The sequence below is a fragment of the Artemia sp. Qi Xiang Cuo genome, chromosome 5 (genome assembly GCF_049724085.1).
Source record: "Artemia sp. Qi Xiang Cuo chromosome 5, ASM4972408v1, whole genome shotgun sequence".
Lineage (NCBI taxonomy): Eukaryota > Metazoa > Arthropoda > Branchiopoda > Anostraca > Artemiidae > Artemia > Artemia sp. Qi Xiang Cuo.
Genome location: NC_142798.1, coordinates 34,778,420 through 34,834,798, shown reverse-complemented (window position 1 = coordinate 34,834,798; position 56,379 = coordinate 34,778,420). Strand labels below are relative to the sequence as shown.

The 56,379-nt window shown below is 36.6% G+C and overlaps 2 protein-coding genes across 2 annotated transcripts; both read right to left on the bottom strand.

The window, feature by feature from the left end:
• Positions 1-31,472: 31,472 nt before the first annotated feature.
• Positions 31,473-33,012, bottom strand: LOC148952073 (uncharacterized). Its single transcript, XM_089088825.1, has 2 exons — positions 32,931-33,012; positions 31,473-31,871 (listed from the first exon to the last, which is right to left on the bottom strand). Exons 1-2 carry the CDS (start codon positions 32,937-32,939, stop codon positions 31,548-31,550), a joined length of 333 nt encoding a protein of 110 aa, XP_088944951.1. The 5' UTR covers positions 32,940-33,012; the 3' UTR covers positions 31,473-31,547.
• Positions 33,013-35,347: 2,335 nt separating this feature from the next.
• LOC148952072 (protein ZBED8-like) lies at positions 35,348-35,806 on the bottom strand. The gene has a single exon (XM_089089128.1). It carries the CDS (start codon positions 35,804-35,806, stop codon positions 35,348-35,350), a length of 459 nt encoding a protein of 152 aa, XP_088945254.1.
• Between the last annotated feature and the right edge of the window lie 20,573 nt (positions 35,807-56,379).

Here is a 56,379-nt window from a genome sequence, read left to right as displayed (position 1 = left end):
AAAGAATAAATAAAGCCCAAAGCAAACAGAAATTAAATAGATTAAAGTTATAAAGGTTTTAAGGAAAAAATATCAGCATATGTATATTAAATTGTCAATCTACATTTATTTGTTTTATTTCAGTAAAGTGAAACATATGTTCTTATTTTTCAGAAGAAGAAGGGGGGTGTCAGACCTTTTCAGGCTAATTTCAGTTCGTTTTGATTTTGACTCGGTTATTTATTAAGATTTCTGTTCGTTTTAGGTTTAATTTATTTATTAATGGTGATTTGCGGTAGTGTTATGCTTGGAACATTAATAGATTTTATTTTTGCTCGGTTTTTAATAGAGCTCTTTACTTTATTTGAAACACTAATTTTGTGTAGTTTTTTAAATTAATTTCTGTTCGTTTTTTGTTAATTTGCTCTTTATCATGGAAACAGAAAAACAACACTTTAAATCTGTTCTGTTTATTTTCTATTAGAATTCATAGCAGGGCTTGTTATTTGTATGCTGGTGAAAATTGTTCGACAATTTTTAACAACGCACACCGATTTGAAAATACTGACAACAAATAGTATTGTTTAATTTAGTTTTACACCTTCTCAAGTTGACCTGAAAAATAAAACCTAATACCATTCCCAAAGTTTTTTTTTTTTATCTATATCCTTTGACATCCTGGATACGCTTACACTCTATTGATTTAATTAATTTGTAAGAACAGATGTAGTAATAGTAGTAGCTTAGCCCTGAAAGTTTCAACTTAATACCTATGGTCGTTCTTGGAATATTGTAGAGATGTATTATTAGCAACCAGCGTACACACAGTTTTTTTTTAATTTTAAAGCATAATGGAACAGTTACTGGACTGTTCAACCATGCTGAACAAAATGACTATCAAAAATTTTTAGTTAGATGGGTTTGGAAAATTAATGGGTTTGGGAAGAGTATTTATTGCTCTCAAATCAGTTTTGACTCTTAAAAAACGCACTAGAGCTTTTAATTTCTAATCGGATAAGCTCCTTTAAAAGTTTATGTGGTTTTGCTATCTATGAAAGCGCTGCGCTACCTATGATATTGCTTATATATTCTTTTGAAAACCTTCATGCATATAGTTTTTAGTTTAATTGAAAGTTTGCCTAAGAGTGTCACCTTCATACCTTTACCGTCATTAGTTACAGCGGTCGTAGTGTACATATAATACCATCTGGCTACTTTACAATCCGCCACAACTTACCCTGAAAGGTCCAACTTCAGAATCTATTTAAAGAACTAAGTCGTTCTTGAGATATTGTTGTGTCACCCTTTTGACAAGCTATATGCTCATTGTTCGTTTGATTTAGTCCAATACCCCCCAAATATTCCTAGAAAACTTCACCTTAGTACCCCTAGCTTGCTTAGTAGTAATAGTTGTAGTAGCAGTAGTAGCATTAGCAGCCGCATGCACATAACACCTTTGGTTTCCTTCAACACCCCCTTCAACACACGAGTAAAATTTCAACTTCATAGCTTAAACCGTTCCTGAAGCATTGCTGATACGTCCTCTTGATAACCTGTATGCACATAGTGTGTTTTGACTTAGTTCGATACTGTTTCAATACTTGTTTCAAAGTATTTCCCTTAGGCCTATTGCCCTTAGTTTTAGCAGTAGTAGTACCAGTAGTAACAGTAGTAGTAGTTGCAGTATTAGTAGTAGTACAATTAATAATACTAGCCTTAGCTTTAGTAGCAGTAATAACAGCAGTAGCAGTAGCATAAACAAAAAACCGCGAAGAAAGGAAAAAAACGAGGACAATTAACAGCCAGTGAAAAAATTGAAAAATTATGCAAATATTTCGGTCAAGGACGGTCAATCCGCTTGACCGTCCTCAGTGCAGAATAAAACTGATAAAAATATAAAAACCAAACCTTAAAATAAAAACACCAAACTAAAATTGGACGACCCTTTCCTAGTAACGGTGAAAGGGGAGTTACCCTTTCACCGTTACTAGGAGAGGGTCGTCCAATTTTAGTTTGGTGTTTTTATTTTAAGGTTTGGTTTTTATATTTTTATCAGTTTTATTCTGCACTGAGGACGGTCAAGCGGAGGTCTTGACCGAAATATTTGCATAATTTTTCAATTTTTTCACTGGCTGTTAATTGTCCTCGTTTTTTTCCTTTCTTCGCGGTTTTTTGTTTATTATGATTAGCCAATGTGGTCTCAGAAATTATTTAGTAGCAGTAGTAGTAGTAAAAGTTTGAGTAAAAGTAGTAGTATTTTCATGCAAATACTGTCTTTTGGTTAGTTCAACATCCTCTACAACAAGCCCTGTGAGTTTCAACTCACACCCCAAACCGTTCCTAAGATATTGTCAATACGCTCTTTTGGTAACCTTGATATAGACTGCGTATTATGATTCAATTCACCTTTCCTCTTGGTATCACCTGAAAATTTTACCTTCGTATCCTTAGGCATAGTTGTGATAGTAGTCACATCAGTAGTAATAGTAGTACTATTAGTGATATTAACAGTAATAGTACTAGCAGTAGTAGTAGCAGTAGTATTAACTTATTGCCTATTGGTCAGTTTAATATCCATCCCCCTCATCAAGACCTGGAAGTTTTTACTTAATACAATCAGCCGTTGCTATAACATTACCGATTGGCCCTTTTGGTAGCCTGGATATTCAAATACTTTCTGAAATTTTCTTCTTAATACTCTTAAACTTACAAGTAGTTACGATGGAAGCACTAGTTGTAGTGATAGTAGTAGCAAAGGTAGTAGCAGAAGTATTAAGAGCAATTATAGCATGCATATGTTGCCTTTTGGTCATTTGAACTTAATACCCAAATCCATTCTTGAGATCCGCCCTTTTAGTATAGGCAAACTAGCCAAAAATATGGGTCGACCCCAAACAAATTGCAGCAGAAATGATTTTTATGCCATGTTGTAGAGAAAAAAAGCTCAAGAACATATCCAAAGTTGCTTATTCTAGGTCAACACAAAACTAGTATTTTTTTTTCTTTTCGTGTCAATTTTTCAGTTTTTTTCTAACAACATGAACTCTAGGTAAATGTTCGTTTGTCTGTATTAATTAAAAAAAAGTTTCCGAAAAATAAGTTTTTCAAAGAAAAGTAAAGGCCATTTTAAACTTAAGCTCCGGAGATACAAATACCTGTTAACAGGGCCGTATCAAAGATTTTTGTTCGGCGGGGGGGGGGGGTTAACCCGGTTTATTCCCGAGGACTTTGTCTAACATCCTCGAAAAACATTACGTTAGCTCGAGATCGTTAGTCCATCTCTTGTGAACGAGGACGTGTCCAATAGGCTTACTTTCGTATCTTTAAGGGTCATTTTTTTTTTTTTTTTTTTTATTAACGCAAAAACAAGACAAGTATTTACATAAAATTAAATACTACAAGCTATTTTTTTTTTTTTTTTGAGAAGGTTCTGGATCCGAGACCGAAATGGGGCCGGAATCGTTGGTACCACGAAGGGCAAGTTGTTGCCGCCCACAAAATATCACCGTCTCAACAATTGGTCGCAACTTCTGGCGATTTTCTTGAACCTGCGCTTTCCTTGCCGCGTCAAATTGGTGCACGATTTTGTCCTGCCTTTTCTACGAGACATAAATGAAGTTTTCAGCCGATATGATTCAGTTTCTATGAAACTCTGCTTGTTGGTGAGCTATGAAGCACTCTACCACATCCTTCAAGTTCCTGAATGGTTTGGTGACTAGATTCCCCAAGCACTGGTGGCAGCCTTTGCCAGCTGTCTCTGATGAGAGCAGAACCCAAAAACCTGCAAAAAGCAGCGTCCTCAGACGGAGAGTAGGACAACCCACTGAAAAGAGCGAGCCAAGTTAACTGAAACTTCAGCTTCCGTTTTTCGGATACTGGAAAAATGTAGGAGACATCTGGAGTCCAAGGGCTCTTCAGCAAACGAAGTTTAGAATTTGAATCGAGACTGAATGATTTGTTGACAAAACGACCGATGTCATTTGCAAACAACGACAAAAACTGGGTTGGTGCAAGTGCGTGTTGCGTCGTGGTTGGTTCCAGTGTGCGTGATTCAGAAGCTTCAACGATGGCTCCAGTGCCCTCCAGATCCACAGGTGTAGATGAATGCTCCGCAGGCGTCCCACTAATGCCACTGTCAGAAACATCCCTGGTCCGCTTGGGCGCGAAAAACGACGTAATGTCACACTTCCTCTTCATGTTGAAAATCGCTCTTCTCTTAGCCAAGTCTGAAATTGAACTGAACTGAACTGACAATCTTGCACTCTCTTATACCATACCTCGAGAGCCCATTAATCCTAATTTACTATGCAAAGTCAGGTGAACATGGGGTTACCTAATTGCGTAAGCTGATCTGAGCGTATATTATTAACCCTAATTTACTATGCAAGGTCAGGTGAACATGGGGTTACCTACTTGTGTAAGTTTATCAGAGCGCATATTATTAACCCTAATTTACCATGCAAGGTCAGTTGAACATGGGGTTACCTACGGTTACCTAATTGCGTAAGCTGATCACAACCATTAACCCACAAAATGCAATAGGATTTAGTGTTGGAGCATATTTTTTTTTCTGGTAAGGTTTTGTCTTTACAGGTATTTTTTAGACTAATTTTCGACTCGGTCAAAAATTTCGGGGGGGGGGGTTACCCGGTTTGAACCCCCCCCCCTGGATACGGCCTTGCCTGTTAAAATTCAAACTCAAAACGACCAGAAATTACTATTAAAGAATAAATGAAACCCTAAACGAATAAAAATTAAATAAACAATCATAGTGAAAAACATACAACAAGTAATAATATAAATGAAAAAATAGATCTTAAAGTGAGTAATGCTTAGATTGAATATGAAAATCAAGCTTAAAACGAAAACGAATATTTTACTATTAAAGTATAAATGAAACTTAAAACGAACAGAAATTAAATAACAATCAATGCGAACAAACATACGATATATATTAATGTAAATGAATAAATAAATCTTAAAACGAGTGAAACTTAAATTGAATATGCAAATCCAAACCCCTTCCCATAAGTTATAAAGCCCCCTTAATAAGTTATGCCCCAGGGCATTACTTACAACGTCTACCTCTGGGCCCTGGTGGGCTGTGTCGAAACCGGAGTTTTTTTTTTATCAGAACTTTGAACTATTTTAACAAAATGTCTATCTCAAAATTTTTATCTGATTAATTTAGGGCGTGGAGGAGGGAGAGGGGCTAGTTGCACTTCAATCTCTTTTGACTCTTAAAAAGTGAACAAGAACTTTCAATTTTCAATCAAATGAGCCCTCTCTAAAGTTTATACGAGCATCCCTTCCATAAGAAATAATATGAAGGATTCGGAGAATCCTTAAATTACAACCCTTGACCTGAGAGCTTTGGGGGATTTGTAATCCTCAAAGACCTAATTTCCAGAATTTAAAACTACGTTTAATAGAATGGCTGTCTCAAAATTTTGATTGGATGTGTTTGGGGAAAAGGTGGGCGTGAGAGGGGGGTTAGTTGCCCTCAAATCACTTTCGACTATTAAAAAGGGCACTAGCCCTCGGAATTTTCAATCGAATGAGCCTTTTTTGAAGTTTCTACGACACCGTCTTCTATAAAAACCTTATATGCCCCCAGGGCATAACTTAAAACCCATGCCCTGAGGGTTGTGGCGGATTGTCCTCCTCAAAAACTACACTGAATAAAATGGCTATCTCAAATTTATCCAATCACTTTTGACTATTAAAAAGGGCACTATCCCTTTGAATTTCCAATCGAAGGACCCTTTTTTGAAGTTTCTATGACAACGCCTTCAATAAAACCCTTATATGCCCCCCAGGCATAACTTAAAACCCTTGCCCTGAGGGTTGTGGGGGAGAGTCCTCCTCAAAAATATATTTTCTATCTGGAAATCAACTACGCTGAACAAAATGCCTATCTCAAAATTTTGATTGGATGTGTTTGGGGGAATGATGGGCGTGGGGGGGGCTAGTTGCCCTCCAATCACTTTCGACTAATGAAAAGGGCACTATCCCTTTGAATTTCCAATTGAATGAACCTTTTTTGAAGTTTCTAAGACAACGCCTTCTATAATAACCTTATATGCCCCCAGGGCATAACCTTAAACCCTTACCCTGGCGTGGGGGGGGGGGCTAGTTACAATCCAATCACTTTCGACTATTAAAAAGGGCACTAGCACTTTTAATTTCCAATCGAATGAGCCTTTTTTGAAGTTTCTAAGACAACACCTTCTATAAAAACCTTATATGCCCCCAGGGCATAACCTAAAACCCTTGCCCTGTGGGTTGTGGGGGAGCTCCTCAAAAATACATTTTCTATCTGGAAATCAACTATGCTGAACAAAATGGCTATCTCAAAATTTTGATTGGATGTGTTTGGGGAAATGATGGGCTGGGGGGGGGGGGGTAGTTGCACTCCAATCACTTTTGATTATTAAAAAGGCCACTAGCCCTTTAATTTCCAATCGAATGAGCCTGTTTTGAAGTTTCTACGGCAACGACTTCTATAAAAACCTTATATGCCCCCAGGGGATAACTTAAAACCCTTACCCTGAGGGTTGTTGGGAGGTTTCCTTCTCAAAAATATACTTTCTATCAGGAAATCAACTACGCTGAACAAAATGACTATCTCAAAATTTTGATTGGATGTGTTTGGGGGAATAATATGTGTGTGGGGGGGGGGGGGCTAGTTGCCCTCCAATCACTTTCAAATATTAAAAATTGCACTAGCTTTTTGAATTTCCAATCGAATGAGCCTTTTTTGAAGTTTCTACGACAACGCCTTCTATAAAAACCTTATAAGCCCCAGGGTATATAACATAAAACTCTTGCCCTGAGGGTTGTGGGGGAGTGTCCTCCTCAAAAATATATTTTCTATCTGGAAATTAACTACGCTGAACAAAATGGCTATCTCAAAAGTTTGATTCGATGTGTTAGGGGAAATGATGGGCGTGGGGGGCTAGTTTCCCTCCAATCACTTTTGACTATTAAAAAGGGCACTAGCCCTTTAATTTCCAATCGATTGAGTCTGTTTTGAAGTTTCTACGACAACGCATTCTTTAAAAATATCACATGCCCCCAGGGCATACCTTAAAACCCTTGCCCTGAGGGTTGTGGGGGAGTGTCCTCTTCAAAAATATATTTTCTATCTGGAAATCAACTACGCTGAACAAAATGGCTCTCTCAAAACTTTGATTAGACATGTTTGGGGGAATGATGGGTGGGGGGGGCTAGTTGCCCTCCAATCATTTTTTACTATTAAAAAGGGCACTAGCCCTTTAATTTCCAATCGAATGAGCCTGTTTTGAAGTTTCCACGACAACGCCTTCTATAATAACCTTATATGCTCCCAGGGCATAACTTAAAACCCTTGCCCTGAGGATTGTGGGGGAGTGTCCTCATCAAAAAAATATTTTCTGTCTGGAAATCAACTACGCTGAACAAAATGGCTATTTCAAAATTCCGATTGGATGTGTTTGGGGGAATGATTGGCGTGGGGGGGGGCTAGTTGCCCTCCAATTGCCTGAAAATTTTGCGTGGATGTGGTTGGCGAAAGGAGGGGCGGGGGGGGACGGGGGTTAGTTACACTCCAATCACTTTGGACTATTAAAAAGGGCACTAGCATTTTAATTTCCAATCGAATGAGCATGTTTTGAAGTTTCTACGACAACACCTTCTATAAAAACCTTATATGCCCCCAGGGCATAACTTAAAACCCTTGCCCTGAGGGTAGTGGGGGAATATCCTCCTCAAAAATATATTTTCTATCTGGAAATCAACAACACTGAACAAAATGGCTATCTGAAAATTTTGATTGGATGTGTTTGGAGAAATGAGGGGCGGGGGGGGGGGCGGCTAGTTGCCCTCCAATCATTTTCTACTATTAAAAAGGGCACTAGCCTTTTAATATCGAATTGAATGAGAATGTTTTGAAGTTTTTAACAGAACACATTCGACAAAAATCTTATATGCCCCCAGGGTAAAACTTAAACCCTAGCCCTGAGGGTTGTGGGGGAGTGTCCTCCTCAAAAATATATTTTCTATCTGGAAATCAACTACACTGAACAAAATGGCTATTTCAAAATTCCGATTGGATGTGTTTGGGGGAATGATTGGCGTGGGGGGGGGGCGAGGTGCCCTCCAATTGCCTGAAAATTTTGCTTGGATGTGGTTGGCGAAAGGAGGGGCGTGGGGGGAAGGGGGTTAGTTACACTCCAATCACTTTGGACTATTAAAAAGGGCACTAGCATTTTAATTTCCAATCGAATGAGTATGTTTTAAAGTCTTTACGACAACACCTTCTACAATAACCTTATATGTCTCCAGTGCATAACTTAAAAGCCTTGCCCTGAGGGTTGTGGGGAAGTGTCCTCCTCAAAAATATACATTCTATCTGGAAATAAACTACGCTGAACAAAATGGCTATCTCAAAATTTTGATTGGATGTGTTTGGAGAAATGATGGGCGTGGGGGGGGGGGGGGGCTAGTTGCACTCCAATCACTTTCGACTATTAAAAAGGGCACTAGCCCTTTAATTTCCAATCGAATGAGCCTGTTTTGAAGTTTTTACGACAACGCCTTCTATGAAAACCTTATATGCCCCCAGGGCATAGCTTAAAACCCTTATCCTGAGGGTTGTGGGGAAGTTTCCTCCTCAAAAATATATTTTCTATCCGGAAATCAACTACGCTGAACAAAATGGTTATCTAAAAATTTTGATTGGATGTGTTTGGGGGAATAATGTGCGTGGGGGGGCCAGTTGCCCTCCAATCACTTTCAACTATTAAAAAGGGCACTAGCCCTTTAATTTCCAATCGAATGAGCCTTTTTTGAAGTTTCTACGACAATGCCTTCTGTAAAAACCTTATATGCCCTCAGGGCTTAAGTTAAAACCCTTGCCCTGAGGGTTGTGGGGGAGTGTTCTCCTCAAAAATATATTTTCTATCTGGAAATCAACTACGCTGGACAGAATGGCTATCTCAAAATTTTGATTGGATATGTTTTTGGGAATGATGGGCCGGGGGGGAGGGGCTAGTTGCCCTCTAATCATTTTCGACTATTAAAAAGGGCACTAGAACTCTCGATTTCCAATCGAATCAGCCCCCTTTAAAGTTTCTACGACGACCCCTTCCATATGAAGTGCCTCTGGGAAAAAAAAAAATAATCAGAGGCAACGCTGTAGCGTTGCCTATAGTATTAAATAAAAAAAACAAGTTTTTTTAACTGAAAGTAAGGAACGACGTTAAAACTTAAAACGAACAGAAATTATTCCGTATATGAAGGGGCTGTCCCCTCCTCAACACCTCGCTCTTTACGCTAAAGTTTTTTTATTGTTTAAAAAAATAGAGTTGTGAGAAATTAAAACTTTAGCGTAAAGAGTGAGGCGTTGAGGAGGGGACAGCCTCTTTCATATTCAGAATAGTTTCGTTTTAAGTTTTAACGTCGCTCTGTACTTTCAGTTGAAAAAAAACTTGTTTTTTTATTTAATTTTTGAACGTTTTTGAATTAATACAGGTTTTGGTATTGGCTCACCGTAAATGAATAATTACAACAAAACTTGCAAATTATATTTGGTTAAATGGCTTTCTCGAAACTTGTTTAATTTTATTTACGAACGTTTTTATTAGTAATAAATATACGTAACTTAGAATTAACTTACGTAACGAACTTCTATATTCATAAATTTTTAACACGTATATTAGGGGGTTCGCCCCCTAGTCAATACCCTGCTCTTTAAACTATAGTTCGAATTTTTTTTCCAGTTCTTTAAAAATGACCTCTTAATCACAATCAGTTGATCAGTTGAAAAACTTGTTTTTTTTTATTTAATTCCTGATCTTTTTCTTTAATAATGCTGGGAAATCCGGCGCCCCCTTCATAGCAATGTCCCTTCCCCCATGAAAACTTCCTTCATGGAAAGATCCTTCCATATAGCCCCCGACCCTCTCCTTCCCCCACCTACCAGAAAAAATCTCCTCTGAAAAAGTCTGTATACTTCCCAATAACCAATACTATATGTTAACATTGAGTAAAGTTCATAACTTTCAGCCCTCCCCCTGGGGACTTTGGGGGATCAAGTCATCCTAAAAGACATATTTATCTTATTTTCAACCAAGCTGAACTAAATGGCTATCTCAAAATTTTGATCAGGTGACTTTGGGAAAAAAATGAGCGTGGGAGGGGGCCTAGTTGCCCTTCATTTTTTGTGTCACTTAATAAGGGCACTAGAACTTTTAATTTTCGTTCCAATGAGTCCTCCCACGATATTCTAAGACCACTGGGTCGATACGATCACCCCTGGAAAAAAAAAACAAAAAACAAACAAACAAACAAACAAACAAACAAACAAATAAACACGCATCCGTGATCTTTCTTCTGGCAAAAAATACAAAAATTCACATTTTTGCAGATAGGAGCTTGAAACCTCTACAGTAGGGTTCTCTGATACGTTGAATCTGAAGGAGTGATTTTCATTAAGGTTCTATAACTTTTAGGGGGTGTTTCCCCCTTCTTTTGAAAACCAGCCAAATATTCTCAGGCGCGTAACTTTTGATGGGTAGCTCTTAACTTGATGAAACTTATATATTTGAAATCAGCATTGAAATCTGATTCTTTTGATATATCTATTGGTATCAAAAACCCGTTTTCTAGAGTTTCGGTTACCATTGAGCCGGGTCGCTCCTTACTTACAGTTCGTTACCACGAACTGTTTGAAAGACCATACGGCTCCAATGTTTTATTATTTATTATTTTTTTTCCCGAGGCACTTCATATGGAAGAGGTTGTCGTAGACACTTCAGAGGGTGCTCATTCGATTTGAAATTGAGAGTTCTAGTGCCCTTTTAACTAGTCAGAAGTTATTGGAGGACAACTAGCCCCCCCCCCCACGCCCCTCAATTCCCAAAACCCATCCAATCAAAATTTTGAGATAGTCATTTTGTTCAGCGTAGTTGATTTACAGATAGAAAATATATTTTTGAGGAGGATACCCCCCCACAACCCTCAGGGCAAGGGTTTTAAGTTATGCCTTGGGGGAATATAAGGTTTTTATAGAAGGCGTTGTCGTAGAAACTTCAAAACAGGCTCATTCAATTGAAAATTGAAGAGCTAGTGCCCTTTTTAATAGTCGGAAGTGATAGGAGTGTAACTAGCCCCCCTCCCCCCCCCCCACTTCCATCATTTCCCCAAATACATACAATCAAAATTTTCAGAAAGCCATTTTGTTCAGCGTAGTTGATTTCCAGATTTAAAATATATTTTTGAGGTGGACACTCCCCCACAACCCTCAGGGCAAGGGTTTTAAGTTATGCCCTGGGGGCATATAAGGTTTTTATAGAAGGCGTTGTCGTAGAAACTTCAAAACAGGCTAATTCGATTGGAAATTAAAGGGCTATTGCCCTTTTTATTAGTCCAAAATGATTGGTGGGCAACTAGCCCCCCCCCCCCCTACGCCTATCATTCCCCCAAACACATCCAATCAAAATTTTGAGATAACCATTTTATTCAGCGTAGTTGATTTCCAGATAGAAAATATATTTTTGAGGAGGACAATCCCCCACAACCCTCAGGGCAAGGGTTTTAAGTTATGCCCTGGGGCATAAAAGGTTTTTATAGAAGGAGTTGTCGTAGAAACATCACAAATGGCTAATTCGATTGGAAATTAAAGGGCTAGTGCCCTTTTTAATAGTCGAAAGTGATTGGAGCGCAACTAGCCCCCCCCCCCCAAACATGCCCATCATTTCCCCAAACACATCCAATCAAAATTCTATTTTGATTGGATGTGTAGTTGAGATAGCCAGTTGAGATAGCCATTTTGTTCAGTGTAGTTGATTTCCCGATGGGAAATATGTTTTTGAGGAGGACACTCCCCCAGAACCTTCAGGGCAAGGGTTTTAAGATATGCCCTGGGGGCATATAAGGTTTTATAGAAGGCGTTGTCGTAGAAACTTCAAAAAAGGTTCATTCGATTGGAAATTCAAAGGGATAGTGCCCTTTTTAATAGTCAAAAGTAATTGGAGGGCAACTAGCCCCCCCCCCCGCGCCCTACGCCCATCATTCCCCTAAACACATCCAATCAAAATTTTGAGATAGCCATTTTTGTTCAGCGTAGTTGATTTCCGGATTGAAAATATATTTTTGAGGAGGACACTCCCCCACAACCCTCAGGGCAAAGGTTTTAGGTTAAGCCCTGGGGGCACTTAGGGTTTTTATAAAAGGCGTTGTCGGAGAAACTTCAAAACAGGCTCATTCGATTGGAAATTAAAGGGCTAGTGCCATTTTTAATAGTCCAATTAAAAACTTTTAATTTATGCCCTGGGGGCATATAAGGTTTGTATAGAAGGCGGTGTCGTAGAAACTTCAAAAAAGGCTCATTCGATTGGAAATTCCGAGGGCTAGTGCCCTTTTTAATAGTCGAAAGTGATTTGAGGGCAACTAGCCCCCCCCCCCTCTCACACCCACCTTTCCCCCAAACACATCCAATCAAAATTTTAAGACAGCCATTTTATTAAACGTAGTTTTAAGTTCTGGAAATTAGGTCTTTGAGGATTACAACTCCCCCAAAGCCCTCAGGGCAAGTTTGTAATTTAAGGATTCTCCGAAGCCTTCATATTATTTCTTATGGAAGGATGCTCGTATAAACTTTAGAGAGGGCTCGTTTGATTGGAAATTGAAAGTTCTTGTTCACTTTTTAAGATTCAAAAGAGATTGCAGGGCAACTAGCCCCTCTCCCTCCTACACACCCTCAATGCATCAGATAAAAATTTTGAGATTGACATTTTGTTAAAATAGTTCAAAGTTCTGATAACAAAAACTCCAGTGTCGACACAGCCCACCAGGGCCCAGGGGTAGGCGTTGTAAGTTATGCCCTGGGGCATAACTTATTAAGGGGGGTTAGGAAATCTATTATAATTATTCAATTATAAGGTTTAAATACATACTCTGTGATAGATGCAAAATTGCTTTGGCACACAAATTCCTATTAAGGTCAATTCCAAACAGCCGTGATCCCTTTGTGTCAGCAAGTGAAATGGTCTAAACTCCCTTATTGGAGCTATTTTTTCAATACATTCATTGTTGTCAATCGCTGTCCACAAGGTATGCAAGCTGTCTATTGTTCATTTAAGGTTTTTATCAAAGAGGTAATCGTATAGACTTTGATAAAAGCCTCATTCGATTTAAATTGAAAGTTCTAGATCCATTTATTAAAGTCAAGAATAATCGGACAGTAAGCACCCCCCCCCAATGCCAAAAAAACTTGAAACTTTTTGAAATAAAAAACTAAAAAAAATTAATAAAAAAAAAAATTACTAAAAATATTTTTTTCAAAGAAAAGTAAATGCCAATTTAAAATTAACCCCTGCAGATACAAATGCCTTTTAAATTAAAAAATAAACACCACCAAAAATTACTATTAAAGAAAAAATAAAACCCTAAACGAACAGAAATTGAATAGACAATCATAGGAAAAAATATACAACAAGTAATAATATAGATGAATAAATAGATCCTGAAGCGAGTAATACTTAGATTGAATATGAAAATCTAGCTTAAAACGAAAACAAATATTTTGCTATTAAAGTATAAATGAAATTTAAAACGAACAGAAATTAAATAAACAATCAATGCGAACAAAACATACAATATATATTAATGTAAATAAATAAATAAATCTTAAAACGAGTGAAACTTAATTTGAATATGCAAATTAAGTTTGAATCGAATAAAAATATCTACAAACAAGAGTTTTGGTATCGCCTCACTGCAGAAGCCTAAAACCTACTGCGTCATTGGCGCTTTACTGAAAACGAACTATATTACAAATGTTTTCTTTTGTACTTAATATTTAAAACAAATATTAAAATTATAGTAAAATTTCTAACTGATGAGCTTTTAGCAATTAATATCATTATGCATCAAATATTCAGTTTAATTTATTATTTCTTTTCAAGTTTGGTCAAGACAAATATAGTTTCACTACAAGCAATATACTGCCTCCTTCTTTGACTGTAAGAACCTAAAGCCTTCTGCGTCATTGGGGCTTCACTGAAAACGAATTACTCGTATATTACAAATTTATTCTTTTCCGGTTCTTTCAGCATTGAAAATGAAAATAAAAATTACAGTGAAAAAAAAACTTGAACTGATTGATCTTTCAACAATTAATATCATTATATACCTAATATTCAGTTTGATTTTGTTTATTCTTTCCAAGACTGTTCAAGATTCATAAGGTTTTGCCATTTTTTTTAACCGTGCAATTTTTTTAACTAATAGTGTTAGTTTGTTATGAAAACATTTTATAGCTTCTAAGCATTTCTATTTGAGTGGAAAACTGCACCTCAAACTTTGTGGATCATGTATTTTCTTGCATGAAACACCAAAATACAATAAAATGTCAAGTTTCGGAGTGTTCCACCAATCGCAAACAAGTGCCGTTGGTATTTTTCAATCTGCATGGTCAATTTAGGGGGTGGAGGGTAGGCTAATTCTCGTAGCAGCCCCATTCCGTCGTGGTATGGTTCGCATTTTCAACACCTGGCGTTCGGACTATCATATAATCTACCAAGCAAACAACTACCCCAAATCAGTATCAATAAATTAATTAAACCCAAAACGAACAAAAATTATAATGAATATTAGAGTCAAACTCAAAACGAGCATAAATTAATGTGAGTAGGCTTCAAAACCCCTATGCTTTCTAAAATCCAGAATATAATTTGTAGGCCTACTTTACTGGAAAAAAATTCAAATGAGTTTACTGAAAAAAAATGTGCATTGCCAATTTAATATACATATTCTGATATTTATTCCCTAAAATCTTAATTATTTTTTGATTTCTTAAAGTTACAAAATTGAAAATATTTCATAGAAAGTAGGCAACTTTCTTATATATATGTTATATGTTATATATGTTAAATATTTCATAGTATGTTTTAATAGAAAGCGTTGTTGTAGAAGCTTCAAAAAGGGCTCATTTGATTGGAAATTAGAACGGCTTGTGCCCTTTTTAATAAGCAGAAGTGATTGGAAGGCAACTAACACCCCTTCCACGCCCACCATTCCCCAAACACATCCAATCAAAAATTTTTCTCATTCAATATTTAACATATTGAAATATAAAACATACTATCAGAAGGCAACTATGTCTGTATTAATTAACTATGTCTGCAACTATGTCAACTATGTCTAGTAAATGTTCGTTTGTCTGTATTAATTAAAAAAAACTATCCGAAAAATAAATTTTTAAAAGAAAAGTAAAGGCCATTTTAAACTTAAGCTCAGGAGATACAAATACCTGTTAACAGGGCCGTATCCAGGATTTTTGTTCGGCGGGGGGGGGGGGTTACCCGATTTTTTCCCGTGGACTTTGTCTAACATCCTCGAGCAAAATTACGTTAGCTCGTTAGTCCGCCCCTTGCGAACGAGGACGCGTCCACTAGGCATACTTTCGTATCTATAAGGGGCAGTTTTTTTTGTTTTTTTTTTTAGTATCGCAAAAACAAGACAAGTATTTACATACAGTTAAATACTACAAGCTATTTTTTTGAGAAGGTTCTGGATCCGAGACCGAAATGGGGCCAGAATCGTTGGTACCACGAAAGGCAAGTTGTTGCCGCCCACAAAATATCACCGTCTCAACAATTGGTCGCAACTTCTGGCGATTTTCTTGAACCTGCGCTTTCCTTGCCGCGTCAAATTGGTGCACGATATTGTCCTGCCTTTTCTCCGAGACAGAAATGAAGTTTTCAGCCGATACGATGCAGTTTCTGTGAAACTGTGCTTATTGGTGAGCTGTGAAGCACTCTATCGCATCCTTCCAATTCCCAAATGGTTTGGTGGCTAGAGTCTCCGAGTACTGTTGGCAGCCTTTGCCAGCTGTCCCTGACGAGAATAGAACGCAAAATCTGCATAAATTAGCGTCCTCAGATGGAGAGTAGGGCAGCCAACCGAAAAGAGTGATCCAAGTTAAGTGGAACTTCAGTTTCTGTTTTTCAGATACTAGAAAAATGTAGGAAATATCTGGAGTCCAAGGGCTCTTCAGCAAATGAAGTTTAGAATTTGAATCGAGACTGGATGATTTGTTGACAAAACGACTGATGTTATTTGCAAACAACAAAAATGACTGGGTTGATGCAGGCGTGTATTTCATCGTGGTTGGTTCAAGTGTGAGTGATTCAGAAGCTTCAACGATGGCTCCAGTGCCCTTCAGATCCGCCAGTGTAGCTGAATGCTTTTAAGACATCCCACTAACGCCACTGTCAGAAACATACCTGGTCCACTTGGACGCGAAAAACGACGTAATGTCACACTTCCTCTTCATGTTGAAAATCGCTCTTCTCTTAGCCAAGTCCGAAATTGAACTGAACTGACAATCTTGCACTCTCTTATACCATACCTCGAGCGCCCATTAATCCTAATTTACTATGCAAGGTCAGGTGAACATGGGGTTACCTAATTGCGTAAGCTGATCAGAGCGCATATTATTAACCCTAATTTACTATGCAAGGTCAGGTGAACATGGGGTTACCTAATTGCGTAAGCTGATCAGAGCACATATTATTAACCCTAATTTACTATGCAAGGTCAGGTGAACATGGGTTACCTACGGTTACCTAATTGCGTAAGCTGATCAGAACCGTTAACCCACAAAATGCAATAGGATTTAGTGTGGTAGCATATTTTATTTTTCTGGTAAGGTTTTGTCTTTACAGGCATTTTTTAGACCAATTTTTGACTCGGTCAAAAATTTCGGGGGGGGGGGGCCAACCGGGTCCCCCCCCCCCCCCCTTGATACGGCCTTGCCTGTTAAAATTCAAACTCAAAACGACCAGAAATTACTATTAAAGAATAAATGAAACCCAAAACGAACAGAAATTAAATAAACAATCATAGTGAAAAACATACAACAAGTAATAATATAAATGAATAAATAGATCTTAAAGTGAGTAATGCTTAAATTGAATATGAAAATCAAGCTTAAAACGAAAGCAGATATTTTGCTATTAAAGTATAAATGAAACTTAAAACGAACAGAAATTAAATAACAATCAATGCGAACAAACATACAATATATATTAATGTAAATGAATAAATAAATCTTAAAACGAGTAAGACTTAAATTGAATATGCAAATCCAAACCCCTTCCCATAAGTTATAAAGCCCCCTTAATAATTTATGCCCCAGGGCGTTACTTACAACGCCTACCTCTGGGCCCTGGTGGGCTGTGTCAACACCGGAGTTTTTTTGTTATCAGAACTTTGAACTATTTTAACAAAATGTCTATCTCAAAAATTTTATCTGATTCATTTAGGGCGTGGAGGAGGGAGAGGGGCTAGTTGCACTTAAATCTCTTTTGACTCTTAAAAAGTGAACAAGAACTTTCAATTTTCAATCAAATGAGCCCTCTCTAAAGTTTATACGAGCATCCCTTCCATAAGAAATAATATGAAGGATTCGGAAAATCCTTAAATTACAACCCTTGACCTGAGAGCTTTGGGGGATTTGTAATCCTCAAAGACCTAATTTCCAGAACTTAAAACTACGTTTAATAAAATGGCTGTCTTAAAATTTTGATTGGATGTGATGGGGAAAAAGTGGGCGTGAGGGGGGGGGAGGTTAGTTACCCTCAAATCACTTTCGACTATTACAAAGGGGACTAGCCCTCGGAATGTACAATCGAATAAGCCTTTTTCGAAGTTTCTACGACACCGCCTTCTATAAAAACCTTATATGTCCCCAGGGCATAACTTAAAACCGATGCCCTGAGGGTTGTGGCGGATTGTCCTCCTCAAAAACTACGCTGAACAAAATGGCTATCTCAAAATTATCCAATCACTTTTGACTATTAAAAAGGGCACTATCCCTTTGAATTTCCAATCGAAGGACCCTTTTTTGAAGTTTCTATGACAACGCCTTCAGTAAAACCCTTATATGCCCCCAGGGCATAAATTAAAACCCTTGCCCTGAGGGTTGTGGGGGATAGTCCTCCTCAAAAACATTTTTTCTATCTGAAAATCAACTACGCTGAACAAAATGGCTATCTCAAAATTTTGATTGGATGTGTTTGGGGAAATGATGGGCATGGGGAGGGGGGCTAGTTGCCCTCCAATCACTTTCGACTATTAAAAAGGGCACTATCCCTTTGAATTTCCAATCGAATGAGCCTTTTTTGAAGTTTCTAAGACAACGCCTTCTATAATAACCTTATATGCCCCCAGGGCATAACCTAAAACCCTTACCCTGGCGTGGGGGGAGGGGGGCTAGTTACACTCCAATCACTTTCGACTATTAAAAAGGGCACTAGCACTTTAATTTCCAATCGAATGAGCCTGTTTTGAAGTTTCTACGACGACACCTTCTATAAAAACCTTATATGCCCCCAGGGCATAACCTAAAACCCTTGCCCTGAGGGTTGTGGGGGAGCTCCTCAAAAATACATTTTCCATCTGGAAATCAACTACGCTGAGCAAAATGGCTATCTCAAAATTTTGATTGGATGTGTTTGGGAAAATAATGAGCGTGGGGTGGGGGCTAGTTGCACTCCAATCACTTTCGATTATTAAAAAGGCCACTAGCCCTTTAATTTCCAATCGAATGAGCCTGTTTTGAAGTTTCTGCGGCAACGACTTCTATAAAAACCTTATATGCCCCAAGGGGATAACTTAAAACCCTTGCCCTGAGGGTTGTGGGGAAGTTTCCTCCTCAAAAATATATTTTCTATCTGGAAATCAACTACGCTGAACAAAATGGATATCTCAAAATTTTGATTGGATGTGTTTGGGTGAATAATAGGTGTGGAGGAGGGGGGCTAGTTGCCCTCCAATTACTTTCAAATATTAAAAAGGGCACTAGCTCTATCAATTTTCAATTGAATGAGCCCTTTTTGAAGTTTTACCCCAACGCTTTCTATAAAAACCTTATATGCCCCCAGGGTATATAACTTAAAACCCTTGCCCTGAGGGTTGTGGGGGAGTGTCCTCCTCAAAAAAATATTTTCTATCTGGAAATCAACTACGCTGAAAAAAATGGCTTTCTCAAAAGTTTGATTAGATGTGTTTGGGGAAATGATGGGCGTGGGGGGGGCTAGTTTCCCTCCAATCACTTTCGACTATTAAAAAGGGCACTAGCCCTTTAATTTCCAATCGATTGAGCCTGTTTTGAAGTTTCTGCGACAACGCCTTCTTTAAAAACCTCACATGCCCCCAGGGCATAACTTAAAACCCTTGCCCTGAGGGTTGTGGGGGAGTTTCCTCCTCAAAAATATATTTTCTATCTGGAAATCAACTACGCTGAACAAAATGGATATCTCAAAACTTTGATTCGATATGTTTGGGGGAATGGTGGGCGTGGGGGGGGCTAGTTGCCCTCCAATCATTTTTGACTATTAAAAAGGGCATTAGTCCTTTGAAATTCCAAGCGAATGATCCTTTTTTGGAGTTTCTACGACAACGCGTTATATAAAATCATCATATTCCCCCATGGCTTATCTTATAACACTGTCCCCGTGAATGGGGGGGAAGTGTTCTCCTCAAAAATATATTTTTTATCTGAAAATCAACTTCGCTAAACAAAATGGCTATCTCAAAATTACGATTGGATATGTTTGGGGGAATGAAGGGCGTGGGGGGGGGGGCTAGTTGCCCACCAATTGCCTGAAAATTTTTATTGGATGTGTTTGGGAAAATAATGGGCGTGGGGGACGGAGGTTAGTTACACTCCAATCACTTTCAACAATTAAAAAGGGCACTAGCCCTTTAATTTCCAATCGAATGAGCATGTTTTGAAGTTTCTACGACAACACCTTCTATAAAAACCATATATGCCCCCAGGGCATAACTTAAAAGCCTTGCCCTGAGGGTTGTGGGGAAGTTTCCTCCTCAACTAACTAAAAATAACTTAAAACCCTTGCCCTGAGGGTTGTGGGGGAGTGTCCTCCTCAAATATATTTCTATCAGGAAATCAACTACGCTGAACAAAATGGCTATCTCAAAATTTAGATTGGATGTGTTTGGGGAAATGAGGGGCGTGGGGGGGGGTTAGTTGCACTCCAATCATTTTCGACTATTAAAAAGGGCACTAGCCCTTTAATTTCCAATTGAATGAGCCTGTTTTGAAGTTTTTACGACAACGCCTTCTATGAAAACCCTATATGCCCCCAGGGCATAGCTTAAAACCCTTATCCTGAGGGTTGTGGGGAAGTTTCCTCCTCAAAAATATATTTTCTATCTGTAAATCAACTACGCTGAACAAAATGGCTATCTAAAATTTTGATTGTTTGTGTTTGGGGGAATAATGTGCGTGGGGGGGGCTAGTTGCCCTCCAATCACTTTCAACTAATAAAAAGGGCACTAGCCCTTTAATTTCCAATCGATTGAGTCTGTTTTGAAGTTTCTACGACAACGCCTTCTTTAAAAACCTTATATGCCCCCAGGGCATAACTTAAAACTCTTGCCCTGAGGGTTGTGGGGGATTGTCCTCCTCAAAAACATATTTTTAATCTAGAAATAAAGTACGCTGAACGAAATAGCTATCTCAAAAGTTTGATTGGATGTGTATGGAGGAATGATGGGCGTGGGGGGGGGGGCGAGTTGCCCTCCAATAAAATTTGAATATTAAGAATAGGACCAGCTCTTTGAATTTCCAACTGAATGTGTCTTTTTTGAAGTTTCTAAGATAACGTCATCTATAAAAACCTTGTATGCCCCCAGGGCATAACTTAAAACCCTTGCCCTGAGGGTTGTGAGGGAGTTGTCATCCTCCAAGACCTAAGTTCCAGAACTTAAAACTACGTTTAATTAAATGGCTGTCTCAAAATTTTTATTGGATAAGTTTGGGGAGAATGTGGGCGTGAGAGGGGGTTAGTCGCCCTCAAATCACTTTCGACTATTAAAAGGGGCCCTAGCCCTCAGAATTTCCAATCGAATGAGCCTTTTTTGAAGTTTCTACGACACCGCCTTCTATAAAAACCTTATATTCCCCCAGGGCATAAATTAAAACCCTTGCCCTGAGGATTGTGGGGGATAGTCCTCCTCAAAAACATATTTTCTATCTGGAAATCAACTACGCTGAACAAAATGGCTATCTCAAAATTTTGATTCGATGTGTTTGGGGGAATGATGGGCGGGGGGGGGGGAGCTAGTTGCCCTCAAATCACTTTCGACTATTAAAAAGGTCACTAGCCCTTTGAATTTTCAATTGAATGTGCCTGTTTTGAAGTTTCTACGACAACGCCTTCTATAAAAACCTTATATGCCCCTATGGCATAATTTAAAACTCTTGCCGAGGGTTGTAGGGGAGTGTCTTCCTCAAAAACATATTTTCTATCTGGAAATCAGCTACACTGAACAAAATGGCTATCTCAAAAGTTTGATTGGATGTGTTTGGGGAAATGATGTGCGTGGGGGGGGAGTCTAGTTTCCCTCCAATCACTTTTGACTATTAAAAAGGGCACCGTCCCTTTGAATTTCCAATCGAATGAACCTTTTTTGAAGGTTCTACGACAACGCCTTCTATAAAAACCTTATATGCCCCCAAGGCATAACTTAAAACCCTTGCCCTGAAGGTTCTGGGGGAGTGTCCTCCTCAAAAACATATTTTCTATCTGCAAATCAGGTACAATGAGCAAAATGGCTATCTCAAAAGTTTGAGTGGATGTGCTTGGGGAAATGATGGGCGTAAGGCGAGGGGGGCTAGCTGCCCTCCAATCACTTTCGACTATTAAAAATGGCACTAGCCCTTTAATTTCCAATTGAATGGGCCTGTTTTGAAGTTTCTACGACAGCACCTTTTATAAAAACCCTAAATGCCCCCAGGGCTTAACCTAAAACCTTTGCCCTGAAGGATATGGGGGAGTATCCTCCTCAAAAATATATTTTCAATCCGGAAATCAACTACGCTGAATAAAAATGGCGATCTCAAAATTTTGATTGGATGTGTTTAGGGGAATGATGGGTGTAGGGAGAGGGGGGGGGGCTAGTTGCCCTCCAATCACTTTTGACTATTAAAAAGAGGCACTATCCCTTTGAATTTCCAATCGAATGAACCTTTTTTGAAGTTTCTACGACAACGCCTTCTATAAAACCTTATATGCCCCCAGGGCATATCTTAAAACCCTTGCCCTGAAGGTTCTGGGGGAGTGTCCTCCTCAAAAACATATTTTCTATCGGGAAATCAACTACACTGAACAAAATGGCTATCTCAGAATTTTGATTGGATGTGTTTGGGGAAATGATGGGCGTGTTGGGGGGGGGGGCTACTTGCACTCCAATCACTTTCGACTATTGAAAAGGGCACTAGCCCTTTAATTTCCAATCGAATGAGTCTGTTTTGAAGTTTCTACGACAACGCCTTCTATAAAAACCTTATATGCCCCAGGGCATAACTTAAAACCCTTGCCCTGAGGGTTGTGGGGGAGTGTCCTCCTCAAAAATATATTTTCTATCTGGAAATCAACTACGCTGAACAGAATGGCTATCTGAAAATCTTGATTGGATGTGTTTGGGGAAATAATGGGCGTGAGGGGGGGGGGGGAAGGGGCTAGTTACACTCCAATCACTTTCGACTATTAAAAAGGGCACTAGCCCTTTAATTTCTAGTCGAATGAGCATGTTTTGAAGTTTCTACGACAACGCCTTCTATAAAAAACCTTATATGTCCCCAGGCCATAACTTAAAACCCTTGCCCTGAGGGTTGTGGGGGAGTATCCTCCTCAAAAATATATTTTCTATCTGGAAATTAACTACGCTGAACAAAATGGCTATCTCAAAATTTTGATTGGATGTGTTTGGGGGAATGATAGGCGTAGGGGGGGGGACTAGATGCCCTCCAATCATTTTGGACTATTAAAAAGGGTAATAGCCCTTTAATTTCCAATCGAATGAGCCTGTTTTGAAGACTACGACAACGCCTTCTATTAAATCCTTATATGACCACAGGGCATATCTTAAAACCCTTGCCCTGAGGTTTGTGGGGGATTGTCCTCCTCAAAAATATATTTTATATCTGTAAATCAACTATGATGAACAAAATGGCTATCTGAAAATTTTGATTGGATGTGTGTGGGGAAATGATGGAAGTGGGGGGGGTGAGGGGGGCTAGTTACACTCCAATCACTTTCGACTATTAAAAAGGGCACTAGCTCTTCAATTTCCAATGGAATGAGCCTGTTTTGAAGTTTCTACGACAACGCCTTTTATAAAAACCTTATATGCCCCTAAGGCATAACTTAAAACCCTTGCCCTGAGGGTTGTGGGGGGGTATCCACAAAACATATTTTCTATCTGGAAATCAACTACGCTGTACAAAATGGCTATCTCAAAATTTTGATTGGATGTGTTTGGGGGAATAATATGTGTGGGGGGGGGGCTAGTTTCCCTCCAATCACTTTCGACTATTAAAAAGGGCACTAGCTTTTTGAAGTTCCAATAGAATCAGCCTTTTTTTAAGTTTCTACAACAACACCTACTATAAAAACCTTATATGCCCCCTGGGTATAACTTAAAACTCTTGCCCTGAGGGTTGTGGGGGAGTGTCCCCCTCAAAAATATATTTTCTATCTGGAAATCAACTACGCTGAACAAAATGGCTATCTAAAAACTTTGATTGGATGTTTTTGGGGAAATGATGGGCGTGGGGGGGGGGCTAGTTTCCCTCCATTCACTTTAGATTATAAAACAGGGCACAATCCCTTTAATTTCCAATCGAATGAGTCTGTTTTGAAGTTTCTACGACAACGCCTTCTATAAAAACCTCACATGCCCCCAGGGCATAACTTAAAATCCATGCCCTGAGGGTTGTGGGGGAGTTTCCTCCTCAAAAATATATTTTCTATCTGGAAATCAACTACGCTGAACAAAATGGATATCTCAAAACTTTGATTAGATGTGTTTGGGGGAATGATGGGCGTGGGGGGGGGGCTAGTTGCCCTCCAATCATTTTTGAATATTAAAAAGGGCTTTAGCCCTTTAATTTCCAATCGAATGAGCCTGTTTTGAAGTTTCTACGACAACGCCTTCTACAAAAACCTTATATGCCCCCAGGGCATAACTTAAAAGCCTTGCCCTGAGGGTTGTTGGGGAGTGTCCTCCTCAAAAATATATTTTCTGTCTGGAAATCAACTACGCTGAACAAAATGGCTATCTCAAAATTACGATTGGATGTGTTTGGGGGAATGATGGGCGTGGGGGGGGGCTAGTTGCCCTCCAATTGCCTGAAAATTTTTATTGGATGTGTTTGGGGAAATGATGGGCGTGGGGGAAGGGGGTTAGTTACACTCCAATCACTTTGGACTATTAAAAGGGCACTAGCCCTTTAATTTCCAATCGAATGAGCATGTTTTGAAGTTTCTACGACAACACCTTCTATAAAAACCTTATATGCCCCCAGGGCATAACTTAAAAGCCTTGCCCTGAGGGTTGTGGGGAAGTTTCCTCCTCAACTAACTTAAAATAACTTAAAACCCTTGCCCTGAGGGTTGTGGGGGAGTGTCCTCCTCAAAAATATATTTTCTATCTGGAAATCAACTACGCTGAACAAAGTGGCTATCTGAAAATTTTGATTGGATGTGTTTGGGGGAATGATGGGCGTGGGGGGGGGGGGGGGGTTTAGTTGCACTCCAATCATTTTCGACTATTAAAAAGGGCACTAACCCTTTAATTTCCAATCGAATGAGCCTGTTTTGAAGTTTTTACGACAACGCCTCCTATGAAAACCCTATATGCCCCCAGGGCATAGATTAAAACCCTTATCCTGAGGGTTTTGGGGAAGTTTCCTCCTCAAAAATATATTTTCTATCTGGAAATCAACGACTCTGAACAAACTGGCTATCTCAAAATTTTGATTGTTTGTGTTGGGGGGAATAATGTGCGTGGGGGGGGGCTAGTTGCCCTCCAATCACTTTCAACTAATAAAAAGGGCACTAGCCCTTTAATTTCCAATCGATTGAGTCTGTTTTGAAGTTTCTACGACAACGCCTTCTTTAAAAACCTTATATGCCCCCAGGGCATAAGTTAAAACCCAAACACAATATATTTTTGAGGAGAACACTCCCCCACAACCCTCAGGGCAAGGGTTTTAACTTATGCCCTGGGGGCATATAAGGTTTTTAAAGAAGGCGTTGTCGTAGAAACTTCAAAACAGACTCAATCGATTGGAAATTAAAGGGCTAGTGCCCTTTTTATTAGTTGAAAGTGATTGGAGGGCAACTAGCCCCCCCCCACCCCCATTATTCCCCCCAACACAAACAATCAAAATTTTAGATAGCCATTTTGTTCAGCGTAGTTGATTTCCAGATAGAAAATATATTTTTGAGGAGGAAACTTCCCCACAACCCTCAGGATAAGGGTTTTAAGCTATGCCCTGGGGGCATATAGGGTTTTCATAGAAGGCGTTGTCGTAAAAACTTCAAAACAGGCTCATTTGATTGGAAATTAAAGGGTTAGTGCCCTTTTTAATAGTCGAAAATGATTGGAGTGCAACTAAACCCCCCCCCCCCACGCCCATCATGTCCCCAAAAACATCCATTCGAAATCTTGAGATAGCCATTTTATTCAGCGTAGTTGATTTCCAGATAGAAAACATATTTTTGAGGAGGACACTCCCCCACAACCATCAGGGCAAGGGTTTTAAGTTATTTTAAGTTAGTTGAGGAGGAAATTTCCCCACAACCCTCAGGGCAAGGCTTTTAAGTTATGCCCTGGGGGCATATAAGGTTTTTATAGAAGGTGTTGTCGTAGAAACTTCAAAACATGCTCATTCGATTGGAAATTAAAGGGCTAGTGCCCTTTTTAATAGTCCAAAGTGATTGGAGTGTAACTAACCCCCTTCCCCCCACGCCCATCATTGCCCCAAACACATCCAATAAAAATTTTCAGGCATTTGGAGGGCAACTAGCCCCCCCCCCCACGCCCATCATTCCCCCAAACACATCCAATCGTAATTTTGAGACAACCAATATGTTTTTTTTAATTGATTCACAGATGGAAAATATATTTTTGAGGAGGACACCGTCTCCCCCCCCATGGAGCACAAGTTGAAATTTACACACTGGGGGCATAGAAGGTTTTTATTGACTACGTGGTCGTAACAACTTCCAATAATACTCATTTGATTGGAAATTCAAGGGCTAGTGCCCTTTTCAATAGTCAAAAGTGATTGGAGGGCAACTAGCCCCCCCCCCACGCCCATCATTCCCCCCAACATATCTAATCAAAGTTTTGAGATATCCATTTTGTTCAGTTTTAAATTATGCCCTGGGGGCATATAAGGTTTTCATAGAAGGCGTTGTCGTAGAAACTTCAAAAAAGGCTCATTCGATTGGAAACTCTGAGGGCTAGTGCCCTTTTTAATAGTCGAAAGTGATTTGAGGGCGACTAACCCCCCTCTCACGCCCACATTTTCCCCAAACACATCCAATCAAAATTCTAAGACAGCCATTTTATTAAACTTAGTTTTAAGTTCTGGAAATTGGGTCTTTGAGGATTACAACTCCCCCAAGGCCCTCAGGGCAAGGGTTGTAATTTAAGGATCCTCCGAATCCTTCATATTATTTCTTATGGAAGGATGCTCGTATAAACTTTAGAGAGGGCTCGTTTGCTTGGAAATTGAAAGTTCTTGTTCACTTTTTAAGAGTCAAAAGAGATTGAAGGGCAACTAGCCCCTCTACCTCCTACACGCCCTCAATGCATCAGATAAAAATTTTGAGATAGACATTTTGTTAAAATAGTCCAAAGTTCTGATAACAAAAACACAGCCCACCAGGGCCAAGGGGTAGGCGTTGTAAGTTATGCCCTGGCGCATAACTTATTAAGGAGGGTTAGGAAATCTATTATAATTATTCAATTATAAGGTTAAAATACATACTCTGTGATAGATGCAAAATTGCTTTGGCACACAAATTCCTAGTAAGGTCAATTCCAAACAGCCGTGATCCCTTTGTGTCAGCAAGTGAAATGGTCTAAACTCCCTTATTGGAAGCTATTTTTTCAATACATTCATTGTTGTCAATCGCTGTCCACAAGGTATGCAAGCTGTCTATTGTTCATATATAATGTTTTTATCAAATAGGTAATCGTAACTACTTTGATAAAAGCCTCATTCTATTTAAATTGAAAGTTCCAGATCCTTTTTTTAAATTCAATAATAATCAGCCTGTCAGACACCCCCTCCCCCCAATGCCAAGAAAATTTGAAATTTTTTGCAATCAAATAAGAACAAAAATTAATTAAAAAAAACTTTCAGAAAAATAATTCTTTAAAAGAAAATTAACGACCATTTTAAAATAAACTTAAGGTTACAAACAGACCATTTAAAATGATACAACAAAACGATCAGAAATTACTAGTAATAAATAAATAAAACCAAAAACGAACAGAAACTAAATGAACAATCATTGAAGAAAACATGCAACAAGTAATAATATAAATGAATAAACAAATCTTAAAGCGATTTCAGCGATCTTAAATGTGATTTACCCTTCTCATCGTTGTAACCTCTTTTTCATCATACTATCAGAAGGCAACTATTCTAACGTATAATGATCAGCTGAACCAAAATATCAAATTAACCTTATGTAGTGTCTACTAGAAAACCAGTTTCATAGCCATCAATATGCACTTTTTTATTTTCATTTGATATGTTACTTTTAGCACTGAAGAAATATTGGAAATCAGAAACCTGTACGCAAAACTTATGAAAAAAGAAGCGGCCGTTGCGGATATAGAAGGAAACCCTTCCCTGGAAAAAATAGCGGGATTCAACTATAGAAAGAGACTGGAACTGCTCCTGTACAGAGCCTCGAAACTGTGGTTCTTATATTCCGATATGATATCCGTACTGCAAAATTTCTTTAGAGCCGGTAATGGGATCTCCACTTAAAATCCACCTCTGACGTGCTACCTTTTCTGACGGCATATGGGCAAAAAAATTACAAAAAATCCTGCTAGCCTTGCCTCCAGTGAATGGCCAAGCTCCAAGAAACCCATTCTGCCGTTTATCAAGCCTTCCAGAATGGGATGCATGTGATCAGACGTCCTGGTAGATTCTGAACTGGGCTCTCCATGGATCTTGTCATTGAGCAGGAGCTCACTCGTTGTCTCAAAACGGCTGGTGGCTTTACTGATGAAAGTGGTATGACAGAGGTTCAAAGGTGCTTATGGTTTCTGTTTCGACCAGTCTGCTCTGCACTAAATCTTCTGATTGAGGGTATGTCGCAGGTTTTCTATGGAACTAGTGAACAACATAAGGAAACGTCCTAGCCGATGCAGCGAAGATACTGCAAAGACACCCAGATATCTATCGATTCCTTAGAAAAAGGCTCACCATTCAATGGGGATCTTCAACTAAGAAACATCACCAATGATCTGACAACCTATGAATCTGCCAACATTGATTCTGCTATAGATTTATTCCTAAAAATTATTGAATCCATGTTTGGAAAGCTGGTCGCTAATTTTGTGTTTCGACGAAAACAGTTAAAATTACTAATAAGCAGAATCCAGATTGAGATTGCAAAAGACTGGACGTCACTTTCCTTTTTCAGGGGTTCAACACGCTAGAAAAGAGGATCAATCTCACAGAATCTGAGTACTTTAAGCACGAACTTTGTTCCTACCCGATATCACTTTTTGACAATTTTATCACTTTTGGAGTTGTCTTTTTGCTCACGCTATCTTAGGCTGTGACTCTAATTCACGTATCCACAATCTGGGAAAAGGCCTTGCTCTGAAGGAGTTAATGGTAGGTGCCAATTTTTGTACATCAGCTGCAGTTTTCATTCTGAAGTCAGCTTTGAAGGAGGAAGTAAGGATTGCTGGAGAAGACGCTCTGCTCATGATATATGGCTCATCAAAAGGGGGAAATCTGTATAAACTCTGAAAGGAAGTTTTAAAAAGAAGGTGACTACTGCTAGCACGTTTGTCCTCTTAGAAGAGTTAACACCAACTTCTGATGCGGCTAAATTCCACAGTTACAGGGATTTCTACCAAATTCAGGTATGGAGTGGAGATCCTGATTCTGAACCTAAAGCCGAGGAATGGGATTGGAAAAATAAAGATGACTTATTGTATCCATTGACTACTAACGTCCCACCAACTCCTCGTCTGCTTCTGAAAATCGTGAATTGCTCCCGTCAACTGGAATTCAGCTCAACGAGAAGTGGCTGCTTTAAAAACGGCTTAGCTTGCACTGCGGCGTGTAAAACTTGCAAAGGGACAGCATGTTCTAACTCTCAAAGAATCAAAAGATAAAAAGATGAGGAAAACGTCGAAGCTTAGATATCTGAATCAATAAATTAAGTTGTGAATAATAGTCGGAGTATGATTTTTTTTTTTTTCAAATGTTCTTGAAGTTGATTTGATAATTTTATCAGTTCTGAAGACTAGTCAGTGTGTTGATAATACTTTATTTTAAGAGGGAATTTAAATGCCGGCCTTTGAAAACTAGTTTCATAGATGATTTCTCTTTTCTACTATTTCTACGTTTTAATAATCACATTACAATCACTTTTTTTTAGGCCGACCTATCAGGTGATGGATACAGCAACGATCGGATTCAGGCTAACTAATTAATTAGATCTCAAAACCGACAATTTAGCCAGCGAAAGATGGTCTGGTAAAAAAAAGGGGGGGTTACGACGACGAGAAGCGTAAAAATCTCATATTGGTGATTATGAAACGTTTTGTATATACCGCACACCAAATTTGACTCTATTTTCACAATCATTTCATCTTTTTACATAGGAATAAAAATTCACTTCAAGAAAAACGAACAATTACCGGAGCTTTGGATATGTTGTTCGGCTTTTTTTTCTCTACAACATGGTGTAAAAATCATTTCTGTTAGAATTTGTTTGGGGTTAAACTCTAGTTTGCCTGTACTATTTTGACAACGAAATGCACATAGTTTGTTTTGATTTAGTTCAAGTTCCCCCTCCCTCTATTTTCCTCAGATTTTCACCTTCATACGCGTACTTCATGCATCATTGTTGTTTCAAGTTGGTTAGCCGTAAATTGAATCAACGCTGAGTAAATCAAGAAACGGAAAAACACATGGGAAATATACCCTGTAATTTTGGTTATATATTTACCCATTAGGAGGGTTAAGGGTAAAATGTAGTGGGAATGGATTCAAAATTTAATACAGCAATTTTTCCGCTTATTGTGAAGTAAGAATTCTTTCTCACATGTTTCCTTCTCCATAGCCCAACTTCTAGTGCAATGCCAAATCTTGAATTTAAATGAATTAGAATTTGGTTGAAATAGTATTTCGTTCAGAAGATGGCATAAAACAGACTAATATCTCTTCTTTTTAGATATAAATAGGCATGGACTTGTTTAGGAACGAGCGCAGGAAGAGTGGAGCCTTGGGCTTGACAACTCTAACGCTCAGAATATTTGAACTTTTTAAAGTCCCAAATCAACCTATCAGACCTTGTTACTACTTCCCTCCCCTCACCCATAAACGAAAGTCATTTGTGACTTCCAATCTAGAAATTTTACGGTAGGCGTAATTCTTCACTATTAAACCATTCAACTGCGAATGGAACAACTGATCGAATAGGAAATTAATACCCTAGTTATTATTACTAATAGCTAAAAATCGTCTAATTGAAATTTTTAGATAACACCCTTTAGGGTTTTCTTCCTCCAATTTTACCCCATATTTACAAAAACATGGAACGGAAGATAGTAGTGTCGACTGCTTTTCTAGAAAAAGTACCGAAAAGGAAACAATAAATAAAAATAACTCTCTAGTACGGTTTCAGCAGAAGGGATGACTGTCCTCTTTTTATTCATGCTATTCCTTATTAAATTTAAGTTGGAATCACATTTTTCATTTTAATTTAATTTTTGTTATAACTCATCTGCTCATCCGTAACAATTTCAGATATGTTTATATTTAATGTGATTATTCATTTTAATTTCTGTTCGTTTGGGTTTGATAGATCTTTCTTCAAAATTTCTGTTTTTTCTAAGTTTTACGTATTCTGCTATTTCGTGGTTTTACTAAAGTTCTTTCATTTCTATTGGAAAAACTCTTTGGAAATTATGTTTAATTACTAAATTGAAAGTAAAGGAAATTTTACTAAGGCAACACTAGAACATGGCCTCTGAACGCCTTGGATTGGCGTTTAGTATTGTTTATGGCTTGTGGTGGGACCAAATTCATGTAAATTCTAAGGATAAATTTAGCAGATTTTTTTTATCAAAATCTAGGTAGATTTATCAACATAGAATTTCTTTACAGGATTTGCCAGAGAGGGTGGTAATGGGTGGAAGATGTTTCCTCCCAAATAAAAAATATGTTTTTTATTTATTTTTCTTATAGCGTTTGAAAAGCTAGATATATATAATAATTTTTGTTCTTTATTTTTTGTTGTTCCTTTTTACAAAAATTTGAAAACACTAGTTTCTTTTTTTATAAATTTGATGTGCAAAAGGAGATAAAGCTCTAAAGCTAATAATCAAGAATAGAATAAACAGGTAAAATAATACTATTTGGGTGAAAAAAACCTTTAATTTCAAAATAAATTACGTAATAAAATATTTGTAACTTAAATAAGTCCTTCTCTCTAGCCCCAATACCGTCTGTAACCATAGGTGTACGGTGCGTAACCATATGATGGATATGCATAGCTATATGTAGGGTAATAATGACCATAATAATGATAAGGATAATAACTATAGTGATGAGTTTCTGCTCCTTTCAGATCTTCTTCGACAGGAGCTTCCGCTTCAGAAGCTTCTCTTCTCAGCCTGTAACTATGATCGTCAAAGGAAAGACCAATTCTGTTAGCTGTTAACCCTCTTTTCATATCTTGAAAATCAATAGCTGGTTCCTTTGGATTGTTTGATTTGGCTAATACTGCGGTGACATAAAGGGCAACAAGCAGAATCTAGAAAAAAGTAGTAGAAAAGTATTTATATTGATAAAGATAGGTATATTAAAATGTGTATATATCCTATGGAGATGTATTTTCTACTAATGCTGCAAATGCACAAAGAACAACAAGCAAAATCAAGAGCAAAGTTCAACATGAATGTTATGTAAGCATTTGTAAATTCAAATGCGGATTCAATAGGAATATCAATTATGCATTTAGAAATTTATTAAGCTCATTCTTGACTAAATTTTGCCACCCGTCTTATCATATTTCGAATTTTGTATAGAGCCCACAAAGGAAATGGTAACAAATTTTAGCTAATGAAAATTTTCTTGAGTTTCAAGATTTGATTTGGGATTTAGTTTATAGAACAGCTATTTAAAGAACTAGAACTCCAATCAAAAACTGCTGTTTTAAAATAAAATGTGTCAATAGTGTACTGAATATCAGTAGTTAAGAAGAAAAAATGAAAGATCATTCAAATGACTTTATTTAGCAGCTTGATCGATTTCATCTTTCTAGATTAAATTGAAAGAAGCATAAAATGAAAAACACAGAAAAAATAAATTTAGTGCTGTTAAATTCATCCATTCCAAGCAGGAATTAGTAAAATGTTTCAATCTAAACAAAAATCCAAACATTCAAACATTTCAAAGAGCCGACTGAAACAAGTAGGAACGGAAAAACAAAGATCTCAAATAAAAGTAAAGTGTTAAAATCAAAATAAAGACAGATTAGGGGATTATTGAATCAGAAAAATACAAAAGAAAAATAATTTGCCTCGGATAAGTCAAGGACTTTTTTTTAACAAGATCTATTTTGCATCAAGATAAGTTCAATTATCATTGTTGCTTAAATCTTAAATATTTATTCCAATTTTGGCTTTCAATAAAGTAGTTTGTTACAATTCTATTAATTTATTTGGTTTTAATTTGGTAATAAACCCTGTTATTTTAAAATAATTGATATCTTAAAACTATTCGAAAATGAACTTCAAGAGTTTCGGATTGGCTGTAATACTACTAACAAAAGCTAATCTACAATTTAAAATGACAGGAATAGGCTACTTACATATTTCATTATTAGCAATTTTTTGGAGAGCAATCAACTGCGACTAAAATATTCAACTGATAATGTAAACTATAGAAGTCCTTTTATATGTTTTAAAACACAGGTTATGTGTTTCTAAATCAAACTAGTTTCAGATGAAAAGGTACCGGGGACTTATTCAATTGACGTTGGATGTCGCAGCGGTTAAGAACCGAGATTAATCCAAAAGGAAGATATTTTGGGTCAATCAGATCACAAGATACAGGTTAATTGTAATTGTAGATTTTTGGGGGTGAGAGGGTGGTGTTATTTTTGGGGGTGATATGATTTAATGAGTCTGATAATTGATAATTTAGCTTTAGTCCTTTTTTAATGACGCCACTGCGAGCACAAACTATGAATTTATTTTGTATACCATTTAGTTATCCAAAGCCTATGATATTTTTATTTACTTTTTAAAATATCTTGAAAAGAGAAGTCTGAAAACCAAGATTCGAATATTAGAAGCAGTAATGATGACAGTGGTTAAGTATATTAAGAAGTGTTTAAAAATTAGGTTTTTAGTCATACAGCCCCTTTTTATTTACTATTGTTCCATAATGTGTGTAAACTGTGTACTATTGTTCCACTGCGTGTAAAATTTCCTACCCCCAACCTACTAAAACCAGGGTTGCCACTCAGCAAGTTTTTTCGGTGCCACTTTGGGTGGCAGAATAGTGTCAATTTTATATAAAAAGTGTCATTTTCAAAATATTTGCCACTCGCGACGCTTTGTGTCACTCGCACTCATATCATCAAGCTTTTCAAATTGAAAATACTGTCCTATCCACTTAGGATCACCCCTGCGTGGTTTCCCGCATCTTTAAATTCTCCAACATGAAATGTCGGATCTAATTTCATCTATCAACTATAAAAAAGAAATATTGATTTTACTTAGTCGGTGCTGATTCTCGGCTTTGCGCAGCACTTCCACCCTTGTCAACTTTCCAGCCCCCCTCCTAAAAACCCGCTAAAAAAACAAATGTTGCTTACTGTATAAAATGGGTATTCGTCCCACAGAGTACTTTCTTATCTTTTTTTCTGAGCAGTCTTTGTTCATAGCGTGAAAAAGGAACGAAAAAAAAGAGGAAAAACCTTCAGCTTTTTTCTTTTGAAAAAGCAGAAGAAAGGGACAGCAATACTCGTAAACATTGAGGGTTTTTCATCCAGTTTTTTTTTTTCAAAATTGACAGCTGAATTATTGCAGTGAATTCAGGTACTTGAAAATTTTCCTTTCACCCAAAATACTGAAGAGAATGCCACAAGCATAGATTGTAGCTATAGATGACCCTATGATAAACACAACTAATAGTGGTTCAGACACTAACTCTTTCAAATAATTTATTTGGCAAAAACTAGTGGAAAAACAACAAGACAGCTATATCATCTAATCTGTTTCATAAGATCTGTCTAATATGACAGCTATATCATCTAATCATCTAATCTAATCATAACCTGAATAGTTACCAAATGAAGTACTTGAATCAGACTTCTTCCATTTCTTTGCACGGGTAATGAGCTTGTCGGGGACATTCTATTGTTCAGCATCTGGCTCCTCCCTCTTGACGTGCATAATGTCAGAAATCGTGTCAAGAAGAAGTCGATTCCTAAACGGGGTTTCGACCATTTTTCAGGATTAAAAATTGCCACTCTGCAGAGGCACTACTGTGTGGCAAGCTCATCATTACCCGCATAAACTTTGGCACGGCTGTGAAAGCTGGATCTCCAGTTCCTTCATCAATAGATGAAAGACAATTCTAAAATTTCTGGACTGAACTTTTAGCAGCATCAAGCTCATCTTTTAAAAGGAGAAGACGTCTCCATTCCCTGTTCAATAATTCTACGTTGATACTCTCTTCAAAGCAAGGTTGGAAATGCCGGAATAAAGCTATGATGGAGGGAACCTGGCCTGACATTGCTGTTTTGGGAGACAACAAGTCTAACATTTTCAAAAGTGGATCTTTACTGCCAATACGAGTTTTAATTTCACTGTATAAAGCTATGTAGAATATGAGACAGTTTTTTCTAATGGAAGTGATTCGCCGGTCATCTAATGTCCCTTTTTTAATGCTGTCCAAAACAAACATTTCGAACTGAGCTCCAAAGTAAATTTCTTTTTCCAAGCAAACGGTGATCCTTTAGCAAGAGTGAACCCTTCATCATTGATAAAGTTCCGTGCAATTTCTGTTAATGTTTCCCCAACAAATTTGAGTAGTCGGTGGACTTTAACTTCAGTGCTTTGATATTGTAAGTTAAACATGTTGAATGTTGGAAGAACGTAGGCCGAAAAGAAATAATACAGTTTTTACAGAGGGGTCTTCCAAAGCTCCATACAATTTTGTGGCTTGCAGATCTCTTCCCTCCTGTGCAGGAATAGTGAAAAACAAAATCAAATCCTCTCACTGCTCCAACAAGTGATCAGCTCTTGCATCAAAAGCGAGCCATCTAGTGGTAGAGGGGTAAAGCAAAGTATGCTCTGCAACATTGCAAAATTCTTGAAATTCCTTAAACTCTCTTAGCCGCTTAGCACTGTTGGAGAAATAGGTGTAGATGTCGTTGCTGAACCTTACAATTTCCGCAGGAAGCTTTTCACAAGCTGCAGCAGAGCATAATGCACAGCTGTGACATATGCAACCAAAAACTGAGAGCCATGGAATGTCTGTCTTGATTTGAGCAACAAGTCCATTATTCTTGCCAAGCATAACACTTGCATTATCTGACGCAAATCCCACAAGATTCTTCAAAGGAATGTTTCTACCTCTGAATACTTCATAAATGAGTTTCTTCAAGCCAGCAGCAGAAGCATCAGTAACGACTGGGAGAGCAAGAAAGTCCTCTTTTACTTCAGGAGTACTCATGTCATAATGACGAGCTATCATAACTAGAAACTTTGTGCCTGTTTTATCTGTACTTTCATCAACAATTAATGAAAAATTGCAGGCACGAAGTTTATGACTAAGTCGGTCATAGCATATGGAGCAATTACATTTTTTAGAATGCAAGTGGTTTTTGTTCTTCCACATGCAATATGTTTTACAATAGAGGAGTCTGGTATAAACTTTTTCATAAGACCAGGCAAAGAATCCATGGTTGAAATTTCCTTATTGTTTGATACTATCCAAGCAGTCATTGCAATTTCAAGTCTAATTGCCTGTCTTGCAATTATAGCCTTCTCCTTTGCTTCTCCAATAAGCCTCAATTCACCAGCTTCCTCGTCTACTACTTTTACTTGATTTTTTTGTAATTGCATTCTTGTCAGGTGAATTTTGGTAGAAGCATGCTTTTCCAAGTTTGATACAATTCCTGCAAGTATTTTATCACAATACTTACAATATACTTTGTAGCCTTTTGAACTAGGCTGAATCCACTCTCTCAGTTTCGGGTTTAACAACCATTTATCACTATATTTTCGAAGCTTTTTTACGCTCTTTCTGCATTTAGAACTAGGCTTATCGCTATCATTGGTGTATGAAGGTTCAGCTGCACTTTCATCCATCTCAATATTTCCGAGCACTGAGCCACAAGAACTAGATTCACAGTTGGGTTCAATCAGTTCTTTCTGTTGTTCCCGCCTTCGCTCAAGTCGCTCGAGTCTCTCTCCTCAAATTCACTTTGCTCCAAGTCAGTTTTCTCACTCTTAGCAGCAACATCTGGGACAGAAGATTGAATGCCCACTTTTGAGAAGAACTTCCGAATGTCCATGGCAGGATTTGTATCTGCAAATAGTTAATTTTTAGAGACAACAACAGTGGCTAATGAAATCTTTTTTTCTTATTTTTCTTCTTTTCCATTTTTAGAGTTTTGCTTACTATTGAGCCGGGTTGATCCTTACTTACAGTTTGTTACCATGAACTGTTTAATAATGTCAATTCAAAAACGGAATTTAAAAATTCGTATGTAGCCAAGGATTTACCTTCGCATTAGATATCTCCTCATCATGCTCTCAGATGCAATGACCATGTTTGTATCTTGACTTAGATTCTAGTAGTCAGCAAATACCTTGAGATACAAGTACAAGTAGAAATACCTTACTGTGTGTAATTTAGGATAAAAATATAAACAGGCTATTATTAGCTATGTTGGAAAGTGGTTAGCTCAGGGAAATGAACGAATGGATTTAGTCTACAGACCAACGTATGTCCTGGGAAGATATTTTGAAGTACCTAACTCCACTCCCTTTCTTTTCAGAGGGTACTGACCTTTGATGAACTTTAAAATCTCAGTACTACAAAAGTGGAAGCTTGCGAAATAGTGTTTCAGTAAAATTGTAGTTTAGCTAGTTTTTGCTTTTTTGGAAAAGGGTTAGGTTATCAAAATGAAAATATAAGGGATAGGTCTACAGACTCAATCATGTTATGGGAAGATTTTTTGAAGTCCCTGCCTCCACTCCTTTTCCCTTTAGAGGGTCCTTTTCTGGCCTTTGATGACCCTTAAAAATATTTCTGTTATAAAAACTTGTAAAATAGATGTTGTGCTTAAATGGAGCACAAGAAAACTGTTTTCAGCTACACAGCTTTGCTTAATCCTGCTTTATAAGGTTTCAAAGATCTGTATATATATTCCCTAAATTTCTACTTAAATAACTAGGTTTGTGTTTTCAAGACTGAAACCAGACAAAAATAAACCAAAAACTGAAAATTAAAGTAAAATATTGTTTTGTCAAAATTCAAATCACTGGCTATTGAAAATAAACAAAATAAATCATTAGTATCACCGAAGAAAATTCTTACTGGGCCTCTAAAATGAGGCTGAACCTTCTTTGATCAAGGCTAAGAAGGATTATTTAAGTTCTGATCACTATCTACTTAAAGATAGATTGGTTACTGGCAACTGGAAAACAGCTTGCCAATTGCTTATGAAAGAAATTTTGGTAAGGTTTATATTAACAGAGTATTCAGTTAGCTAAGAAATAAACTTACCTCAATAGTCAGAATTGCATCCTGAATCTAAATTTAACATGCTTTTAAGTCGCAAATGAACTTTATCCCACCCCTATGAATATACCAATTCAGGGTATAAATTTGCAAATTAGGAGGGTGGGGGTAAAGTTCATTTCCGATGCAAATGAATGTGAAATTTGGATTCAGGATTCAATTCTGACTATAGAGATAAATTTATTTCTAGCTACCTGAATAGTCTGTTAATATAAACCTATCCTTATCCAAACCTTAAACCTCATGAAGTGGAAGAAGGTGTCTTTGGAAGGAGCGTTAGAAATGCAACTAGGAATATTACCAAAAACGCTTTAAATCTGGGGTAGAAAAGAGGACAGGAGGTTTTTGACTGATAAATATTACGAGAATATGGTAAGGGATGTTGAGAATGTATGAAAGTATTAACTAAGGAGGTGGGAAATGGAGGTCATGGATCAAATTGCCAAGGATATGGAAGATGCGACCAGACGGCATAATAGTAAAATATTGTTTTGACATATTAACAAATTGAGGGGAAGGAGTCAGTCTCGACCTGTTAAAGTTAAAAATATAAACGGGGCCTAAATTAGTGATAAGAAAATGTAAAAAAAAGAGATGTGTGAGGAACATTTTGAGAATATGTTAGACTGTGATGAAGTTGCAGGATATAATAAAGAAAAGAAGGGAATTTTTTGACAATTTGAAGGTAAATAAAGATTTATTTTGCAGAGGAGGTAGAGACGGTGCTAAAAGGATGTAAAAATAATAAGGTATCAGGTGATGATAGTCTTGCCAATGAGTTTTAAAAATGTGATGGTTGCAAAGTTAGGGATAAATAATTGAATAATGAATATGATTCTCGAAAAAAGGGAGGTGCCTGGGAATCTTAAGAAAACTTTCATTAAAACACTTCATAAGAAAAATGATAAGAGTGATTGAGGTTATTATTGAGGCAGTAGCCTGGTTCCTGTACAAAGCAAATTACTTACCATGACGATATTTGTTAGAATAGAAGATGTTGTAGATAAAGTCTTAAGAAAGGAACTTTGAGGTTTTAGGAAAGGCAGAGGATGCGTTGACCAAATTATCACATAAATAAATAACTGAAAAGAAGCCAATAGAAGAGCTTTAGTGAAAATCCTGTCCTTTTGCGAATATATCAACATTATTAGAGCTATGTATGTGAACAATATCGCTGCAGTTAAGGTAGTAAGTAAGGCTTGTAGCTAGTTTGGTGTTGAATAAGGAGCTCAGTACGGTTGTATCCTATCCTCGTTTATATGGAATATTATATTATTTTTTGTTAATGTGGGGACAAGTGAGTGGTTGGTTTCAGTAATGGGATAAAAAAATTATGGGACAATAAGAATGATAGCAAAGTATATAAAATTGGGTATGTCACATAGAGATAGATTTTTGTAAAAGGGGTGGGGTGAGTGTGGAAAGTATTGTTGTTTGTGGGTAAGTTATTTTCTTGTTTGTTATTTTTGTAGTCATGGCCCTTGATAGATGTAACATACATCTATCTATTTATGTTAGTTTAATGGTATCGTGTGCTTTATTATGTTTTTGTAATATTTTGTAATTTTGCGTCGTTATTGTTATGTAGGCTACCATACTTTGCTATGAGTGTTATAATCATGTTATTATTTTGTGTGATTTTCCTTTTTTTGCCATGACCCAAAGTGGCTTTTATTGCAATAAATATCTATCTATCTATCTATCTATCTATCGCTGCAGTTAAGGTAGTAAGTAAGGCTAGTAGCTAGTTTGGTGTTGAATAAGGAGCTCAGTACGGTTGTATCCTATCCTCGTTTATATGGAATATTATTATGGGCTTGCCCTAAAGACAGCGAATGCTATGGGAGAGCATGGAATCAAACAGGAAGGTAAAACTCTCCTAGACTTAGATTATGTAGATACAAGGCCGTATCCAGGGGGGGGGGGGGGTGAATCTCTCCCCCGAAATATTTTTCCGACTCATAAGAACGTAACAAAAAAGAACATAAACTAAGTTTTGATTCTTTTTTGAAGTTTTTCGTACCCCCCCCCCCACCCCAAAAATATTATGTTGTAAAAAAGTTTGGAAGAATAGAAAGATAAAGTTGAAAACTAATATTAGAACATTGGAAGCTACAGTAATGACGGTGATAGGGTAGGGTTCTGAAATGTGGGCGCTACGAAAGGCACAGGAAGATTTAATAAATGTTTTTCAGAGGAATGGTCTAGATACTCGTTAAAACAAGTACGTGTTCTAGGTACCGTTTGACTGACCGTAGGTCAAACAACAAATTAAACGAAAAATGTGGTTCCCGCTTTCAAGGGCTATACTGATAGAAAAGTTGAGATGGCTAGGACACATCTTACGGATGAATGATGTCATATTGTCAAAGTTTTTTTGGCAATTTATTGTAATTTTTGACCACTTATTTGGTTTCAAACAATAAACGTATCGTCCCCAAATCGGACGGGGGGAGTCCATATTGAAGGATTAAAAAGAAATTGGACCTACTTGGGAAGATTGAAAGAGTGGAGCTTTTTTTTGGCTGAAGGAGGAGCGTTCTCAACTTTGCTGGCCTCAGGTGGCTTAGTGCTGCAGTGAGTTGTTTGTAGTAGTATCAGTGACACACTGGGTAGGTTTTCACTTTTTTTCTCAATTTTTACAAGTAGTTTCTTTATTCACTCGTTCCCTTCTTTTTATCTTTTTATCCTGACTTATATGCCCTTTTGCTCAATATCATATACACGTAGACTAATTTTGTAATAGTAACACCGTGTCTGTATTCAGATTTGTATTAGCTCATACTGCGTCATCAAATTCATCATGGACACTAGGATCTCTTCAGACACTAGGGTCTCTGCTTAAAAAAGGCGCATTTTTGAGCCAAAACGACAGATTTCAGGGTTAATTATTTTTTTTTTATAACCGATTAACTTCGATTGTTTTAGAGAAAGAGGAGCTCAAATATAACCGTCTACAGAAACTGCTGCTCAAGTTAAGCCAGGTAAGATCCCCTTGCCACTCTAGAGCTTATTGGGCTTAGAACCAAGAAATTTCCTGTGGTAATCCAACATTTCAGAAAAGTAGTAATTAGGCAACATCATAAATTTTCCCTTGTTAACACACCGTTTAACCTGTTAGGGAGAAGAGGGATAGCTCCTATGGCGCTCCTCCAACTGGCTTTCATGGTCATAAAACTTGCTGAACTTAAGGGCTTTAGGTCTATCCTTTACATAGTGCTTAATTATATCAAAACCTTATAATGGATCTTTGGTTATAGATATCTTCATTTTAAACTATCACGCTACATGAAACCTCCCTATAAACATATAATACTGTCAAAAGTTATAAACCTTAGAAATTAATTTGATTTTAGATCCAAATTCCGGCGTAAGTTGACTTCATTAAAATTATTACACATTTATGAACACTAAGACTTAAATGTCAAAGCAAACACACGTAAAGCTATATACTTTGAAACTGATCAGAAGAAAAATGAATATTGTTGTGAAAGACAGTTACGACTGTCTAATCAATTTAATGATTGTTTTCATTAACTATCATAAATATATATATATATATGTATATATATATATATATATATATATATATATATATATATATATATATATATATATATATATATATATATATATATATATATATATATATATATATATATATATATATATATATATATATATATATATATATATATATATATATATATATATATATATATATATATATATATATATATATATATATATATATATATACCACTCGATGCCTTTTTTCATGCTCTTTCCAAATATAATAGTCATATTTGTCAGAAATGAATTTTACCCCCACCCTATATATACCGATTCAGGGTATATATTTGCATATTAGGGGGGTAAATTTTATTTCTAATGTAAATGAGAGGTAATTTTAAACTTTACCCCCCCTAATATGCATAAGAAAAGCATAATATGGAAAGAGCATATAATCGAAAGAGCATAAAAAAGGGTATCGAGTGGTATGTTCACTTTATTCGTAAGTCAATAATATGAACTGCGTGAAATTTATTGAATAGAGAGCTATCCTATATCTAAGCATTAAGGTTGGGTAGAGAATTCAGTTATATAGGAAGCAAACCTGATCTTCTATTTTCTTCAGTATCCGAAACTAGACTTTATGCTCGGCTAGCCTGAATCAAAACGCTTACTCGGAATACGAGGTTACTTTTTAAGTATAGCTTTCCATTCACTGAGACGAAGAAACTGCATAAATACCTTTGATCTTTTATTTTCATCAATATATCCTCCTAGCGCTTATAATCCAGCTATCCTTTTGATGAAAATAACTCTACCAGACTTGAACACTCTTCTCTGAACAAAAACAAAATTCCGAAAACCAAGAGTATTCTATTCCCTTAACAATTGTCACCGAAAAGGACAAGGAAAGATAAAAAAAAAGACTGCTAATATCTTTAGATGCGTCAAACGAGGCATGCTCAATGCCAATAAAAACCAAGATAAGAATCTTAACTGACAGAAAAAGGATATTGATGTATAGGCTATCTACATTGACGGTTTTCCTTCCGGTTTTTTGTCTGAAAAAATTCTTTTTTTGTAAAATAGTGCCACTTAGCAAAAAAAAGTGCTACTTTTGCTAAAAAGTGTCCTAAGGGTGTCCCGAAAAGTCATGTGTCCCGAAAAGTGCCATTTAAAAAAAAGTGACACTAAAGTGTCACCAGTGGCAACCCTGACTAAAACAGATACAGAAGAAGGAAAAAATGTCAAAGCTTGACCTCGCATACTATTACAGTGTTTCTTCTAAGAAGGGTGGAAAGAATGCGAAAGATTGCTTGAATTCAAAACACCCCACTCTTCAATACTTGTCTTCTTGAAATATCCATGCTCCTATTGTTACAGCTCTTCAGCTTGCAAACAGGGTTGTAAAAAGGTCACCGAAATACCACCGCAAAAATGATTGCAAGAAGTAGTGGCAGGAGTTGCCAGGAGTAATTGCCAAAAGTTGCTTCATGTAATGTTGCTACATGTAAAAACCTGATTACAAAATGATAAACAATGATTAAAAAATGGTAAAGTTGCCCCAATTTTTGAAAAAAAATTTCTACTTTTGAGATGGCCGGTAAAGTGTTCGCAAGCAAAACAAAATTGGCTGGTTTTAGAATTTTCATATCTGAATCTCCAACAAAGCGCTGTCGTGACATTCTGAGTGCGGGCAGAGAAAAGTTCGGTGATAAAAATGTTGGTCAGATTGTCGCAAAGCTTCCCAATAAGTGGTTAGCACGTCGAATTAACTCCCTTTCAGATTGCGTTGTAATGTTGTTTTTGAGTAATCCTGTACCGTTTATCTTTTTTCGTCTCTACTTCTTTTTTTGTATCTTTTTTTTGTAATTATGTTTGTGTTTTGTCTGGCTTCGTAAAAGAGTTTTTTATTTTTTGCTTTATTTCATTTTGTCATTTTTTTTCTGTGCATGAATGTTTACTTGTTTCAATGTGGAGGAAATATGATTTATGGTTATATTCTAATTTTCAGTTTTCCAAGTCACTGTCCATATTTAATTATAAATGGCTCGGTCTATTCCACCGTTTTGCTAAACTGAATGTCTACTCTAGAGAGAGATCAGCTTGATGCTGAAGACTTATCAAATAATAGGATTGTGAGCAATGACATTGTGATTGACTTAACTTTTTTTCTCATATAAGCAGTAGTTTTTCTAACACATTTTCGGTGGGCTAAGGAGCGGGGGGGGGCTTTCGCTCCTTCAGCTAAATACTCAAGGGCTAATCTTTTCTTTTAATCCACTTAAAATTCTTATGGATGATTTGCAGCCACATGTTGTTGGTCTGTGTGAGACTTTTTTGGATGGTTCTAAAGATTCACCTTTTTATTTCCCTTGTTATTTTTCTGAACGATTGAGCGATAAGAAAGGGAGATCTTGCTCTTTATGTTTCGAACAAATTTGCATATTCCATTCGTAGAGATCTTTTCGGGATATACAAAGAGTTTTCGAATCATAATTTTATTGAAACTTAAGTCTCAGGAAAAAAGTTGGTTGTTGCTGAGGTTTATCGTACTTCAAGTGGTTCTATTCGGGCATATTCATGAATGTTATTAATAAAACACTAAAATTGGTCTAAAATCAGCTTTTTGATAGAGGTGTCACGGATAGTTTTAACTTATATCCTTTGGATTGTTCTTCTGTGTCATTAGACTATCTATTTGTAATGTTTTTTATGGTATGCTGACAACGGCGTTTATGGCAACTAGAGTAACTGAGACAACAGTCACTCTAATGGATAATATTTTTCTTCTATACTAACTCTTAGTAGCTCTGTCTTGGTAAGCGACTTTTCAGACCACTTTCCTATTATTGCGAAGCTAGCCCTTTCTGAGCCCTTGTCTAGTAGAACTGCATTGAAAACAAGTTTTTTTTTATCATTTCTTCGAAAAAAACCTGTAAATTTCAAAACTAATTTTGTCTCAAAAAGTATGGGATGACTCTGAATCTATGTCAGATTTTGATTCGAGTTTTTATTTTTATTTCTTTATGATTCAGTCAAGTCTACAATACTTCAAACCTGTAACCCCTTATCTTTGGGCTTACGGCTAAAAAAAAATCAGAGCCTATAAACCCATGACTCCCGGTTTACTCAAGAGTCGGAATAAAAGAATTATCTCTGGAAAAAGTGGAAAGCTTCTCTAGTTCGTCACCTTGATGAATATAAAAGTTGCAGGAACGCATTTAAATCAATTATACGTTGTGTGAAGTCGGATTTTTATTTTAGGAAGTTTTACGATTTTTTGAAAAGATGTTAGAAAACCTGGAAACTTATTAATTTAGTTCTTCAACCTGGCCCCCCCAGATCAAATTTTCTTGAAAATTTTTAATCAGACTAATTTGTAGGACTCTCTCTTCCCTACAAGGTACTTCGTCGTCAGAACCAGATGATATTCCTACTAGGGTTATCAAGTACATTTTACCACCAATTTCATACCCTTAACAGAGCTTCTTCAAGCTTCTTTTGTTCTTGGTATTTTCTCATCATCACTTAAAAGTACAGAAGTAATAGTTCTATTTAAATGTGACTAAAGGAGCTATTTATCTCCTGTCAGTATTCAGCAAGATTTTTGAAAAGGCCATGTTTTGTAGACTCAAAAGCTTCCTTGATGCAAAACAGTTTCTTCATGACTTTCAATTTGGTTTTCGTACTATTCACTCGAATAAGCATGCATGTGTTTCGCTCCTTAATTTCACTAGCTAAGCCTTAGACTCTAGTTCAATAACAACTGTTCTTTTATTGGACGTAAAAAGGAGTACGACGCAATAAAACATGCCATTCTTTTAGTTAAACTTGGCCACAAAGGAGTACATGAAATACTTAACATTTGGTTCCATTCGCATCTGTCGAATAGGAAGATTTTATTGGCAAAAGCCCTCTAAATTTCTTTAAGGTTGAAAATGGAGTCCCCCAAGGATGTATCCTCGGCCCAATGGTTTTTTATTTACATCAGTGATCTTTTTTATGCAATATTTTTTTTTCCAAAGTTTTATTGCCGTTTGCGTCACCCTACCGTGTTGGTGAAACCAGGTTCTATTCCAACTCCGATGGAAGCCTAGTTGCCTTCGCTGATGATGGTACGTTAGCTACAGTGGTATTTGACCAAGTTTCACTGAATAAAACTATTCTTTCTCTATTTGAGAGACATCTTTCGTGGTTTAATTTGAATTATTTGTCTCTTAGCGCTTCCAAGTCTAAGTTTTTCTTTTTTTTCAAAAACTTCTTCAGTATTTCTGAGTATTCCTTTGATACATACGTCACGTGGTATTCTCCTTATATCTGGAAGTGGCTATAACCTATTCATTGGAATCCTTCTTGATAAGAATCTGTCTTACATATTCTGCATTAATGCTTCAAAGGTGAAGATTGCCAGGAATCTTGGCATCTTACGTAGGATGAAGCACAAATTCACTGGAATTTCCAAATTTACGGAATTTAGCTTCGTTTCAAGAGAAGGCAAGGATAGTTTTCCCTCCATCAAGACAAACTTACCCTTCAATGCGTAATCCCAACACCCCTCGTTTCCCCATTTAAAAATTGATACCTCCATTCCTCATCCCTCGATCAAATAGACGGATAATCTTTTCTTAAGGAGGGATTTTGCATGGATGAATTAGTTTGTTTTTACGGAGGGATGAGGAATGGAAGGGTGATGGATGAATTTATTTTGACGGAAGGATGAGGGATGAATGGATTAGATTATTTTGATGGAGGAATTACGGATGGAAGGATAAGTTCGTTTTGATGGAGGGACGACGTATTTGTTAAATTTGATTGAAGGATTAAGGATGGAGGGATGAGTTTGTTATAATTAAGGGTTGAGAAATGAGTTTTTCATAAAGGTTTTTACTTTTATAATTTTAATAAATCAAATAATATTAACATTTTGATTACTAAATATCAGTATATGTATATAAAACTGAATATGCACATTCATTTGTATTCTATTCATTAAAGGGCAAATTATGTTCTGGCCTTGGGAAAGCATAGGGGTTACGAGCCCTACTCATGTTAATATCTGCTCGTTTTGAGTTTGACTTGGTTATTTTTTGTAAATTCTGTCCGTTTGGGATTTCATTTATTTATCGATGCTGATTTGTGGTAGTTTCACGCTTGGTAGATTATTAGATTTTATTTTTGCTCATTTTTTGTTTAATGGAGTTCTTTACTTTTCTTTGAAACACTAATTTTTTGGAATTTGTTTTTTTATTAATTTCTGTTCGTTTTATATTGACATAGTTTTTTCAAGGCAAAAAAAATAATACTTTAATTTTTTTGTTTTTCAAGACTTTATAGTTTGGCCTGCTATTTGTATGCTGGAGAAATATTTTCGGCAATTTTTAACACATGCCTTTTTAAAAATCAACATACACCCTATCTCAAAATTTTCATGGATGTGTTTGGGGAAATGCTGGCCGTGAGAGAGGGGTTCGTTGCCCTCCAATCACTTCCGACTATTAAAAAGGGCACTTGCCCTTTCAATTTCCAATCGTATGAGCCCTTTTTGAAGTTTCTACGACAAGGTTTTCAATAAAAACCTTATATAACCCAGGACATATCATATAACCCTTGCCCTGAGGGCTATGAGGGGTTGTCATCCTCAAAGACATAATTTCCAGACCTTTCAACTATGTTGAACAACATGGTTACCTCAAAATTTTGATTGGATGTGTTTGGGGAAATGGTGGGCGTCAGATTGGGTTACTGGCCTTCCAATCACTTTTGACAATTAAAAAAGGCCCTAGCCGTTTCAATTTCCAATCGAATGATTCCTTTTTGAATTTTCTACAACATCACTATCTATAAAAACTTTATATGCTCCCAGGGTATGACTTACAACCTTTGCCCCGAGGGCACTGAGGGGGATACAATCCCCAAATACCTAATTTCTAAAACTTTTAACTACGTTGAAAAAAATGGCTGTCTCAAAATTTTGACTGGATGTGTTTGGGGAATTGGTAGATATGAGAGGGGTGTTAGTTATCCTCCAATCACTTTCGACAATTAAAAAGGGGACAAAACCCTATATAACCCAGGGCATAAATTACAACCGTCGCCCTGAGGGATCTGGGGGGAGTGTCATCCTCAAAAACATAATATTTGGACTTTTTAACTATGTCGAACAAAATGGCTATCTCAAAATTTTGATTGAATGTGTTTGGGGAAATGTTGGGTGCGAGAGGGGTGTTAGTTATCCTCCAATCACTTTCGACGATTAAAAAGGGCTTCTAATTTCCAATCGAAAGAGCCCTTTTTGAAGTTTCTACAACATCATTATCTAAAAAAAACATATATGCTCCCAGGGAATAACTTATAGCCCTTGCCCCGAGGGCTCTGAGGGGGTTATCATCCTCAAAAACCTAATTTCTAAAATTTTTAAAAACGTTGAACAAAATGGCTATCTAAAATCTTTTATTGGATGTGTTTGGGGAAAAGGTGGACGTGAGAGGGGGAGTAGTTGCCCTCTAATCACTTTCGACTATTAAAAGGACACTAACCCTTTGAATTTCAAATTGAATGAGCCATTTTTCAAGTCTCTACGACACATCTTTCAAGAAAAACCTTATGTCCCCAGGGCATAACTTACAACCCTTACCCTGAGGGTTGTGGGGGGAGCGTCATCCTCAAAGATATAATTTCCGGACCTTTCGACTACTTTGAACAAAATAGCTATCTCAAAATTTTGATTGGATGTTTTTCGGTAAATCGCGGGTTTGGAAGGGGTGTTAGTTGCCTTCCAATCACTTTCGACTATTCAAAAGGGCACTAGCCATTTCAATTTCCAATTAAATGAGCTCTTTTTGGAGTTTTTACGACAACACTTGCTATATTCCCCAAGGGCATAACTTACAACTCTTGTCCTGAGGGATGGGGGGGAATGTCCTACTCAAAACATATTTTCTACCTGGGAATCAACTACGCTGAACAAAATGGATATCTCAAAATTTTGATTGGATGTGTTTGGGAAAATGGTGGGTGTGGAAGGGGTGTTAGTTGCCATCCAATCACTTTCGACTATTAAAAATGGCACAAGCCACTCCAATTTCCAATCGAATAAGCCCTTTTCGAAGTTTCTACGACAACTCCTTCAATACGAAGTGCCCTGGTCTAAGGAAATAAATTAAAAAATAAATATAAAATAATAAATTTTTGCCAAGATCTTTCTTTACGAAAATTTTATCAGCTTAGGTTTCGTTACCATCCTGTATCGTTGTTAGGTTTCGATGCAATAAGGATCCATTATGTTCCGATATTATAGCGACCCAACTCAAGAAGTGAAGTTAGGTTAATCCTAATGAAAAATATAAAAAAATGATAAAAATATAGTGTTTTAGGAACAAATTTGGGCTTTATGTTTGCATGTTAAGGGGGGGAGGGGATAAACAATAGCGGGTGTGCATGCAAAATGTGTCATCTACAATTATTCTGCATATTATTATGAAGTAAGAATTGTTTTGGAACTTCATGCTGTCCAAATACTTTACCCTCCCCTCCCCAATGTGCAAATATATAGCCCAAATTACATAAGTCTAATGCATTCTCTGTCACCCGCCACTTGTTTTTTACTGAGCGTAAGCTAATTGTCTCTTAATACAGACGGACGAAAAACCAGTGCTAGGTTTGTTCTCGAGTTTTACACAGCGTAACTCTTGAGTGGGGTCGCTATGACAGAACAGGACCTTTTTTGTAATTTAAAAGATCCTCTTTATTTTTAAATATAGACTATTTCTCCATTTTCTGCAGCTATAAATTTTATAGTGAAACTGTAATAGAAAATGTTTATGCATTAGCTTTGAATAAACATTTTTACCTCAAACAAAAGCAAAGTTCATTGTTTGTAACCTTTTTTAATAAAACATTTTGCAAAGATTTTTTGATGAGCTTTTAGTTTTAAGTGTAATATTGTAATTCTAAAAAAAAACTCTACTTACGGTAACTTTATGTTAACACGATATAATCATGCATATATCGTACTAGCTCCGTGACTAAGGAGCTAGTTGCAGGATATTACTCTAAGTGCCCTCTTCTTCGTTTTATTTGAATATCACTTCCAATAATATCCGTTAGTTAAAAAAAAAAATTCCCAAATTTTCCTATTTGACCAATTTAAACTATGAGTAGCTTTTAAACAAAAAATTGCAGACACCACTGTTCACAGAGTCCTGTTGAAGCCCCCTTTTTTTTTATTTGCGATGTTTCTTTTATATTTTGTAACAAAAAGTAACAACACATATATTTTAAACTATTACAAGATTTATTTATTCACATTAGTACAAGCTTCCGATGGTTTATGAGAATCTGAACGAGTCTTTACTTCTAAACAATATTTTTTCCATTTAAAGAATCCAAGTTTTCAAAAGAAGGATACTAAGAGGATAAAGAGAATGTAATAGAAAATGAAATCATTATAGAGGTTAATATCATTTGAAAATTATCCTTTTTGACAACGCAACCAGCGACGTTTAATCGTTTTCACTCTAAAGCATTCTCATTTATTCATTCACAGTAGTTTCTGTCTGTTTTAGGCCTGAACTACTATATGAATATGCTTCATCCATATTTTCGACTTTAATAAAACAATTTTTTTTCTTTGAAAAACTTATTTTTTGGACATGCTCCTTTTAAAGTACCTCAGAATACGACCTATGGTATCGAACCAATCTGCTAATTGTAGGTAGGCAATGCCAAGGTAACACGCAGTTTCTGTGTTATTATTTTTGAGATCGAAATTCTGAACGAGTTAAACTGGATTTCCCAAAGAGCCAAGAACCGACATGACAAGAAATAACCTAAGCATGCATGCTTAAGTTGTTAGACCTGTTGAAAGTACTTTTGCCTTTAACACTATTCCGTTGGTTAATAGTTGAAGACAATGTCCCATTTTTAAGTGCACTACTAAAAAAAAAAGACGAGTTTTTTCAACTGTAAGTGAGAGGTAAATTTAAACTCACAACGAACACAAATCATTCTGTATTTGAGGGAAATCTTCATGCTCTTTACTCTAAATTTTTATAGTGGTTTTAAAAATATTCTCAATCCAATTCAACAACTCTTGTTTTTAAGCAGAGGTTTTTAAAAAATCAGGACAAAAATTGAAACCTTATCTAAATTTCATTTAGCTAATTTTATTTTTAAATTTCATTTAGAAAAAATTTTCTATTTCATTGCTTTATATAGAATCAAAAGAAATAGTTTTGATGGAATCGTTTCCTTTTAACGCAACCAATTTAAATGAAATGTCGCACATAAAATTATCCTAAGAATTATTCGTTCTTTCCTCTAATGCTGAATATTATCGTGATTTTCTCAATTGCCGTAGCCTTTTCGACAAATTCATTAGACAAACTTTCCAAAAAATAAATTTTTCAAAGAAAAGTAAAGAGCTACATTAAACTTAAAACGAGCAGAAATAAATTCCTATATTAATTTAAATTCAAAACGACCAGAAATTACTTTTAAAGTATAAATAAAGCCCAAAACAAACAGAAATTAAATAAACTAAAGTTATAAAGGTTTTAAGGAATAAATATCAGCATATGTATATTAAATTGTCAACTAAATTTTTTGTTTTATTTCAGTAGAGTGAAACATATGTTCTAGTTTTCAGAAGGAGAAGGGGAAGGAGGAAGGGTGTCAGTCCTATTCATGGTAATGTCAGTTCGTTTTTGATTTTGACTCGTTTCTTTATTAAGATTTATGTTCGTTTTGGGCTTAATTTATTTATTAATGGTGATTTGTGGTACTGAAACATGTTGGAACATTAATACATTTATTTCTAGTCGGTTTTTACTTTTCTTTGAAACACTAATTTTGTGTAAAGTTTTTAAAAATTAATTTCTGTTCGTTTTTTGTTGACTTGCTCTTATTCATGGAAAACAAAAAAAAACATACTTTAAATATTTTCTGTTTATTTTCTATAAGAATCCATAGCAGGGCTTGCTATTTGTATGCTGGTGAAAATTGTTCGACAATTTTTAACAACGTACACCGATTTGAAAATACTGACAACAAATAGTAATGTTTAATTTAGTTTTACACCTTGTCAAGTTGACCTGAAAAATAATATCTAATACCATTTTCAAAGTTTTTTTTATCTATACTCTTTGACATCCTGGATATGCTTACACTCTTTTGATTTAATTAAATTTTAAGAACAGATGTAGTAATAGTAGTAGCTTAGCCCTGAAAGTTTCAACTTAAACCTATGGTCGTTCTTGGAAAATTGCAGAGATGTATTATTAGCAATCAGCATTCACACAGTGCCTCTTTGATTTAGTTTTAAAGCATAATGGAACAGTTATTGGACTGTTCAACTATGCTGAACAAAATGGCTATCAAAATATTTTAGTTGGATGTGTTCGTAAAATTAATGGGCTTGGAAAGAGGACTGCATGCTCTCAAATCAGTTTTGACTCTCCAAAAACGCACTAGAACTTTTAATTTCTAATTGGATTATCTCCTTTAAAAGTTTATGTGGTATTGCTATCTATGAAAGCGCTGCGCTACCTATGATATTGCTTATATATTCTTTTGAAAACCTTCATGCATATAGTTTTTAGTTTAATTGAATCTTCCCCTAAAGTTTCCCTAAAAGTTTCAATTTAATACCTTTACCGTCATTAGTTATAGCGATCGTAGCAATAGCATTAATAGTGTACATATAGTAACATCTGGATACTTTAAAATCCGCCGCAACTTACCTTTAAAATAGACCCTGGCGTCGCACCGGCGGATCGACCGAACGCCGCCGACGAGAAGCCGACCACCACCGAAGTGTTGCAACGTCGCTGGTGCGCCTCAGGCGCGCCGGTGCCGGCAGAGGCGGTGGCGTTCGCCCGACTTTAAATTAATTTTTCGGCAATTCTTGATTGCGGCAGCCGCAAAGTCGGAGCTTTTCCTTCTGGTGTGGTTTAGTATTTCCTGATTAGAAATCAAGCAAGGCTTGCACTACTCCCAAATTTTCGGGTATTTCCCCAAAAATCTACGCGTCACCCCCAAAAAAAATTTGGCTCCCCGAAAATCACGCAATCACGGTGCCACCCCTAGCGATTTATCACCAGTGACTTTCCCTGCCAAATAATACTTTGTATTCCATAATTCTTCACTACTCTCTTGTTCGTTAATTTTCGTCTCTTTTGTTACTTTGCATAAAAACCAGACAGATGCAATATGCAATTACAAATATTGCAATATACACAATTCTTCATATGTTGACAAAAAAGTATCGTCTTTATGAAATGAGTTTAAATCATTTCGAATGCAGTTTCCCAATTGCTATTTCTTACATCATTCGTAGTCAAGAATTTATTTGCAACTTGAATAGAATTATAGAACGCATTCACTACTATACAGCTTCAGCCTTCAGTTGGATTTTGAAATTGACAACCGACAGATTGTTTCTACAGCTGAACTGTAAGTTTGCAGAATTTTTTTTTCTTTTGCTGTTTTTAGATAAGATTGTCTTAATGTTTAATACTCAATTGTTGAACACCTGATAGATTAAAGAAAATAAAATCTTATTTTTGAAACATTTTTACGGCCCCCCTCCCCCCCCAAAAAAACAACCTTCTATTGAGACAAGATTAAGCTATGGACTAAGCTATGTACAAGGTTGGGGAATTAAAGATTGAAACGGAAGTTACCCCCAAAACATAATACTTAAATAAATTGTAAATTATTGCCTATAGGGGGGGATAGGGGACTATCGTTTTTAAATGATAATACCTCATTTTTTTCATTGAAAGCAGGGATCCCTAAACGATAATAATTTTTTTCATTTAAAGTCGAGACACAAGAAAATGGTATCAAATTCCTTGGGAAACCATTGAAATATTTTGATAGACCCCGGGCCCCCAATTGGGACTTGTTCATTGTCTTGGGTATTTTGTGATATCTTGTAGGCTACTGGTCTAATTTGGCTTTTGTGTGTGCTCCTTTTTAATTAGATTCTTTGGATCTTATAGAATACCACGGCGAATCAATGACATGACTTAGTTTTTGTGTGATTTGATGTATATCTGAATAATTTTGACATTTTTGTTATTGTCTTTGTACCGCTACACTCATACCCTCAGTTTTTCTTTTCAAGGAAAACTAAGCTGTTTAACGTTAATTTGCGTGTTTGTTTGAACCATATAGTAACCTAGTTAATTATTAAGTAAATTGTTTTTTATGTAAAGCTGAGACGGTATCCTATCAAGGTGGCATCTAGAGGGGGGGGGTCGGGAGGTATTACATGTAATTGATGATATCTCGAAATGTTTGTATTTAAAGCAGGGATGCCAAAAAGTTAATTTTTTTTTAATGTTGAGCAGAGACGGCATCCTATCAAGCTGGTATCCAGAGGAGGGGGGATAGTGAGCTATCATATTTAAATGATAATACCTCGATTTTTTTTAAAGCAGGGATGCCAATAAGTTAATTATTTTTTTTTATTTAAAGCAGATACGGTATTCTATCAAGATGGTATCCAGAGGGGGGGGGGTATAGGGAGTTTTTATATTTAAGTGATTTTACCTTGATTTTTTTTTTTTAAGCAGGGATGCCAAAAAGCTGAAAAGTTGATAAAAATTAACAAGATTTTCGTGAGTTATACTTGATACAGCACTTGTATAGTTTTATCGTCCAAAGGGAAAGGGACACACGTGCCCAATCTTTTTTTTTCGTATTGATGAACCGGGTTTACTTTGAAAACATTCATTCATAAGTACCAGGCAGATTCACACTAAAACGAATTGGTGTGTTGAAAGCGATATTGATATCCCCACCTAACGTTGCGCTCGAGTGACAATGGTGTCCTTGGTCCAGTGCCCAAGTTACATTAAAAAGCCAGGTCATAATAAAAGCTTTCAATTTGGAGATTCAGGGTACATGTTGCAACGTTCTTACATATCTATAGTGGTTTGAAAAATTCGATCACCTCACAAATGATTACCAAAAATATGCACAAATATAACAAATATAACATTTGGAATATTATAGCACTTTTTTCAAAGCTTTGAAGAAAAGCAAAAAAGGCTAAATACCCGTAACTACGTTTGAAAGCTATTTTAAAAAGTAACTCTTTGGAGATTTCCATTGATATGACCATAGCAGAAGCTTTGAGCCTGGGTGTGGATCAAAGAGAAGTATTAGATTATTTTGACCACAGGTGACTTATTGTTGCGACTTTCTTAAATTTGGTAATTTTTGTGGGCATTTGGAAATCAAAGCTTAAACTCAATAACTGATAATAAGTCTCCTAACATCTTGCTTGGGTTAAAAGTGACGAACTAGGAAGAAAATCTCAACATCTTCCTGGAGCTACTTCAGTCTGCATATTATTTCATTTAATTACATTTAAAATGGATGAGATTTTCATTTTTTACCTAAGAAAATAGCTGACACTTCATTTTTCTTCGTACCGAATAAACCATTTAGTGTTTTTTGTGTCATTGTAATTGAAGTGTTCTCATGTGAAGTGTTCATCATGTATTTTTCAATTTGATAAATTTACTCCTTTTAGATGCAGTTTATAATTTCACTGATATTAGGTATTTATGACTTTATAATTTGGAATGAATCCCCAAAAGAAAAAATTGATAATATCCAAAAGAGCAGCCAAAAGCAATAGAAAAAGCAGCAGTTCATCCTTAGATATCCAAGTTGATATCCAAAAAAGCAGCATGACATATATTCTATAAAGAAGCAAAAAAAAACTTTAAAATGTATTTTTTTTTTTTATTGTTATTAAAAACCAGTTTTTAATACAAGGAAGTTTTTTAGGAATCCGAAAGAGCAAAAAAAAACAATCAATATCAAAGTCACCCATTTTAACTGTTTTAAAGGTGACAAAGCAGTTATAGGCAAAGGGCATTATGAACAAATTAAGCTTCTAAGTTCAAAGTTATATTCAAAGTTTTTACCCAGATAACTGACGAATCTTGTGATACTGTATTTGAAGTTTTGTATGCAGTAATGCTCGATGAAAAAAAAACTACTAACATTGATAATTATTTATTTTAAGAATACATAGCTAATAGATACTTCAACTACTTGTATAGCAAGGGTTCTGAAACGCCATAGCCATTTCGTTTCTACCAGATTTCTACTTCTCTTGATGAATAACGAAGAAGAACTGTTTCCAGCCAGCAACTTGTGAATTCTTGAACTCATGAATAGGCTCGAATCTGTTGTAAATTTAAGCTGTGATTTGAGAAAGACTGATGAAAATATTAATGTTTGCGGTTAACATTGATCGCGCCGGCGGCTATGTAAGATGTCGGCGGCGCGCCGCTGATATTTTACCGGCGGTGCGCTGTTTTGGCCCCGCCGCCGCTGGTCTTCCCTAGTCGGTCCGGCGCCGGGTACTACCAGAAAGGTCCAACTTGATTTAGTTCAATGTTTCAATTTTTGTGTCAAAATATTTCCCTTAGGCCTATTGCCCTTGGTTTTAGTAGTAGTAGTACCAGTAGTAACAGTAGTGGCAGTTGCAGTAGTAGTAGTAGTACAATTAATAATACTAGCCTTAGCTTTAGTAGCAGTAATAACAGCCTTAGCTTTAGTAGCAGTAATAACAGCAGTAGCAGTAGCAGCAGTAGTAGTAGTAATAGTTTGAGTAAAAGTAGTAGTATTTTCATGCAAATACTGTCTTTTGGTTAGTTCAACATCCTCCACAACAAGCCCTGTAAGTTTCAACTCACACCCCAAACCGTTCCTAAGATAATGTCGATACGCTCTTTTGGTAACCGGTATATAGACTGCGTATTATGATTCAATTCACCTTTCCCCTTGGTATCACCTGAAAATTTTACCCTCGTATCCTTAGGCATAGTTGTAATAGTGGTCACAGCAGTAGTAACAGGAATAGTAGTACTAGTAGTGATATTAATAGTAATAGCACTAGCAGTAGTAGTAGCAGTAGTATTAACTTATTGTCTTTTGGTCAGTTGAATATCCATCCC

Excerpts from the sequence above, each read along its gene's own strand:
- LOC148952072 (XM_089089128.1), bottom strand. The coding sequence starts at position 35,806 with ATGAGTACTCCTGAAGTAAAAGAGGACTTTCTTGCTCTCCCAGTCGTT.